Genomic DNA, 71600 nt, shown 5'->3' with positions numbered 1-71600 from the left:
TCTCCATGCAGGCAAATGAGAAATATTGCCGCTTGAAGCAGGAGACGGACGGACAGGAGGGTTTTCACTGTTTTCCCTCGCGTCAGAAGCTGTTGCTCCAAACGAGTGCTTGTGCAGAAAGCTGCTGGCTCGCTGCAGGAAAACTCAAAAGCTGGCAAACGAAAGCAGTTGCCCTTCAGCAGAGTGCCAGCGACGGATCCAGGAAATGTTCCGCAGGGTTGGAAGTTTGTTATCGACCTCGTGAACTGTTGCTTTAATAAAAAATCTGTTTTGATACGATAGCCACACGTTACTCACGCTGGTAAGAGCAACACCATCGTATCTTTAGTGAGGATTTTTCCTGACTTCACTTCATTTAGTGAAATGCTTAATACGCAGCTCATGTGTTCACATCTTGATGAATGAGTGTACTAAATACTGTCTTTAGGCTGTCACCTCTCATTGAGAACCACTAACCCGGCATCACTAAAGCGCCAATGTCCATCCAACACCAATCCGTTAATATGTATTGGATGGTATTTAGTAAACATGCATATGGTCATTTAACAGTTCTGATGGTTAGGAAACAGAAAAATGAGCAACCTGTTAATATAACCTTAACTAGAATGACTTACATTTTCAAGTAAAATCTCTTAAAATTGTCATTTTAATCTTCTGAAATAGAATGAATGCTGAGAAAAATGTATTATGTTATTAATACAAACTGGTGGCCATGAAGCATCGTTACAAACTATTTTCTGAGAGTTGGATATTTACACTTATTGATAGAAAAGTCAATAGATAGATAATAGAGTAGTGTGCCATCATCTTTTTTCATGAAGCATGATAACTGTTACTGGACATTAAACACCGGCTCCGGTCGAGGTTTTTAAAATAACTACGATTCTGCTCATGAGGACCATTTAAAAAAAAAAAAAGCCCGCACCTACTGTCCGCTGCGCTGCAGCCGCTCAGACTCTCCGCTCTCTGGGGATTAACGGCGACAGCTCGACGGGAAGTGGAGTAGATGAAAGCGCGTGCTCGGGCTGCAGCGACGCACGCGGTCTGAACGGGCCGCGTCCGTCCACTCGCCCTGCGGGTCCAGGCTGACGTCGTTACTTGTCACTGGCTTATTTAGCCCTGCACCTCAGAAGCCGTGTGTTCTCACTCACTAGCGGGTCAGGAGAGTCGTTTTATGCACAATCTGTAAAATCAGAATCAAACGACAGAAGCGGGTCGTGTCCCATAATCCATCACGCCATCGACGTTCCCCTCGGGAACAAGAACGACCGTGACCAGCCTGTCCTTGTGGTAACGCGGGTTAACTCGATTATCCGCGCGCTCACCGGTTCGTAACACACTTACTTTGGGCCGGGGAGTGAGCGCGGAGGCCGGATACGACCCACCTGGAATCACTTAACCTCGCGTATGCTAATGTGCCGGCGGGAGGCTGTGACACAAAGGACCAATTATACGGGAGATTCAAACCTCAGGTGCTTCAAGAGAAAATCGCTCAGCGCCATCGGCCCGTGAGCCAATTGGACGTATCACATTCTGGAAGCTAACATTTAACATGTTGTTATCTTCCTCCCTCGACATCAACTCGGCTCTTTTATCGGAAATCACATCTTTCATCTTCCGCCGAGCCGAAAATACCCCAAAAACTCATCTCTTTTTTTTCCCCCCCAGCTTTAGTTTTCTGTTTTTTTTTTTTTTTTTTGCTGATAAAAAACCGCTGTGCTCTTTTTTTTTTTTTTTTTTTTCTACCATGACTTGTGATTTTAATCGGAAGCACCTTCCAGCAGAATGCGGCTTCCTCATCAGCATTCAGCGCGTTCACCCCGGCGCCCTCCTTCCCACTTGTCTTCCTCACTGTAGGATATGATACATAATGCATGTACGCCAATGACTCCCCGCTGCTCCCTCCTCTTCCTCCTCCACCTCCCCGTCCCGTGGTCGAATACAAACAACGGGTTAAAGGCCGATTAAAGCCGGCTGAAATGAGCCAACAAACATATAGATTACCGTCACCTTTGGCAAATGTTTTATGTGTCAACAGACTCTGTGGACTGTTGGGGGGGGACGGAGTGATGAAACATAATAATGAGGAAACCCATGAGGTCAGTACAAGACCGACAGGATCATGTTTGTTACTGCAAATAAAACTAACAAACTTTATTCAGTTGTGCCAATCGGTCCAGAAGGCAATCTAGTCCCAAATCAGGGATTGTGCTTTTTTTGGTGTAATAGGTTTTGGTTTTGAGCCAAAGTGAAGTTATTTAATAAACCTGCCATGAGCTTTTTTGTTGGCCACCTTTGTATTTCTCTGTTTAATGTTTTGCTGCCCTGTAATTAGTAATTAAATTGGTCAGTACAATGTCAATGAACCAACAATCTAAATGGATATTAAAGAAAACACATAGAAAATGCCAATGGAGAAGAAGGTGTAGCTGAGTAGCATTATGACGTGTTTTTTAAACGTAATTAAAGGGTTATTTTGATGTCTTGCTGAGGAGTCCCTTATTCAAAGCCCTCAATAACTTCCCTAAATCCTTCCCCTCCCTTTTATTTGAATGAGCACTGAGGCGGAAACGTTATCAGCTTCATCCAAATGGGAGTCCGAGAGCTGACAGCCGCTTCGCTGCAGTTTTCCATTGAAACATCTCGGATCCAGATTGGGTCTGTTCTTCCACGACGAAGAGACGGCAACTGATGCGCACCGTCCGCATGTCCCCAATCATCTAACATGTCGTTTTTGTGCATAAGGACGAATGCAAACGCATGGACGAGAGCGTGCAGGCGCTATGACTGACGGCATGGGCCGGAGGACGAGGACGAGGGGGGACGTTCATCGTTAGATGGACGTTAGAGTTGTCTACATCTACAGATACCAAGTCAATGTGTGAAAAAACTAAATGCAGAGTACGTGACAAACAAAGCAGGAGAAGCCGAGATGCACAGATTGATCGTATTTGTCCGTCCTCCCCGTTTTTAGACAAACCCGGGCCGATGTGGACCAGCTTCTTTTGTCTCACGCTAGCAAACATTTACCCAGCTTGTTTGGGAGAAAAATAACAACGCCGATGTGGCTTTTGAGTGTTTGATCTGAAACAGTCGCCGACGGGTCGCTTTTAGCCAGGGACTGACGACAGCTTATGTCTTTATATTAGTTGCCTGGCAACCGTGGGAGAGACGCCGGCGGTGCCGGTGCAGACTCGTCAGAATAGAGGCAGGGATGAGGCGAGGTGATGCTCATCCGCCCGTCTGTTTGCTGTAGGTCCGATCACGACGTCTCGTAGGTAGCAGCTAATTCCCTTCAGATTAGAACATCCATTATCACCACTTCTACTTATCCACCCTCTTTCTCCGTCTCGGTGTGTGTGTGTGTGTGTGTGTGTGTCTCACCAGCCTTCTCTCTAAATAAACCTCATCAATCTACTGCAACAACAAAATTCTCCACAGTCCTGAGACTGAAATCACGCTCCGCTGCACCTCAGACACATTTTTCAGCGCCGGCAAAAACGTTTCTCTGGCAGATGACAGGGAGCCCGTTTCAGGCCAAGGACCCTCGATTCGGGGTCCTAACCCTGTGCTGAATAGGAGCTTATCTTGTGCCAGAAGATGCCTCTGAGGGCGCATCACAGGTCTCGCATTGGACGAGACCAGAACAGTGGTTCCTTTTAACAATGAATGCAATCACCCCCCCCGTTTCTACCAAGTGGTTTCAGTTGCATGATGTGGGTTCGGTTACATAAAAGAATGAGGATGACTCACACAGGGGCACAATTTAGTTATGACTTTTACCTCAAGAGACAACTAGTAATTCTATATCAATTCCACATCATGTCGAGGCAAACAGCAAAAGACCTCGCACTGCTTCGACAGTATGGACATTCTAAGACAGAAAGAAAAGAGAAACTGGAGGGGAAGTCTCAGCGTTTAGAAACAGCAGAACATATTCCTAGAATCTGAAGTAACACAATTAAATACATGTAGAGCATTAAAAAGTATTGAGTTTGGTCAGCGGTGACGGAACATCAAACAAACAGCTTAAAACGCGGTTGAGTCCTTTGAGCGAATGAATTCTCTAATGTTAAATTGCTTTTCTCTTCTCTATTGCGTTATTTCTACGGCAGATTCCCTGTTAATGCCACAGACACTGCACTTCCCACTCGTGCACCCGTACTATTTGAAAGTGGTTTCTGTTCTCATTGGCATGTATTTAATGCAGGAAGCAGAGAGGGAGAGAGAGAGAGAGAGGGGGAGAGAGAGGTGCATAAACAAAGACGGGCCGATTGGAGCCAGAATAGTTTAGCAAATGAGCTGACGACGAGAGTTTCGCCCGCCAACTGATCACGTGTGCCGCTGTGCAGCTGCTCACAAAACAATGCAAGCAATCGTGAGAAACGACGTGCAAGGGCACTAGAATGTCGTTTTTTCTTTACTTTCAGTTACCAAAACCGCGTATAATTCGAATACGGATGAGACAAGGTGTTCTGTGTCGTCGCGCATTCTGCACTGTTTTGAAATTGTCACCAAATGGAGTCTTTTGTGTGCTGAGCGATTTAAAGAGTAAAGCCAAATGGTGTGATCATTGATACGGGTCTGCCTTTTCTTTCGGGCTCATTAACAACGCACCGCCCCCACTGACTCGCACACAAAGTATTCCCAGTTACACAGCTTTGCACAACATTACTCTTTAAATACACACTTTTCTACTCAAAAACGTGTTTGTTTTGTTCATCATGCTATCGTGCACTGACGGAATACCGGCTTCTGTTGTGCTTCTTGGTTACTCCTCCATCCAACGTGTTGCTGACCTTCAGCTCAAAGAAATGGTTGGACGGTATTGCAGTGTTTGTATTTTTTTGCAGAATCATCTTTTAGGTAAGAAAGGGGAGTTAAGTGTCGTTCCGATGAATATCTTTTTGTGCAGAGAGCGCAGGGGCACACGCGAGCCGCCCGCCCAGTCACACCCGCGGTAGGCGACTTGAATCTGCCCCTCTGCCCGATCTCGTCTTCGCCGTAATCCGCTGCTTCCCCAGCGCCGCCTGCACCCAAAGCCGCGGACATTAATAAAAAACAGCACAGAGTTGATCAAAGAAGCTGAATTTGAGGGCAACTCAGGACTATTTTCCGGCGGTGGTGCTGTGTGTTTGTAGATAAACGCTGGTAGGTCGTCACCATCCGAGATTAAAACCCAACACTTTAAAGATAAAAAAAAAAGACCTGTTGGAGAAAAAAGATGAATCTCAGTCTGTTTCGGCCCAAAAATGCAAAATCCGTCTATAAATCCCGCTGGACCTGCAGGCGGCTCACTTCCTGTGGAGTCACCATCCGACACACAAAAACACGCTGTCCAACACTGTCCAACACTGTCTTACTCCCAACCCGTCAAATACCGCCGCTCGGCCCGTGAACCCAGAGCGCCAGACTATGGCAGCAAAAGTACCGCGTGTCACTTTAAATTTCCTACGCGCTTATCGTCTCTTCAAAATAAACTTCCACCTATAAGACGGAAACGAATTGTCGACGCTTATTTTTTTAGTTTTGCACGGAGGCAAAAGTCCCGTTTGTCACTTTTTTACAAACGCCACCGCCGCGCAGCTAACGAGGTGCGACTCGCACGTCTCTACTTCAGTTTTGTGTTTGTTTGACCTGACATTTTATTTACATCAGAGAGCTGCTGAAGTCACCTTAACGAGAGCAAATATTCCATATAGAAGAACAGCCGGAGCTTCATGGTGATATTCGAGGTGAAGGGGAAATCGAAATTTGAATGAATTAGTGCATCATGGCGGTTTATTCCAGACGATGGTGAACCAGGTGAAGACAGTGAACTTGTTGTTCTCCTGGAGCGCAAACTTTTGCTCTTAAAATCGTAAGTCATGGACGGGAAGCAAACGGCAACGCCGGCGTAGCTGTCAGCCACACCGAAGGTCAGCCGCACTTTGCTTTTCTGTGTCCATCACAATAAATGCACACTTTTACACAGTCGAGCAGCAGCGTGCTGTCCGTCCGCCGATCCGGTTCCATTACAGATTTTATAGGCTGGAATCTTTCAAAACGACGTCTTTGGAGCGTCGGGGAGACCCAACCTGCTGAAGCTGAGCTGAACCAAAGTGCAAAACAAACACAACGGAAGGAACGGCCCCCACATATGAAAGCGTGCGCTTGGCGACCGGGTCGGAATTGTTTGTTTTAATCGCATTAACATTCATTTGGCTTCGGCTCCGGGTTTTAATCAACAGCCGCTGCAGAAAAACAACAGGCATTTAGCACCTAGAGAAAGATTTCTGAATGAAGTTCTATGAAACAGTCAAATGTCTGACCTGTGATTATTCTCACCTGGATGCCAATAGACACAGAAACAATCACCCGGCTCTTCAATGGCTAAATATTCCTCTTTCCTCACTAGTGAGTTGCTTATGTTGTCTGTGTGAAACAACAAACCAACAGCGTTCTGTCAAACCACAGAACGAGGTGCGCGCACTCATGCATGTGTAACTATACGGTTTGAGTGTTTGTGAAAAGCGTCGGTGCCACAGACGGTGTTAAAAGGCAAGTATGACTGTGAGAACTCCATCATGTGACCGGACGCCAGCCGAGCGCCACTGCGTTGAGACGTCGTCGCATCGGAAACGTCCAAATAGTCCTGAATAATCAGGTTTTAGGTGAGAAAAACCACGACTTGATAGAAAAGGCAGCAGAGCAGAGAAGCCCAAGAATTCCACTTGCACGGTTTCACATCAGGGCCGGTCTGTTTCCTTTACCTCAACAACAACAACAACAACAACAACAACATGAAAAAGCAGATCCTCTGTGCTCTCAAACTGTTAATCCGTGGAGATCTGTGCTTCCTAACACCTTTCCTTCTCCTTCTTCCTTCTGTCTCTGCAGTTACAGTTGTGATGTGTGCGCGTGTGTGTGTGTGTGTGTGTGTGTGTGTGTGTGTGTGTCCCTCTGGCGCTCGGTTATCAGTCATTTATTCTCTAATCTCTCCATCCAGCAGCAGCAGCAGTCTTGGTCCGGCTCCATATGGCAGAGAGCGGAGGTGGCAGCTGGCTCTTTATCACAGCACAGAACCCGGCCAGGTTACACAGCAACACACACACACACACACACACACACACACACACACACACTGGTGCTGGAGGAACAACAAACACACACGTTAAAGTATGTAACACGTTCTGACAGTTCAAACTGCCCCCAAACAGAATGAGCACCAGTAAACGCGTCGGCAGGCACGTTGTGATGTACATCCGGCAGCAGGGGGGTTGAGTTTAGAGCGCGTGGGAGACGGCTGACGAAACGCACGAAATGTGCATCCTAAATTTTACTCAAATGCCAAATACTCCAAAAATAACAAGAATACTTCATCTGATTTCGGCGGCTTTCTCGGGTGCATTCTGGGGGATAACGTGTTTTTCAATGCAGTTCAGCAATCAGATCAAAACAGCAAGTAGCAACATGACCAAGTGAAATACGTCGCATGTTTCAGTAGGTTTTCATTGTGTGATTAAAATAAAGCCGGCAGTAATTACCCCGCTTTGTCTGATGGCTGAAAGCCGACTTTGATTTGACTCTTTTAAACCGGTAAATATGTCTGGAGTCTTTACAAAAGGCCTCCTGGTGAAACAAGCTTTCGGCTTAAACTCACCGCGTGCAAAAAATACGCACGTTTTCCCCCCCACATGAAATATAAAAACAACAATGTGAATCGACGTCGTAGGCAGCCAGACGCCCACACAACCGCACTAATTAGTTTCATCTCTGAAATAACTTACTTCTCTGAAGCTCACAGAGCGCATTAGTATTCTACCAGCGAGGATGAACGCGCGTTATGACCTAATTCCACGTTAGATGAAGACAACCCTCGCCCGCGTCGCTCCATTCGGTCCCTTTCACGCGCGGCCTTTCCCTCCCCGGACGGCCCACCGCGCTGCAATGTGCTCGCCTCCTGTTGTCTTGAGCGCGAGAGGCTTTAATGAGAATTACAGCGGCGAAAGGCAGAGGCCCGCGGGTGGCGATCCGCACTGTTTGCCGTGATGGTAATGAGGGATGAAGGGCAGCCTGTGAGAGACAAAGACACCGTGTCCATTCGAAGCTTGTCCCCCCCCCCCCCCCCCCCCCCCCGAGCTGCAGGCAGCCAAGTCCTCTCGCCAGGAGAAAACCAGGAAGCCGCTCGGCGTCGTCTTTGGGATCGAGTCGAGGGGGCGGAATGTTCTCCTCGACACGTTCCCGCTTATCTGGCCTTTTTCACGACCGCCCTCCGCCTTCGCCCGCTTTTTCTCGTGGCGTCGGGCCGTGATTAATCGCCCCCACAGACGGCTGTTTACTCAGTCTGACGGGTTTTTAACGGGAGGAAGTCGAACTCCCCGCCTCAGCAGAAACAGAAACGCCTGCGATAAGAGACGAGGGGGGGGGGGGGGGAGAGATTAAATGTCCCGCAGGGGGGCGAGTTTAGTTCCACATTTCGGAATTGTTCATTTACTTTAATTGACTTTAATTTCCTCACTTAGTTTCTTTTTCACTACTTGAGCCCAATAAACCTTTTGTGTTTATCATGTAGGTTTCTTGCTCTGCGTAGTTCGTCCCCTCGGGCCCCGACATCGACATCCACCCATTTAATAGATTTTATATATATATATATATAAAATATATAGTCTCATCAAATGAGACTATGGAATCAGAAGCAGACAATGTTCCATCTCTTTGCTACTTTAAATGTTTAAAACAACAATTCAAACCTTTTAATCACCTTTTTCTGTTTTCTCTCTGCAGCGCGGCGGATTATTAAAGCGGGATCTACTCCACGCCGGTCGCCTTTTACTCCACCCCAACCCCAAAGTGTTGATGTCTGTGCTCTCTCGCTGACTCGGGCTTGAAATCGGGAAGCATAAGAAAGAATTATTAATCAGACAGCCGTTTCTCTGGCTGTTTGGGACTTTTAAACATTGACTGTTGCATCACGAGCTGTTTGTTAATTTGAGGAGGGTGTCGTCTCCCACACAACATCCGCACGTCTCCACGACCTTTTAATCCGATTTTTAACGACCACCTGAACTACGCAGTGGTGGGATTGATTTTCTCCACCATTAAGAAGTGAAAATAACATCCGGTGTATTTCCATTTATTTAGGTGGGTGTTTATTTTTCATTCAAGGGAAATAAGTTGAGCTGCCAGGAAGTTTTAATCAAAGAGTGGCAGCTTATTTTCAGACGTGATTCTTCTTCTTTGAGGGTACTTTGTGCACTAAATCTTTTTGGTTCAAAGCAGAGCGGCGCCACTGCTGATCATGGGATCTGTATAAGACACTTATACCGGTTTTTTTAATCCCCAATAAAAAGCGGGTGTCTTTTCGTTCATTTCTCACGCATCTTCACTCCTCCCTCACTGTCATCCATCATTCCATTTACTTCAGTACGTCCACGTGGTGCACAGGCGCTCCTCCCCCTCTCCACCCAATCAGACTAATCAGCTTCTTCAACTCATCGATCACGCAGCCTCATCAGTCAACATCCGGTCCGGATTCCACTGGGCGGATATCTGTGTGTGTGTGTGTGTGTGTATTTTACAAAATACAATAGCTTTCATTCCAAAATAGTGAGACAAGTGAGACAAGAGGAAGCCGGCTGTTGACTCCGGATTACCGTCTTCTGAGGGTGATGAAGAAGACGATGAAGAAGGCTGAAGGGTTTCAAATGTTGATTATCGATTTCCAGTCAGCTGTCAGGTTTGTTTTAACTTCCTCAGCGGCTTTGTGGGGTCCGACAATTCTCGAGCGAAAGCCGTTGTCATAAAAGCAATCGATTCCACATCAGGCCCGCCTGGCCGGCGCTGATCCACTCGGCCGGCTCCCCCGGTGGGTTCCCGTCAGCCGAGTCACGGTGATGAGCCCGCGGAATCCGTCTGTCCTCTCGGAGCCGCGGGGAAACGATGAGGGGAATTATACACGTGGGTAGTTTGATTAATCGAGTCCAGACCAACAGAAGAAAGAACTCAATCAGCCTAAACGGACACAAACCAAACCCGCCTCGGTGCGTCTCTCCGGGATCTGTTTCCGTCGGAGCCCATAATCACACCGATGCTCCAAAACTAAAAGGTCAACAGGAGGTTCTTGCTGTATGATCCACTCTTCCATTTGTCCGGTCGGACGATACAGACATATCGGATATCTGACGGCGTATCGACGTGTCTGTATGTCCTCTACACTCGATGCACACACACACACACACACACACACACACACACCACTCTGTATTGTGGTCCTGCCCTGTCTGTACCACCAGTGAGATGATGAATGTTGTTGTCATTTCTCTACAGTGCTGCAGTTCTGGCAGGAGGGGAATCGATGTGAACCCTCCAGAGACCCGACTGCTCTTTACATGTCTGCACACACACACACACACACACGCACGCACACACACACACACACACACACACAATGACCACAACAACTCCTCATTCATCATTCATTCTTTCTGTGTAAAGACTTTAAATGTACTTTTTCACCTTGATTTACATGGAGGAGAGAGTCAGCGGCTTCCTGTGGGTTTGAAATGATGGAGCGCTCCGCTCCGCTCCGGATCCGTTCCGGGTTTTTCAGGACGATCGTTGCTGCCGACCAAACCAAACTCCCCTATGATGCCACGTGAAACAAAATCTGGATACTCATCACGTTATGTATCACCCGTGTAGCACTTCCCCAACTACTAGAACGGACATTAGATACACACATAGACCTTTCTATTATTTCTTTAACCAAATAAAAATCTCCTTTGTTTCTTCGTAAATAGCTCTCTGGCTCTGGCTGTCCTCAGCCACTGAGGTACCAACTAGCAAAAACTTTCACATCATTCCTTTTAAAGGCCCCTCACAGTGTGCCCACGCAGCCCTCAGCAGGGGCCGGCGGGGCGGCGTGCTGATCCTCTTGAGGTGACCCGTCGAGCTCGCTCCCCAGTGTGGCAGCGAACAATCTGGTCCCGCCCCAGATTCCCGCTCGGGCTGATGTGGACACGCGTCTGGCCTTCAGCTAAGCTCTGATGTGAACGCCACTCGCAACGTCAGCGGGGGGTTGTAAATATGTAAATGTCAATGTCAATATTGACAGTTTGTCATATCAGTCATCGTGTCAAGCCATCAAGATGAGTCACATGACACAGACAATCATGTGTCATGTGACTCAGTGGCCCTGAGACCTTTAAAGAGGTCCTTTAAAGGTCCTTAAACTATAATGTCTAGAAACCCATCAGTGTTTCATCGGTAAACTGCACACAGCGCGCTCAGGTCTACGAACCCGGGCGCTTTGCTTCACAGCAAAGAGATGAGGCAGGGGAATCTTCCTGCTGACTGGGAGGCCGTTTAGATTTAGAAGCTATTCCTGCTTCTAATGCAACGCCTTTGTCCTGGGAGGTCAACTCAATGAGGTTTCTTCTTCAGATACATACAGTATATCTCATAAGGACCAGAGCTTTGGATCGACGGAGCAACGTTACCATCATCAGCACATGTGTGTTCCTAGCAGGCTCACTAGACCCAATATTTCACTTGCAAATGAGAAACTCTACAGCGGAGGGGATGAATCGGTCTTTGGTTCTCTCTCTGCCGGGCTTAAGGCGTAAAATAAGATCTAAATCCCCTTTGCACTTGCGAGTTTGTCTCCTCGAGGACACGCGCAGGACCCCAAATCGTCTCGGATATGCCGCTGGGCCTTAATGTACCGGCGGTTCGCCCTCGTGCTCTCAGAGCCGCTGTGACAAGTTGAGCGTTATATGACGTCTCGCGGGACTCGGGGAAATGGGACGCGCCGCAAAAAGCAATATCGCCGCAGCTAAGAACACGGCGCTGATGTGCTGCGGACTATCAGAGCTCGCAGGATGCCTGGGGAAATGTTTATGGGATCAACACTTAGAGGAAGTGTGTTTTAGTGACATCAGTGAGGGAGACGATTAAAGCAATACAAAAAGCCGACAACCAGGGAGTGACAAGGGAGGGAAATTAGAACGCTGTGGGCAGCAAACACTCCCAGAGAGCTTCTGAGGACGGTCGTGTCTGGAATGATGGAAAGGAGCGGGCCGGTAACACAGACACAGCTACTTCAGTGTCAGAGGAACATAAGGTGTTAGCATTCAGCCATTCAGGGTCTTTGTGATATGTTGATCTACTTGTAGATGCGTTCATTTGGATTGAAAGATCTCTAATTCAATGACAATTTATCTAGCAATGTGCTTTTAAGAATTACTGAGCAAAGTCGATAATTCTTTCTCTGCCATTTCTTTTTTTACTGTAATTCAGTTATGGAGAAGCCAGGCGTTCACGCATAAGATATAGGGGCTGTTTCATTAAGTTAGCAACAATAAAGCTGCAATTTCAATTGAATAATTTCTTGCCACTTTGGTTTTAAATGTAATTTAAACAAATGGCACATCTACCGTCCAGCATTGTATAAATGGACTTCCAACATTTCTCTATCATCTGCAATCTACCTGGAGGGAGTAGCAGTAAATTGGTTTGGGTGAAATACATTTGGCCCCCAACTCGCTTCAAGCTGTGATGCTGTAGGAACCCCCTGTGGTGTCAGTTTGGACGCTTGAGGGTTGCCGTGTCAATTTATTCCCGTTAAGTGCAGATTGTTTTTCCCCCCAAAAAATATACCTCCAACCTCCTGGAAAAATATTCTGGTTTGGTGCTCAAGTGCATTTGCCCCCCATGGTAAGCATGCTGGGGTGACTTGGTCGCGGGTTATTTCAGTCAATATATATTTAAAGGTATCAAGTACAGAAACTAAACCACTAAAATTGTTCGGTTTCATTCAGCAAATGGAATTAATGAATATAAAAAATATGTTATTGCTTAGAGGAGAAACTACACGCAGTAAGCTTCTCTTAACAAATTAAAATATATTCCGTTTGCCATTGCTAAGAAAAAAACAAGAAGATTTTTCGATTAACGGATGCTAAGCCATTAATCTGAGCGGATTTCGGGGTTTAAATGGGATAAAGAAATAGTCCCACATCAAAACTTCGGTTAATGCGCAATCCGTGCAGCTCACAATAATGCAAATGAAATACGTATCTCCAACGCAAACTCGTGCACCGCTGTCCGATGACACGAGCATTTTACAAAAACTGTCGAAAGGGTTTGGTGAATCGGACTTGGGAAACTATGTGAAAGTGCGTCATGGATCTGGAGACAAAGCGCTTCGGCTTAGCATCCAAGCTTCAGCTTAGCATCCAAGCTAAACCAACGGCAGAAGCCTGACAGACCTGTCACTGCGCCCCATCCGACCGTGGTCAAACACACAGCTAAGCCTCTGCCAAGCTTCCTGTCAGGAACCACATTCAAATACATCACCTGTGAATCGTGCAGTTTGGTCTTCAGTGAAAGACTGAAGGGCCTGAAGGAAACGGAGGGAGAGCGGCGCTAATTGGCTCTCGGAGGTGGCGACCGCGGCGCGGGATTCCATCGATCAACATCACGACTTCACCGCAGAGAAGATAAGGACACGTCACTCTGGGCCCCGCTCGCCCCCCCCCCTCCCCTCCCCTCCGCCTCGAAGCTCGCGTCCTTGACCTGTTTGTTTGCGGCCGAGTCCTCGCGGGAAGCACAGATAGCTTGTTAACCCGCCCACAAACCGTCCACAGCGGCGGGAATAACCGGCCACGCTGCAATAAATCCCCTTCATTGCGTTCCTCGGAAAGGAACCAATCTGATAATACTTCCTGTTGATTTCCTTATGGGGGTGAGAAAAAGTCAGAATTGATCGTATTCTTGGCCTGAACGAGGGCGTTCCGTCCCGCCGCCGCCGCCGCTCAACGTCACCCGAGAGCCGACGGAAATCAAACTGCTCGGCCACTGACAGGAAACGGCTGCCGACCGTGTTTACATTTCATTGAAGATCAATTTGAATTCCAGTATTAGTTTAAGTGGCTGCTCGTCCTGTTTACATACGGCCGCTGATATAATATTTCTCTGTCTGACTCGAGGGCATTAATGTTTCTGTTTTGAAGTATTACGCTGCGGTTTCTCTTTGCATCGCGAGCACAGCTCAGGAGACTGAAAACCGATACTGTTGATGTGTGTTTATAATGATGCACACGGTGGTAAAAGCCCCCCGACACTTGAAACCCATTTAGATTCTAGTTTTTATTTTATTTTCTTTCACAGAAGCAGTTGGCTTGGAGTTCGCCAAATCGCCAGATTTTATGAAAAGGGAATCAAACAGCCGTGTAAAGTGTGAAAGGGGTCACGTGCTCGACGTGAAATACTAAGTACGGCTCATCTGTTTTTACTCCACAGGTCATTTACCCTCCGGTTCAATCCTTCGGGACAATTATCTTTTTAGGTATTTAAATGAGACGCGAAACATTCTCAAACGTATTAATGGCATAATAATATAATATAATAACAGATATTTGTATTTAATTTGTGAGACAAATAAATAATGAATTAAACAATTGCTTGAAATTGAGGTCGTCAGCTTTCTTTAGACCCTCACACTATAAGTGTGAGGGTAATAGCTGTTTTAACTGTTTTAACCAATATGTAACCGCTTGCTTGGTATCAATAGTTGTTTATTGCGTTTACAAATGGTCCAGACCTGCTGTTGAGTCGTGTGTAATTACTCTACTATGCAAATCAAGGTTGTTCACGAATGGATGTACATTTAATATTGAGTTTGAAAACCCAATGCAAATTATATTTCATAATGATGTTGACATCATCCTGTCGCACATTGCAATTTGAGTTGGGAGCTAATTTAATTCAAAATGTTCACTCGAGAAAATCCCCATTCATTTGCATTGGATATAGATGCTATTGTATGCTACCGATGTGAAGATCTCAAACTGCAAAAACACTTAAATGATTGGACTCCCTCCCGTTTCAGATCGATGGTCCGCCCTTCGAGGTGTCTCTTCTTGTGCGACCATTTCTTCTTAATTTCAGGATTAACAGGACTTGTTTTTTTTACCCAAATTCCCCTAAACTCCCTCAATTACGCTGCTGACTCTTTATGGACCTCTGAAGGCAGCACGTCCGTCTGGGACATAAGGGGTGGGACGTATGGCCCGAGGGGGGTTAATGTCGCTCATTTACAATCAGCAAAATGCATAATGAACAAGTGCTCGTTTGCCACATGTGTGACTCGCCCTGCTGAGGCTGATCCATTACTCCTTTACCTGAAGTAAGAGAAGGTAAAAATGCTCCACCCCCCCCCGCTCCTTGGAAACCAGTCCAGAAATCTTGAACAGTTTTTTCTGAATTTACGTTCAGCTGAATAATAAATCAACTGAACACAATATGATGAGGATTGGAACGATTCATTTCTGTTCCCGTGACGATAAATTCGACGTAATCGACCCAGAGTTCTCCAGCTCATAAACGTCCGACACAGATTAAACCAAATCAAGCCGGCCAATCGCAGGTAGTCCAGATGCCAGCGGCGAACCTGAACGGCCGCGGTTGCATTGCGAGCGTGGAGGCTCGGCAGCGTGCACGCGCTAAACCGGCCATACGGAGCAGATGTTCCGATCTCATCAGGCTCTTCTCCTGTGGCCTTTTTATTGCATCAATATCGAGCAGATTATATGGGCTTAATGGACAGGTGGCCACATGGCAAGAGTACGTGGGAGGTTTAAAATGCTCCACCGAAGGCCGCGGGGAAACAAAAGAACTGTCTTTGAACATCTAGTCGAGGTCTTCTACCAGAAAATGCATCAACTTGAAAAGCTCCTTCTTTTCTCTTTTTTGTATTCATGAACAGTTGATAAAGACTGGCGGTTTGGCATGATTAAACAGATCTACTGCGTTTTAATCTTACACGCGGCTGGGCCCTGGCATTCAGAGCCTTAGATATTCTGGAGGTTTTGTTTTGAATAAAATGGTCTTTCCGTAGGATTTAAATAACCCTGACCCCCCTGACTCCAATATTTCAGTGTTTTCTCTCTTTCTAAAGCTGAAGAATTCCTCGTCTCACTAACTCATAATGGACCCTCCCTCATCTTGGTGCGATAAATGAGCCAACTGTAGTTCTTGGCCGAGATTGATATTTGCTTTTGACTCACAGACCAGTAAAGGGTCTTAAAAGGGGCAAATAACAGCAACACCAGAGAGAAAGTCCACTCGGGTGTGTTGCATTTTCTCTCTTCTCCTTCTCAGAACTTCCAAGAACGAGAGAACAGCCCGAGTCGAGACACACTCAATCCGTTTCGACGTCTTCCCCCGTGAATTATGGAGGAACCCTGCAACCTCTGAAGGTGGTGGGGATTTACGTCGCCGCCCTTTAACTCCCGCTGATCGTGTCACCAGCTCAGTGCGGATTTTAACCAAATCAAGGCGATTAGCAAGAACATCCAGGAGAAGCATTCTGTCGGCATAACCTTTATTCGCCAAACTACCGGCCGGCTGTTGTGTGCCGAAACCCATTAGCGGGCCATCGAGTGCCTCGTGATGAGTCCACTTCAGCAGCCGGGGGCTCTGACGGCACCATGCGGGTCAGGTAGATAAAAGCCGTTGGTTTGGGAGAAGAGGTATTCATGTGAAATCTAGTCGAGTGCGTCAACAAACATTTCCAGAGGAGGGAAAACAGAATTATGATGACAAAGGAAACAAAGGAAACATCCAATGATGATGAGGATCACTGTATTCAGAACATCTCCATTGTTCTGTAGGATGGATTCACATTAAACTTCAGAGTGAGGTACCTTTTTCATCCGGCGGATCATCATCACCAAATAACAGCAGAGGACCAGCGGCTGTTTATCACAGCAGCGTACAGGTTGCTTTCCATCCTGAGTTTGAAGCTTCGCCGAGAGAAATTCATTTGACCACCGAGGACGCCTTGACGTAAACCAAAGCACTTTATTTTCCTAAACTGAAGACCCTTTGATGTGCAAGACGGACCTTTTCCAGGCCAACGAACAACACAAACAGAAAGGGAAAACCAGTTTATCGGACAATGGTAGCACACATCAGCATCATCTCCGAGCAAACGGCTGCTACGGAAGCCCTCCACCCTGCACCCTCCACCCTGCACCCGCCACCTTTCCACCCTCCACCCATCGCTGTTGTGTTCAAAGACTCAGTCGAGTCCGTTTCCAGGAAGTTCGGCGGCGTGTCACCGCTGACGATCGGATGATGGAGACGAGTGATTATCGCTGAGCGGTTTGTCATGAACGATGAGCCGGACCCGCAGGAAACCATCCATCACTCAGTGTGTCACTCTTTGCTCCTCAAGTGATGGGAACCGTCGGGGGGGGGGCGACAGGTAAAGGATAAGTTCCCATTCTTTCTCGTCTATCGTGGAACGAGGCTCTCGTGCCCACACAGTACGCATATTGCAGGAGGTTCTCTCTTTTTTTGTGCCACAGAATGATCCCCTTCAAATGCTCTTCCAGTGAATGAGATGGGAGCTAAAATATATAGTCCTTGATCTGTGCGAAACACAAAGTGTGTGTGTGTGTGTGTGTGTGTATACGGTGTATATGTGGCTTCAGCAGTATGACAAGTCGGGTGGAAACCTTCCAAAGTCAGAATCACTTTTCTCATAACGTTTCCTTGCTGATTCGCGTCGGAGGGGAGGAGGTATCTTCAGCTCTGATTAAAGTGCAGGCAAAATATCCTCTTCAATATCTTAATACACACAAAATAGACGCAACTCACAATCCGTGTCATTACACAAAGAAAAAGAAAAAGAGGATACACGTCAAGATGAAATAAGAAGCTGCCAGACGGCAGCAATAATGCACTTAAGGACACTTATCTTTCTGGGTAAAAGACGACAACAACGGCAACAAAACACATCTGAATATGGTTTTGGTGCAGAATCCATCTCGATTGGATCTGATTATGTACAAAGAAACAAACATTTGCCAAAGATCTGCCAAGTTCTTTTGTTCTTCACGATGTCTTTGCGTAGAAGTCAAGCAAAGGGCTTTGTTTAGCCGTTGAGCGAACTTGAAGCTCACTGAAACCAGCCGGGCTTTGATTCCTCGTCCAAACATCAATGTGTGTTTCAGGTTTCCCGCTCGGCGCCTCCGTGCGCGTGTGATCTAACAACAGGTCTTCACTCCTCCGTCGAGTCGCTTTGGTTTTCGCCGACCCCGCGGGTCGTCGGGCGGGCGCGTTCAAGCCGTGGTGCTACGGTGGCGTCAGGCAGCCGCTACAATACTGACGCAACAAACACTGAAGAAAGGAAAACTACCAAAGCCGGTTCAAACTTATGGAGATCGTTTGCATCCGTACAGCAAGTGGACATGCAGCTCCCCGGCCCTCGGCTTCAAGCTCGTTCACGTTGACGGGGGAAGGAAATAATTCTGGATTCATCTCTCGGTGTATTTTACAACTGGAAATGATCTAGATAAGTGCAGTAAATGTGTTTTTTTTTACTGGGATGTGTAATACTTAACTAATGGGCTGAAGTCAATGGAATGGCATCACACGACCGACCCGGAATTTGCATTTATAAGCACCATGTCAAATTCTCTTCACAGCCCAACACTCTTGCTGGCCGGCATGGACTTTGCTGCTTGTGGTGCTTATGTATGTTGAGCCATAACAGCAATAAACTAACTAGAAGTTGATGAATCACGTGTGTAATTGTGTAAATTATGACTGAAGCCACTGATTTGATTATTTTAATAGAAATGAATTAATTCAATTAATTAATAGAATTCAATACTGAAAATATCCTCGAGCTAACAAGAAACATTGCATGGAAATTCACTGCGGCATGCTTGCAGTTTTCTGTGTAAAAAATACATGTGCCGGCTTTGTTTTGGCTACATTTACTTTAATCACTGCCGTAGAATAGCTTTGTTTCGATTTCTAACACCTCAAGATTTTATTTCGGACTGAAAATTTGCTTTATCCAGTGAATATTGTGCAAAACACGGTTGGCATTTTAAGATTTTTCAGGTTGGGTGGCTTCTCAGAAGCATACTCAGCATTGTAAAAACCAAAAGCCCTGTGGACGCCACATATCCAGCAGGTGTTGTTACAGAAGCAAACATCCCTCTGCAATGTTTAACAGACATTGTACGGTTCAGAAACACAGCTTCCCTAAAGATGCAGGAGGTTATTCCCTGCAGAGGCAAACACAACCGTTAGCATCTGCCTTTCTGCATTCAAACGCTGCTAAAATGTGAAAGAGCGATCGACCGCACAAACAGATTCATAACGAATTCAGGCGGAAAATGTTAAAAGGCAGCAGGAGGTTAAAGAGAAGAACATGCAGGGAGACTTTTTCTCGTGTGCACTGAAACCGGTGCAAATCTGCTCACTGAGGGCGATAATATTTTCTCCCTAAATTGCACTTCCAACCCTGACGAGAGGCCGCCTGATTGTAAGCCATAATCAAGTAACATACGGGGGCATTATATGTTTGCCAAAAATTAGGCTGAGCTCAATTCAGGGTTGAGATTTTGTCATTGAAAGAAAGTGGTTTTAAAAAAAATGAATACGTGGAGCTTAAATACAGCGATTTGCCATTTTCCGGTCCGAAGTTACCGGGTATAGCCTACAGGTGGGTACGCCACTCTTGGACACTCTTATTTCCGAGGTGCATTTGAACGCAGCGGCTCGGTCCCTCTAGCGGAAGGGGCTCGCAGCCGCGAGAGGCGTCACAGCGCCGGTGTCCGCCCCCCTCCTCCCCTCCTCCCCTCCCCTCTCCCCCGCCACACTGAAAGTTGTCTCCGCTCGGGTGTAGGGGGGGCGAGAGAGAGACAAATAAAAAAGAAAACGCGGAGGCTTCTCGCCGCGACTCTTTCCAGTTTTCTTCCGGCCGCACAGAGGAGATGAGGCGGAAGGAGAAGCGGCTGCTGCAGGTCGCCGGGCTGCTCGTGGCGGCGCTCCTGTTCCTGCCCAACGTCGGGCTCTGGTCCCTCTACCGGGACCGGGTGTTCGAGAACTCGCCCGACGCGGCGGACGGCGTCCCCCCGGCACAGGTAGGGCAGCTCCGGGGGCCGCTGGAGGAGGAGGAGGAGGAACGCGGGGGGCCGGCGAGGTGCTAATGCGCGGCGGCCGTCGGTGGCGAACAACCCCGAAGAAAGATCGGTTGTTACGAGTTTGTCTGCTGCGGTTGTTCGCGCGCGCCCTCCCCCCCCCCCCTCATGAGTAGCACCGGGGTGGGGGGGGGGGGTAGGGGGGGGTGTCAGGGAGCCACGTCGCCGCAGGGCGTCTCGGTGTAGTTACGACACCACCGACTGCAGGAAGTGGCCGTGCTGCGTTCACAGGTCGACCGGCGTCAGGGTTAAAAGGTGCGCCGATCACGTGTCACGTGACACAGAGGTTCATATACACGCGCGCCAGAGGCCAAAGGTGGTGTCTTCAAATGGCTTGTTTTGAATTGCTCCAATGACAAGAACACAAAGGTCAAATGTGCACCATTATTCACAATAATTGTATAAACTGATTGATCCCTTTAACGTGTTTCGATGAAGTTATTGCAAAAGTCCTGGTGACCCTGGGGTAGAAAAGGTCTGTCGCACTGAGCCGCTACACTTTTTAAGCCGCACAAAAACCCTTTAAAGACCTCCAAACTGAACTTTAAATAAGATTTGTGTCACAAGTTGTGACGTTGTTCTCGAAGGACTTTTTGTTTCCGGTTCTTTCAGCTGTGTAGAACGTGTTTTACCATCTTGTCATATCTAATGATGGACTTCACTTTTTTCCTCTTCACATAAAAAGGGCAGAGAAGCAGATATTCTTTTAACTGTTGTCATGTTGCTTCAGTTGATGTGATTAAGTGACACTTTTTAAAAGGAAGTTAGAAATCAATTTGTGTGGAGAGACAGAAGATTTTGTGCTCCAGCAGGAAAGAGTTTAAAGGATTTTGGAATGACTGAAGTAATTCCAAAATCCTTCAAACTCCATTTTAGGGTTCAATTTTTCCCCATTTAAAAAACAAACAAACGCTGCTGCAACTCGAGATTGAATCATTAAATTCTTCAAAGATGAATTTGCGGAAGGCCCGAGTTGAGGCTTCGTGGGTCCCAAACCGGACCCTATTTGCAAGACAATAGTACCTCCTGCCATTCAAATGAGGCAAATCCTCTGAAAGGAGGTTTGCAGTGATGGCGTGCGCGTGTGCACACATACGTCCACTTGCTGGTTGCAGAAAAAAAAAATCAAGATTGCGAAATGCAGGACGGGCCCAGCGCCGCGGAGGTGGCTCGGCCTCCTCCCGTCTGCTCGGGCTAAGTGGAGGTTAGAGGAGACGAGACCGGCGGCGCGTGTCGTCTACACGAAAACATGGCAGAAAAAGAGGGCAGCTACGCCCACTTGCTGAAGCGCCGCAGTGTTGACACTCCGGGTTCAGCGGGCGTTGCAAACGCGATGGATAAGCTGTGATTATGAAGAAAAAAAGAATTCCAACCACGATTACTTTGGTCAATATTGACAGCGACATTATGTAATGTGTTTACTCATCGACTTCACCTCTCTGGGCTCGGAGGAAATGAGCGGCGTCGGTCAACACTCTGACGGTTTGACCGAGTCATTTGCCAGTTATTCTGAAGAATAATCATTTAAAGGTAACGGATAATATCATGTTTTGTAATCCCATCGAATGCTCCTCCTCTGCTGCTCCTCCACGTTGCCCTACAAGCTGACACGGGTCCCTTTTTGTTCATTGCTGGTAAACCAGGATTCTGACTTTTATCCCCACCGATTTCAAATATTACCCCGTTTATAGGTCACCTGCATAAAAATACGTAATTCATATGAATAGTACGTACAAATACAAGTACTCCTCTGCACCGAATGGAGCACAAACAGTGTAACGCAGTCAGTGTACCGGCGGCCATATTTATTTTTACACGCCATGGAGCAGCACTTGGCAATCGGAGCTACTTGTCTTGCGTGTGTTGAGATTGAGTCACGGTAACTTAATAAAAACAATGAATAACTCACGACAAACACTCTTTAACAGGGTAAAACACCACCACACCACCGTCACAGCTTGTGACACATACAACAATTTGTAACACTGATAATTGTACATTTCTAAGAATGACAAGCTAGCGCGCTAACGAGCTGACTCGCCGGCCGGCAGCGAGCGGTGAACAGCTGTTCGGTCGCCGGCGGTCCTTTGTTCGGGGTCAATGAAGTAACGTGTTGAAAAAGCAATACCGGCACATACCGGGATACCGTCAGGATCTTTCTGAATACCGTGATAGGGATTTCTGGCCGTACCGCCCAGCCCCAAGTCCGCTGTTAGCTCCGGCCCGCTAACGTCGCTAGCCCCCCCCTCCACCTGCCGATCCCCACACAGATTTGTTGATTTTATTAGCAAGGATGTTCGGCCGTGAAACCATATTACACACCATGACGGTTCAAATGCTGAAGGTCCGAAAACAGGAGATTGGACAACGTGTACTCATATTTCTGTGCGCATATGAGCGCGTCAGCCATTTTCATGGCTAACTGGGTGCAATCAGCTTGGATAAAAGTCCGGGAGATAAAGTGTGCTCCTGAAAGGAAAGTTGGCTGAGATTCACGGCCCCCCCCCCCCCCGTCACAGAGAAATGAAAATCATACCGGCTTCTCTACTCTGGAGGCGACACCCATGCGCCGCACACTGTAGGCAGGATTACTGTTCATTCATCACAGCGGGACCTTGTGATCTCACACACACACACACACACACACACACAGCCTATACTGCTCTTAGAGCCAGCGGAAGGTCGCTCAACAACAGTGTGGTTTTATAAATGAGAAGAGCTCAGTAAACAAGGACATCTGTGTGGCACAAGGTGAAATCCCTGCTGGAAAATACAACATCCTCTTAATTTTCTTATTTCTGACCCAGAAGTCAAACTGTGGAAACGCATTTTTCCGGGCGAATCGTAACTAGAGAATTTTTTTTATTTTTTATTTTACTTGGTAAACACCACCAGCGCTCCAGTCTGATTTTGAATTCCCAGGCTGTCTGCTTGTGATTCCTTCCCCGCAGTCGCTATGCAAATCCGATATTTGTTTGACCCCCTCTGTCCTCCGGGGGGGGGGGGGGCCCCGAAAAAACATTGAAAGTGTGACATTTGTCCTTTTTGGAGGAAAAACTAACAAAGCCTTGCTGCTTTATTCATTTACTTCTGATCTGCTACAGACACATGTTGGCTTTAATAGCGCTTACCCGGGATCGGACCCCGATGCGGTGGCCTCAACGAGAAATTAGCCTCCTCGGCGCCATTGAAACACTGAAAATAAGAGCATTATGTTAGCAGCATTTAAAAAAAGAAAGAAAGTAAAATCCCCATTGCTGTTATTGTGAGGAACGTTAAAGATGAATGACAGCTGATCAGGTGAGAGAGGGGGGGGGGGGGGGGTCCGGTGTTTTATTGTTGAATTCAGCCCCCGGTGGATTTGACAGAAGTGAGGAAACTCGGGGTTTGGGGCGGGTGAGTCTGAGTGCAATTAAGAGAATCGCATCAACTCCTTAAATCCTGCGAGGTCGAGAGCAATTAGAGGCTTTGCGAATGGGATTAAGATCATTTAACGTGGCTTTGGTCTGACTGTTTATTGTGTAAATGTGGTCTCAGTGGAAGGATCTTCTCCCTCTAAGAGGCCAGTCGGGACTTTGTGCCATATTATACATCAACTAATTAACCTTAATATTATAACTGGTTAGCGTATTTTCCCGGTTTTAAAGGCTTACTATGCTGGTCTTTAATTTTCCTTTACCCACATGGTCATTAAGGACATTTCATCACCATGAATCTATATGGTTTCAATATTGAGATATTGGGTAGAAAAATATAGAATTTTTCTCACTTTGGTATTTGACTTTCTCCACATCGCACAGACCTGACACAAAAATCTGTGGAGGTATTTGTTGGTAATCCAGAAGTCCAACTAATCCATTTCCATTCAGGGTAACTAGTTAATAATAACGGCTGACGTGTCGTCGTGTTTTGCTTGTTTCCCCCCGAAAACACCCCCCAGTAACAACGGGGGCTCTTCCTGCCTCGATCGGAGAGGGGAGACGCTGGGGTATACGTGAGGGGTCCGGCTGAGCGATGAGCCCTCGGCACCTGACTGACGGGGGAGAGGGGGGGCGGCTCGGCTGCGCTGTGAACCCTGGGAAGTGAGCTCTCGATCTCCAACGCGTTAAGCCTCTGGACACGGGGGGGACAATGAGGGATGAAAGTCATTTGCAAAGACAAGTGGAGTTACTCGCGGCAGTCTTAAGTCGTTGGTCTTTATCACTCAGCACTGATGGAGTGAGTGTGTGTGTGTGTGTGTGTGTGTGTGTGTGTGTGTGTGTGTGTGAGAAACACCTCGGGAGGAGGAGGCAGAGCGAGCGCGCGGCTTGAAAAGAGTCGTTTGTTCTCAGGCCGACTTTGTTGCAGAGCGTTTCCTCCCCGGGTTCCTCGCACAAGGCAGGCGTTGAGGGCGCCGCGCAGGACTGAGCGCGTGCAGGGAGCCGCTCTGTATTCCCGCCGGGGATCGGCTGCCCCAGATCAGCGGCGGGATGCCAGACAAGGGACAGGTGCAGCAGGCAGCCCGCGGACACGGAGCGAGGAGTCGGGCTTTTAATTACCGCCACGTGGGCCACGGAGGGGGGCTTTTTTTTTTTTCTTTTTTTGTGAACGCTCAGATGATTAAACTAATCCCAGGGTGCCAATTTTGAAAGGTCGGCGCCGTGCTTCACAGCGGATTAGATGCAAAAGATGCTTCACAGTCACGCTGACCTTGGGTCAGATTCCACCGGTTTCGGGGCTCCGGGTTAATACCCGCTGAGCACGCGTGGATGACGTCATCGCCCGCACTCGTGGGTCTGAAAGACGGCCCGGGTGGAATCGATGCACCTAGTTGGTTTTGGATCTCCGAGAAGGTCAACTATCTTTTTGGATGGTCCGAACAGACGGCCATCATTTTGGTAATGATCGTTTGATATTGCCATCCTTCGACGCCTTCGGGAACATCCTGTTTTTCGTAGCGTGCAGACGGAGTAAAAATAAATCCACCCGCGGCACGTTGAGTGCTAATCTAAGAGGCCGGATCTATGAAGAACGGCGTGCTCCTCTAAACAATGAAATCATAAACCCATTTGCTGGGTATATATTTAGAACTGGTTAGTGAGTGAGTGGCACAACCCGTGATCAATAAGCCGGCGTGCGTGTGTGAGATGGAACACCGGGCTCTCTGCAGGGAATCAGCAGGCCGTGGCTGAAATTGTTTCGTCCGGGTCGTCTCGCTCCTCGGGCTCTGTCCCGCGCTCACCGATAACTCCACGGCCGGCGGACACGAAGGTCACCTTCGGTCAGCCGCCGCCGTCATCCCCGTTAGTCGCCAGGTGGTCTCCTGATGAACGTGCCTGGGCCGTCTTCGCCCGCGGTCGTCGCGTTCAGGTGCTTTTCCTGCCGGCCGGGACAACGTCTCTGTTTCTGTTTCCTGGGGGACAAACTCGGGTTGCGCTTGACCGTCGTCCCTGATCTGCGAGGAGCCGAAGGGAGACGCGCCGTGTCATGTTGTGTTATCGTTTTGAGAGCGATGACTCTGTGTTTTTTCTTCTTCCAGCACTCGGCTTTGACGGACGAAGCGTGTGTGTCGTACTGTTGGAGTCCACTGCCTTTAAAGGCAGTCCGCTGTGAGCTTTGTGCATAGGAGATAAAAGCTGTGTGTGTGTGTGTGTGTGTGTGTGTGTGTCTGTCATAACAGTAAAATCGGCAAAGCTTCCTGGGAAAGAAGGAAGCTGTGTCTCCTCAGCGGCGTCTCCTATCAGCCTCTGACCGCCGTGGTGCGTTCACATGCTCTCCGGTAAAGTGATTTTTCTTCTCTGAGCGGTGACCTGAATCCAACTGAACCAGATATCTGGTTTCCTTCATCAGGCTCCAAGAATCACTCGCCCCGTTTCATCCTTTTCGTGCTTCATCAAAGCCTCGTCCCCTTTTCTTTTGTTCTCGACTCTCGCATTTTAAAGGTGCGTGACGACTCCTCCCGTCCTGACCACATGCTGTAAATGACGGTAACTAATACCGATCTTCAAAGTGCTGCTGCGTTCCGGATGGGATGACTACCATCTAATATAAATATTACGGTCATCTAAGGATGCGCCGGAGGTTTAACGGCGCTCAATTAGCGGCAGTGAAATGATTAATGAAGCCGCATCGCGGAGACGCAAACTCAAGGACTCGCCGCCGCCGCGCGGTTACCAAGAGCAACCGCTGGCTGTTCCTCCTGTGCAGGATTTGTGAGGCGAGGACTCGGGGGGGCCCTTTGCTCGACCAGTTTCCCGATTCCTCTTTAAAAGGAAGCGTTGGCTTCTCTCGTCACGTGTGAGTGCGACCGTGACGCGTGTTGGCGGGTGGCGTTCGCTGTTTCCCGTAGTTCAGAGAGCTTCGGAGGAGTCGGGTGTGAGCAATCGGTCTCGTCCGCCAGGTCTGTGGAACATCTGTTTTGGAGATTGACGTCTCTGGGTGAAATTGCGGCATTTTTTTTGCTCCGTTAGAGCGCGGCCCTCCTCGCCGCACAGCAGGTGATGTCACTGTCACCCGTTCCACGCACATCTAGGACGATATTCAGGGTCAATTTTCTCGAATGGAACCAGCTATGAATGCTGGGAAGCGGCAGCTGATGCAACGCGGCCGTCACCGCGCTGCTAGTTTGACGGACGGAGTCGGATGGATTTTCGTTCTTTTGTTGCCCCGGAAAACTTTTACAAATATTCCTCAAATGATTCAAAATCAATCCTCCCTCCTCGCCCCGCTGACCGCTCCGGACGTTCAATCCCAAGATGCCAGATCGATGCCGCTGGCATTTCAACATTTTACACATGAAATGTAATCCATTCTGGAGAAAGTGAAGCGCTTTCCCCGGGTGCACCGCGGCATCACCAAAACTTCTCCCTTTCCCACATTTCATCATTTGCTCCGCGCGCAGGCAGCAGCTCTTCCAGTGTCCCTTAATTGCCATTAAAGCTGTATTTAACCTTAAGAACAAATTTGCACAGAAGTGGTGGATGTCAGCCTTCAAGGAAATGTGACGCGCTCTCTTGCTAATTAGGTGACTCACTCGCATAGCGGCTCGGTGGAAAATGTGATTTGCGGTAGTTGCTTTCAACTCCCTGACTGACGCGTGCATTAAAGCCCACGGCGAGCGCGCCCGCCCGGGGCGGGCGGAATAACTGGCAGCCGCAGAGACCCGAGAAGTCACCAAAAGTCAACGTGGTATTTAAATGCAACCAGCAGCAGCCCAGAAAAAGAAAAAAAAAGAATCTAAAAGATTAGATTTCGATGGTGAAAGGAGCCCATTCATGTCGAGTCTTTTCCCTTCGGGCGGAGGGTCAAAGAGGGTCAGTGAGTGTTTTCGGACCTTTGCACCGCCCGAGGCCATTGGGGAATCTGTGAGGAGGCAAAGGAGAGCTCTAAATGTTTTTGCAGTTGATGAGGGGGGGGGGGAAGCATCCGCTGCAAAGTTGTATCTCGCTAACTGACGGCGGTTAATATCAGACCGTGTTTGTTCAAGCAGCAGCTCTTCAGGAAAAGCAAAACCGAAGACGGTTTTCGGGTTTATGTGCTCAAGCCCTGATGGGACGGCCTCGATCCGCGCCACCTCAATATAAAACATGTGACATCTCCCAATGGCCTGTTGAGTGTCCAGTTCCCATTTAAAACCTCCGCTTTATCTTTAATGACTTTAGACGATCCGGTGACTAAACATGACTCAGCACTTTTTTTGGGGGCCAAAAACAATCCAGCAGCAAAAACGTCTCATCCAGAAAGCAAAAGCCTGGACTCGTAAAATCCAGCCAGCATGATTGTCGATGCGCTTCTTTTTGTAAACTTTCATCTGGATCCGATGAGTCGTTTCTGCCTCCGTCGGCGCGCCCGTGAGCACTGCTCAGGTGAACCGCCGCTCGCCATCAATCCGCCGTACCCGGCAGCGCTGCCAGGCGCCCGGATGAAAACAAGTCGGTAGATTTACAGCATGTTATTTCATTAGGAAGGAGCCACGGTGTGGTGGTGTGGGGGGGGGGGGGGGGGGGGGGGGTCTTGTTCTTGCTGCCCACTTTGTTTCACGTAAGGCTCCTTATTGGACTGTTGTCCCGGAGCTGAATGCTATCGTCCTCGTGGCCGGATTGTCTCCTCGCTGACAAATGTTGATAATTGCCTTCCAGTAGAGCTGTAAAAGCTCTTCCTGCTGAGCTTATTGATTCACTCCTACCCCCCCCCCCACCCCCCCCACACCCAACCCGACAGCAGAGGTTCGGGCGGCCGTAGGGAGACGCATGGAGGGACGCTTGCAGGATTATGGAGGGGGGGCACTGAGCTAAATGGTTTTGCTGACGGTTACGTAAGCCACATCTGTCCTCCCCCCCCCACCCCCCCAGCCCCCCCCCCACCCCCACCCTGCAGCGAGGGGATGAGACCAGGCTCCCGGGTTCTGCGTCCAGAGAAGAAGAAGGAGTGGGTCTCAGGCGATGGTTCTCTGCGTTGATCGGAGATGCTCAGCTCGTCGCTTCTTTTTCGAAGGCAGTTTAAAAGTGTACCATTGGCCCCCATTCAGCCCCCCCCCCGCTTTACGTTGGCAAAACAAAAACACGCTTGAGGCGTTGTGATGGCGATCGTGCGCCGTAAACTAGAGCCGCCACACGGCAGCTCAAGGCAACATTTTGGGAATGATGCTGCGTAGCGTTTTTAAAAATACAGCAATATCTCCAAAAATGTCCATTTCACAGCAAGGCCCTTTGGATGCATCGCTATGATTCACGCTGGTTCTGTAGTTACTGCCGCGCAGGTGGAGGTGGAGGCTGGAGGTGGGGAACAGTGGCGTAGTCGCAGTACTATTTTTAGCAAGCGTGGATTGTTAGCTCCAGCTTATGTTTCTGTGTGATGAGCCGGGAGAAGGCCAGGGCAAGCTGACTCGTCTGCGAAGAGCTTGAGGAGACGAGGAGGAGGAGGAGGAGGGCGAGGAGCGGGAGGTGTGATAGAACAGGAAAGACAGGTAATTGTGCCTCGGGGAGGCTGGAAGCCACCTGTGATCTGTTACGGTCGGAGCAGAGCGAAGACCAGTAAAGGCATGCTGTTGTCACTCGGCGTCCTACTGTGGTCCGGCTGGTCCTCCTCGTGGAATGACCCACCTGCTCCGCTCGTAAAAACCGGCCCCTCCACTACGCCAAAGGCTCCCAGTGCATTGTGGGCTTCCTTTGTTTGCTTCAAAGTGCAGGGATGCATTAAATTCCTGCAGCTACTACTAAGCGTCCAATAATCTTTATCCCTCCTTCGGTGTTTACGGTCCCTCCTGCTCAAGGGGTCGCTGACATCACACCCCCCCCCCCCTGCGGTCTTTGGCCCAGAACTGGAATGAGGGCTAGAAACCGGCCTCCCTAATCCTGCAAGCGTCCCTCCATGCATCTGTCACTGGTCTCTAACTTTAGGAGACACAGAGTGGATGTGATCCATTAGAGGAACATCGGTCAGGGATCTTTCTCGCAATGCAGCTGCTTCTCCCCTTCCATGAACCGCGAGAATTATCTATTTAAAAAGCCTTACGAAAAACTGCGAGCTGCAGAAGTTCCAGGGTTGGTGCAACCAGCGGGCCTTGACATAAAACTGATGAGAAAAGCTGAAGAATGACATTTTTTTTGGGGGGGTTGGGCTGCAGAACAATTCTGTGACACAAACCAGGAGGAAAGCCCAGCCGCCACCCGGTGCAGGTGTCCACTGCAGAGCCTAAACGCTGCACGTGACGGGCAGCGGGCGAAGAAAAGGAAACAGTGAGCCGGCAAAGAGGAGGAGGAAGAATAAAGTATCGCGTGTGCTGCTCTTATTTTTCTCCTTTTCACCAAGGTGATCGTTCATGGGCGACAGCAACTTTACCTTTTTTGTTAACCAAACGAACAGAGACGGTTTTGCACGTGAGCTCGGCCCCCGAGGTGGCATCGTGCGTCAAAGCCGAGGACGGGGTTCTGTTGAATTTTCTGGCTGGAAAACCTCCATAGATAAAGATCACAGAAAACGCATTATGCCACTTTAATGGGCTTTTGTGAAGGAGACCTCAGTGGCTGATGGGAAGCGAAAGAACGGAGCGGGACGCCAAGTGGACGAGATGTTCTTTAGCTCCCGATCAAAGAAAGCAACCCCCCCCCCGTTGCCATGCCCCACAACAGCTGCTGCAGGCCCCCCCCCCCCCCCCCCCCTCCAGCGGCAGCAGCAATCCCAACCTATCTGACCGAACAGCCACGTAAGCTGCTGTGTGGGGCAGATTAACGGACCACAGCAGCATGGAAATGAGGTTTCAGAGAGGCTCTTCATAATCTGCAAAGCCCTCCATCGAGGTCACCCCCCCCCCCCTCCACAATGTCCTAATTCAGGTGTTGTCCACATTGACTCAGCAGTGCAAATGCTGTGTGGTTTACTACAAACTCAGACAATTGAATTGGCCGTGGCTACGCCTCACTGCTGATTACACACACACACACACACACACACGCACAATCCACCACACACTCGCCTGTAAGTTGCACAAGATGGAAACCAGTAGCTAGGGTTATCCGTTGGTCTGGGTCTTCACACGCCGTGTCCTCTGCTCCCGGACGTCTCTGCAGGTGGACCGGGCGGGTCTCCGCGTCTTACTCCCAAACCCAGACCGCCCCGGTCGGCCTTCGGTGACCCCGCGTGCGGAACGCCGAGTGACGTGTGGCCCCTCGTCACGCGTTAAACAGACCACTAAAAGCCTTCATTAAATTTAATGAGGCCGCCCGCTACAAGGCGACGGCGCTCCGCTCTGCCCCCGTCCTCGGGGCCGACGGTCTGTTATGCCGCCGTAACACTTGTGGGTTGTTTCTTTGGTCATTTCTAAGAGCCTTTCGGGGGGGGGGGCTGCCGGCTAATGAGAGCGCGTTGGACGGCGCAGGGCGGCGCCCGTGTGGTTCCGTGCCGTCGTTCCTCCGATATCAGTGCGTTTCTGTGTTGTGTCTCGAATATTAATAGAGCGGAAAAGTGCCTGGAGTGAAATGAGTTTGTGGCTCTGTGATGATGGTGATTAGCAGGGGGGGGGGGCAGCACTCTCTGCCTTACAGCCAGGAAACAGATGACTGCGTCGGCTTATTTCCCAGCTCCGTTTCAGTGGCTTTTCCTGGGCCGATGGGCTCCCAGTGGGCTCCCAGTGGGCTCCCAGTGGGCTCCCAGTGTGCATGCTTACGAGCTGCGGCCACTGGGTTCGTCTCATCCTTTTGCATTACTTTTACTACGTTGCACTCATTTAAAAAGTCTCCCCTTGGAGGGTTTTATAGTTCTTTTTAGGGATTTTGGACCAATAAAGGGGCCTATATTAAATATATTTTACCATACAAATGTTCTCTTTATTTTCTGCCCCTTCACAATCATTTTGTGGCTTGAAACACAACGCGTGCCTTCGGGGCTGCTTCATTTCAGGCCATCTGCTTATTGTTATCATCCAAGTCTCCTCTCTAGCCGAGGCGGGACTCGATGGAGGGCGATATCTGTCAGCCGGTCCGTCACCTTGGTCCCGACCTCCCTGCAGGGGGGGGGGGGATTTCTGCCTACCCAATCATGTCCTCGGGACGACTTCTCATCCTCTGATTGTCGAATCCTATGCAGCCGTGAGTCTTGAGAAGAGATGATGCCACGTGGTAAATGTGATACCTGCAGAACATGTTAGCGCCTAAATACGTCCTCAGCGTCTACAGGCACGTGCACAGTTTGTGTTTTAGTTCTCGTGTTCTCGTCTAGTGTCCAAATTCAAATTAGTCTAAATTCTTTGGGGGTTTTCAAATACTAATACCATTCCCACAAGGTTTGTTTAAGTCATGTATGTTCACTTTATTTTAAGTCTTTACACACGAGCGGAAAGCGCCCGCCATCAGTTCCTCAAGAGCTCTTCATATCTCTTTCCTCTGTGACCGTCAGGCTGAGTGACTCGCTCCAGGTTCCCGCCCCCCGCTCGCCTTCCACTAAACTAAACACGCGCGCACATTAGCTGCAAAGTTTCCTCCTCTCCTTGTCTCGTTCTTCAAGGTCTCGTCGAGCCGCAAGAAAGAAAAAAGCCTCCAGAGGAATACCGCGGCGACGTGCGGCGGAATTGTGATCGGGAGGAAATAGGGCGGCACAATCTCGCTTCTTTCTTTGCATAAATTGGCACAGATGGACTGTTGCTGCTTGTCAGGTCCTCGTATGACACACCGAGGGCATCTGCCTGTGACGGAAAGAGGAGACGGGGGGGGGGGCAGGTAGTGTGGACATTTTTCTACCTGGCTTCCATCGCCGTGGCTGATCAGAGGTCAGCCAGGAGAGGGAATAATAGCTCGATCCATTCCGCAGCGAGCGGCTGCACAAAGGAGCGCTCAAAGCTTTTATCGCCCAGTCGAGTCAGTTGGACGGTTTATATGTTCGAGCCGATGCAAATGAAATGTTACAAGAACTATAAGTGGCTAACTGGAATCCTACCAGGGTGAATCCTCCGTTCCGATTGGCTGCAGTGAAACACAGCGGCGCTGACTGGAAATGCCCCCCATCGCTGCACGTGAGGTCCGTCCTATTTACTGGGGATCGCTCATTGGTTGGGGGAGACTATGGGCTCCGCCCTCATATTTAGAACGCTGAACGCAGAGGTTGCCGCTTTATCGAAACACAATTTCCAGCGCATCCGCAAAGTATTCACAGCGCGCCACTTTTTCCCACATTTTGTTATGTTACGGCCTTATTCCAAAATGGATTAAATTCATTATTTCCCTCAACATTCTACACACAACAACCCATAATGACAAAGTGAAAGCTGTTTTTTGCAAATTTTTGCAAATCTGTTAAAAATAAAGAACGAAAACATGAATGAATTTAATCCATTTTGGAATAAAGCTGTAACGTAACAAAATGTGGAAAAAGTGAAGCGCTGTGACTACTTTCCGGATGCGCTGAACTTACTTACTTATTTGTTTCATAACTCCGAAAAGTGACACTGTGCGTGTTCCCCGATCAGGAATTAACAGCCCATTCGATCGTGATCGTGGATTCAACCAACCAAGCAAGAAGCACTCGTTCACCGAAGCCGAAAACCGGATCCCCAGAACGGATCCGAGTCCTGAGACAATCCCCCAATGTCTGTATGAATAGTTTGCTATTCAGCGTCACGTTCCCCTGAGCCAGCAGTCTGATTAATAATTCACAATATTTCACGCAGTCAGTGGTGCCAGTTGTGTTTAAGTGTTTCACTAATTGCCTCCTCCCATCAAGCTAATTATTTCTCCATTGTGCTGTGATCCTGTAATTCATGGCGCCGAGTCACTGGAAGTCACTCGGCGTGCGGAATGACTAAGCGGAGGAAGACGCAGCCTCGTCCTTCTGTCTGTCTGTGTGTGTGTGTGTGTGTGTGTGTGTGGGGGGGGGGGGCGCCTCCGTAGACGTGCGTCACGGCATTGATATTCCCCTCACAGCACCGCCGAGCGCGAAATAGAAAAGCACACTTCCTGTGGGTGATCTCTCGCCGCGACGGCGCGGTGGCGCGGGGGGGGGGTCGCTGGAAGGAGACTTTGTGTGGGTGTGTGTTTATCGCGTGCGTTTTACATCTCCGCTGGACGCATCTCAACCCCCCCACACACACCTCCCACACACACACACACACACACACACACACACATCTGGAATCCAGCTGCAAAACAGTCTCCCATTCAGCAGCTCATTGCTTGGGAACATCAACCACTCGATTCCCACACAGATTTCTTGAGGTTAATTCTAAAGTTTTATTTCTAGGAGAATCCAATAAAATATTGTGGGTATTTTATATTGTGTTACGAGCCTGTGTTGAAGCAATAGACGCATTTATTAACTCCATTTTGTGTTAGTGTATCCTTCAAAGTTGTGCGTTTATAGACACCAACATTTTGAGATGGGACGATATTAAGGTTTGACAAGTTTAAAGTAAGTTTACTTTCTCTGAAACGACCTCTGGTGTTTTTGCACAGAAATGCACACAGATGCACAGATGATGACTGTCCTTTTTTTTGTAAAACCGCCCAGCAGACGTCCCGGCCCTCTTAACGGTGTCTAACGTGCTCGCGTGTGTGTCCACAGGGGCTCAACCGGCTGGGCAAGGAGGACCAGGACGGCGCCCGGAGGAGGGACTGGCACGACTACGAAGCGATCAAGCGAGACGCCTCCCGCTCGGGTGGGTTTCCGAAACCTCCTCTGGAAGGTTCAGCCGCGTGTCGCTCCCTCTTCCTCCTCGGGGGTCTCGCTGCTTGTTGCTCCGTTCTGCCGCAATCATCACCTGCTCGGTGTGATTTCGCTGTTCGGGGGAAATCAGCCTCTACGCGAGCAGCAGGAAGGAGTTCTTTTCCCACAATTGTAGAAAGTGGCTCCTTAGACGCCCAATGAAACACGATGAATGATGGTTTGTGTTCGCAGCTCCTTCAGTACCGGGAAGAACCAGATCAGCTGAACAAATATCCAAAAGCTGTCGAGCAGTTCAGCCGTTTGAGCGGATTTTTATTCCATCTCGTTTCGTTGCGACGTCCGAGCTTCGAATGTTTCTACCTCCTGCAACAACAAGCACGGGGGAACCTGGCGGTCCGTTCGCTACGTGGTGACATTTTAATCGAGTGTTTGATCTGTGTTCACCCTCCAGCGCTCAAATCTCCTCCTCCTCCTCCTTCTTCTTCTCCTCTTCCATGTGAGAGTGGAAGTTAATGGATTTCTTTCGTTTCCTTTTTGTCTCCAAGCGACTAAAGTTGGATACAGTCCTGAGTGGTGTGTGGGGCAGAAGATAGCGATGCCCTTCTCTTCACACTGTGTGTGTGTGTGTTGGATTCAGGTAACGGCGAGCAGGGGAAGGCGTTCCCGCTCACGGAAGCCGACCGGGTGGACCAGGCCTACCGGGAGAACGGCTTCAACATCTACGTCAGCGACCGGATCTCCCTCAACCGCTCGGTGCCGGACATCCGCCACCCAAAGTGAGTCGTGATCCTGTGTGTGTGTGTGGGTGTGTGTGTGTGTGTGTTTAGGGAGGCAGACAAAGTGTCAATATGTGCTCTGTAGGTGTGGACACTTTACAGCTGTTACTCCACAGTTAACTATACAAGTGGAGAAAGTCACTTTATTAACGCTGCCGTTTTTTACGTTTTTAAACGTGACTTTGCGAACAAAGCTGACGAAAAAAAGACGCGTTGACTTTCCGAAGGACAAAAAGGCGGTCCGGAGGGACGTGGGTCTCCGGGTTGGTCCGTTTCACCTGGAGCCGCTGCGCTGCAAACGCTCCTCCGCCTGTAAACCGGCTCGACTTTGAAGCGAAAGCCTCCGTCTTCGCCCCGAGAGGATCCTTAATCGATATCCAAGTACTTCCTTGTGTTACAAATGAAGCGGAACAGGAGCCGGAGGGGTTCCAAGGAAACATGGACCCCCCCCCCTCCACGCCCCCCTGAATGTAGCTGTATTTTGAGAGTCTACTCCCTCCTCACTAGGGCCTTTTATTTTGACCCTGGTCCCCGAGGTGGAAACGCAATGAGCTCCTCAGAAGGTTCCAGGTCGTCTGCAGAGAAGCTTGAGATTTATCTCCCAGGTGCCTTTTCCAATTGAATCATGTTGGCGATTCTCGTCTCTTGTCAATCTGCCACATCGGTCATTTTTATGGACTGTGCAACGGTGACCAAAACAAAAAAAAAGCATCCTGTTTCCCCATTTCCAACACGGTGCCCAGACACCTCAGGCAAAAACTGCCGCTTTTTCTAGGAAGAAATAAATCTTGTGCGTTTGTATGAGCGGCCCCTCTCTGAATAGGGGGGGGGGGGCAGGGACGGGGGCCACGCGGGGGCCGCGCGTCGGCAGGTTTTCAATCCAGCCGAAGAAGCGCAGCGGGTTATTTCCCAGATTGGCTCTCCATCAACCCGAGAGGGGGAGAAATGAATCACCTGCCGCAGCCTCTGGTTGGATTGAAAAGCTGCAGACTCCCGGCACTTTGTGACGGATGGTTGTTGTTGCCCCAAAATAAGGTTGACTATTGGAGAGGAGGCCGGCCTGATTGCTGGACCGGCCGGGGAAATCAGAGACCGGGGGGGGGGTTCTAAAGGGAAGGAGACTGCGAGTCAAAGAGCGGATGTACAACATTATTTTCGGGTGGTTTTTAGAGCGGGAGAGAGAGAGAGAGAGAGAAATGATTTAGATTTTGCAACCATATTCAAGTATTTCAGTGCAAATTGCCGTGGACCTGAAATGGCGGGCGGCTGGATTGGAGCATTCAGATGCTGGCGGGCGGGTCGGCACGTGAATCGCATCAACGCTTGTGGGTGATTTGTTGACCTCCAGCTGGAAGGGCTCGTAGGGGTCAGAAGGTTAGGAAGACAATATAAATATATAAATATATACGCGAGTACGGCACTCGCGGCCTTTTCCTTTTTTAAAAGTAAAATGTTTTGAATATAAATAGCTTTGAAAACCAAATGTTCATTTTAATGGCCAGTGTTTTAATACGGTGGCCCTCCGGGCATTAAAAGCACCAAACGAGAGGCTAACATTGATCGGGCCTAAAAAAAAAACACACATTTCGTCACCAGCAGCGGCCATTCGCACAAATGCGCCCCGAACACGGCTCGTGGCATTGTTTACACCTTTAATTCTCCAACACTGGATCTGTCCCAACTCATTAGGACCTGCCCTGTTTGGTACAATGCTTCCAATTAGCAGGCTGCCCAGTCTATTCACAGGAGACGTGCAGCTCTCCACACCTATGTACCTTTTAAGCCGTGTTCTTGACAGCGATTATCAGCGTCATTGATGTCCCCCCCCCCCATATGTGCGCCGGGGTGTGAAGCCCTGATGGACAGGACGGCCGCCCAAACCGCAGATCCTACGTTGACGTCTCTGGTGGACAATTTTCCCCCGCAGAGCGCATCGTCCTCGACCCAGACCCGATCTACCCGGTCTCCGTCAATACTCTCATTGGTCCATAAGCTGTAACGCTTAGTTGACCTCTGTAAGCTGAGCCCCGCCCCCGCCCGCCCTCCGGCACGGGGGTTGGTTAGCTCCGCCCAGATTAGACCGGATGGATCCATATCGCCATGATCCCCGTCCACATAAAGCCCCATGTCATCACTTGGGTGTGATGGTGTGTTGAAGTACACACGCGTGTTGACTGACATGACTGCGGGGCTGCGGGAGACTCCTCTGACTCACACACCGGCTTTAAATATCGCCCGCGAAACAGATTCCAGCCCGCTGAACCCACTCGCCAGTGGTCCGCCTTCATGTGAGCCGGCCGCCACTTTCAGAAAGAAAGCCGCTTTTAATCGTTTTCCCTCCCGAGGTCTCGCGCTTCTTTTTTTTTTTTTCCCTTCATATTTTTTTTAATCGCTTTCCTTGCCGAGGTGTCAGCCATCAAACCCGTTTTCCTCCCTGCAGTCGTCCTCGTCTTAAAACGAACACGAGAGTAACGGACAAGTCGCACATTCTCATAACTGCGGCTGTCGAGCTGCGAGGGGCCGCGGCGATGCGGCTGAGGGGCCCAGAGTGCAATAACAGGAGATCCTGGTGTCTTGGTGCCTTCTGGACGTCAGCGTTTTCTCGTTATCTCTCGGAGATTCGGAGGCTGAATGAAAGTTATTGGTGCATTTATCGCCTCTTTCCTCCCGGCGCCGAGAGACGACCGGAGAAATATCCTCATAAAGCTTGAAATTAGGCCGGGCTGCTTTCGGCAGGGTCGTTTTCACAGAGCCACCGTGTGCAGAACTTTGCAAAAAAAATACGGATGTTTTGTGGAGCTGAGGGCTCAGTTTGTGGTCAAAACAACGATGCGGTATGAATATGCCTCTTTTGCATCTTTTATCAATGCTTAAACAAGAATATATATATGTACTATGATACATATGATATATGTACTATGATAATAATAGTCCTCTGAGTCAAAGTCTGACGTGACCGGACACGTCACATCACTGAGATCCTCTCTTCAAGGACCACTCACTTGTCCGAGGTCCTACCTCACCCGGGACAGACAGAGGCCCTGGAGGGGTGGGGTGGGGCAGGGCGGGGGGGGGCGGGGTCTGTTTGATCAGTCAAAGTGACAGCGGAGTGACGGGCGTCTAACAAGCGGGTGTCACATCAGACATCAGCAGGCTCAGACCTCCCAGCAGCATCCATTTATTTCACTCTCAATCAGTGACTTGAGTGACACGACGGGCAGAGGGGGGAGGACGGGGGAGGACGGGAGGGGGGCTGAGAGTCTTGGAGGTAATTAGTGTCTCCACAGATTCGTTTTCTCAGACACACAGAGAGAGAGAGAGAGAGAGAAAGGCGAAAGGGATGGAAGGGCAGGCCAGCAGGTGGTTTGCTTCATCTTATTAAAAGAGCGCCACTCTGTTCAGGTCCGGCTGGTCGAGACCACCGCCGTGCACCGAGGAAAAGGGGGCGGCGCCCCCCCCCCCCCCCCCGCCGGTTAGCACTCGGACATTTCAGTGGAACACACTGAAATCAGAACCCACAGAACGACAAAACAACGCATCAGAACAAATACAGTAGCTATCAAAAATGTGGCCGGGCCGCATGTCTGCATCTTACGGATGCGTCGTGAGAGACTGTACATCATAATATGGCTTCACCGTGGCCCGATATAAATATAACGTTGTCATGGCGACGCTCAGCATCTTCTGGCGGCTTCTTGTGTCTGTGCAGCTGCAAACGGAAGCTGTACGCGGAGAAGCTGCCCAACACCAGCATCATCATCCCGTTCCACAACGAGGGCTGGTCCTCGCTGCTGAGGACCGTCCACAGCGTGCTCAACCGCTCGCCGCCGCAGCTCCTCGCCGAGGTCATCCTGGTCGACGACTTCAGCGACAAAGGTACACGACGACGCAGCTGGCCTGCGCACACACACACACACACACACACCACTGAGTCATTTGTTTGAAAGGTAACTGTTCAAATAATGAGCTGTTCAGAGGGACACGCATCACATCAGCCTGCTTCTGCAGGAGCCCAGATGTGATCACAAGACGTGGCTGCTTTAGTACATCTTAAGTAGACAGAGAGAGGCACACACACGCGCGCACACACACACACACACACACACACACACACACACACACACACACAGCTGTGAGTCAGTGCTGCAGGAATGCACCTAATATGCCAGTCATTCATTTATTAAGAAGAAAAGAGAGCAGCTTGCATTGCTGAGCTCACCGCGGTACTCGTGTGCGTGCGTGTGCGTGCGTGCGTGCGTCAGGATAAATATTGCTGATGACTTGACATCTTCCTTCTATTTTAGTATTTAGCTGTATTTCTACCCATCTTCTTTTTAAAGAGAATTATAATGTCCTCTTCTTTTTGCTCGTCTGGGTCCGTAGATTAGTTTTCAATGCGACGCGGCTCAGAGGCCACGAGATGTTTGGAGCTAAAGACCGCGGCGACCTCTGAGCCCACGCCGTGGATGATGAGGGCTCGCCGCGACCGCGCCGGCGAGGTCGGCGCGAGAGAATCATCCGGCGCAGATTGCTGTTCTCACACGGACGGTTTAATCAGCTCCAACCTCCGAGTTAATGCACAGCTTTGAACCCCTGCATAATAAATCGGGGGGGGGGGGACGACAAGTGCAATATTATCGGCGGGGGAGGGAACGGGATATCCATCAGTGAGCCACTGTGTGACGCATAATATCCTGCTCACTTCCCCATTTCCATAGATATTAAATATTCCACCGAAGATATATGAAGAAATAATAAATAAAAAGGGGGCGCGGGGGAATGTTTGAGTGGGAAATTCTGCACTATATCATGTTCCAAAGAGTTTCATCACACCTTCAAATGTGACACATTAGCTTTTGAGAATAAAACATGACCTAAAGAATGAGCTTATTGTGAGTATCTATTAGTACATCCGTCCTGCTGCCTTCAGGGGCCCTTCAAGGGGCTAATGCAGCATAAAGGGATGGATTAACAACCCCGCCTTTGGTTGGACGGGGGCTAAATAAAATAGAATAAAAATCATTGTGGTTTTTTTCCCTCTTCATGACAAAGCCACCAAACCATGGAGACGCTTCACCAAATAAAAATACAGTGTTGTTCCAACAATTTGCACACACACACACACACACACACACACACACACACACACACACACACACACACACACACACACACACACACACACACACACACACACCCCAGGCCAGGCTGCAGCTGTGTTTCTGATGCCCTTTTGCATTAGATGATTTTTTGTTTTGGTACCTCACAGCCAACATGGAGCAAAAAGAGATAAACAATTGGTGCGATTTTTTTAAAAATTCATTTTTCTGAGTGCAGTTTTATTTTAACTAATAGCTATTTTAATAATTTTAACTAGCTGATCAGCGCAGGGTTCACACGTCGTGTAATTATATCCTCGTCATGCGGAGCGGCGTTTGCGGGAACAGCCTCTTCTCTCCTTTTTGGAAATTCTAATTAATAAAACGATTCCTTTTTGAATCATAAAGGAACCAAATGGTTTCTATTTCGTCTCCTCGAATGAAAAGCAAAGTGTCGCCGGGCGGCTGTGAACCGCCGGCGAGGCACAGCGTATGATGGTGGGACTCGAGGCGGGGGGGTCAGGTGGCTTTTCGTCGGCTTTGTTTACTCCTCACTGTGCCGCTCTCCCTGTAAATCCTCTTTACTGCGCAGACGGCGTTGTACAAAGCGACGGCTCGCTGCGGCCGCGAGCCGAAAAGGAAAGTTCTCTCCAGAAGCTCTGAAGAGTCGCCATAGAAAGTGACGACTGGGAGGAAGGAGTGACCTTCTGCTGAACACGTTGCAGTGGAGACGCTCCTTGATGAATATCTTCTGACATAAAGCGGATGAACAGTATTATTAGTGAATATGCAGTGATACTTTATTCTTTTTGAATACGATCAATGTCTACGCTAGTTAATAGAAATGCCTGTCGAAGCGTCTTCAGTGTTGATGCAGTAGGTAGAAAAATGTAAGAGTCTAGAAATCAGCATCTGTTTGATTCTAAAGGAGTGAGAATAAAACCTTGAGCTCCACTTTAATACAAAATGTTTCAAACAAAGACCAGAGTGAAGTGTAATGTTTAATCTCTATTTTTTAACCGTGTCCTTTTTCCAATAATCCTCTGACTCATTGGACGCTGCACACACGAAAGTTGTCTGGCAAAAAACAAACAAAAACTGGTCCTGCACTGTGGAACAGGAGAACCTCCCGCGTGAGTGATGGGTGGGTTTTGCGCGACAGCCTCTTGCAATATTTACATCCTCATTCACCTGTTTGTTTGTTTTTTTTTCCACCTTGTTGATGGGAAATGATCGGAATCCTTCCTCGCTCTCCTCCTGTGTCGTCGTGGCGTTTCATCCGGGCAGAAAACATGCAAACCTGCTGTTTAATCTCCTCGCTGCGTCTCCCTCGACGTCCCGGTTCTTTATTTTCCTTCATGTCTCTAATCTCTTCCGTTTCTTCTGGTGTCCCTTCTGCCTCCTCTCGATGTCGGCCCTTGACGTCTGCGTTGTTTCTCTTCTTCTTTTGTGCTTCTCTATAATTCTACCCAATCGAAGGATTCATTTATCTAATGTCCGTTATTGTTTTCTTCCCCATTTTCTGGAGGCCAGCTCTCAGATATCAGGACAAAATAATATAAAACATCGATCCTGAATGATGTTTTTAGAAGAATTAACTTTTGCTTTCTGTTGAGCAAATGTAAAATATGACCACAGGCACAGATCCATCTTTTTTTTTTTTTTTTTACCTCTCTAACCAAAACTAAACGGCCAGAAATAGGACGCAACATCAATTGGCAAAAGATGAGCTTAACACAATAATTGATGCCAATAGAAGATACGTGACCATATGAAGCTTTTTGATAATATATTCCGTGCTCATTAAAAGAATCCAACGTGCACTGGGGCTGATCTCTGCTGTCTGACCGTGGGTGTCGGTCCCTCCAATCAAAGAGCAACGGTTCTCTTCTTATTCTGTTCCCACTGACATAAAAAAACAGGACTCCATCATAGAAAAGGCAGGCGGGCCGATCTCTCCTCCCGCGGCGGCCTCGATGGGGAATAATAGCACGCAGCCACAGCACCTGCTGGGTGTTTTCGGAAGGGCTCGGACCGCAGGGGAGGAAAAACCCAATCCCCGCCGTCTCCACCTTTTTTCTGTTGCTCAGATCCGTTGCTTGTGGTCCAAAATGAACCTTTTCTTCTCCGGATGAAAGGGAAGCACCCTCAGCAGAGCCGCCGCGAGTGCCGACGGCTAAGTGGAGGAGCGCTCGCGCCGGCTGGACGACAAGGCGTGGAAACCACAAAGGAGCGAGGACAATATCGTAAGCCTTTTTTATCCCGACTTAAATCTGTGTCCTGCTCGGAGACGAGGACGCCGGGAGCTGAAGCCTTTTCGAACAAAGCACTTTGTTGCAGATTCAGAATAAACTGCCGTATTGTAGGTGTGCTAAATTACTAAATACACCATGAAATAGCTCCTTCTACTTCCCCAAAGCTGAAATTTCAATATTTATGTATCGACACGGGATGACGTGTAAAGTGCAACGAGACAGATGGTGCTCGGGACCCACGGAGAGGCGGGTCCGCTCCAAAGGACGGCGTAACTGGCTCCTTTCATATCTCCTCCCTGGCGTGTTGTCGGGCCTCGATGTCTCCCCAGCAGAGGCTCATTAAAGCGGGTGCAGTGGGCGCCCAGAAGCATCCATCACAGAGAGGACCCCCCCCCCTCAGCAGGAAGCTGCTCAGTGACGGTCCACAGCGTCCCATTGACAGCTGGAGACGGGCCGCGTGTGACCACGAGGGGAGCGTCCATATGGGAGGGGGGGGCAGAAGAGGTGGGCCGGATCCTTTTTTTAAGGGGAAATTCAGTGTGTGTCAGTAAATGAGATCCAAAGGTCATTTCACAGCGGAATGAATACGATAATTCAAAATGAGTCATGGGGTCACCTTCGCCACACGTCATATGTGGGTTGAAGTTCTCATCTCCCCGGAGAACCTCGGAGATGGACAAGTTGAAGAGGGAACAGCCGTGTCGGTTCTTGGCGAAGGGTTCACCCGGTGATCAGATTATCTCCGTCGCCCCATCGCCGTTCTCCCGGCCGCAGGGTGGGAGGGACGTGGAAATCTGGCCAAGTGGCTGTCAGCATGAAGAAAACGAACGCCCTCCTTTTTGAGTTTTCAGGCTCCTTTTATATTGTTACGCCCCCCCCCCCCCCCCCCCCCCCACAGCCTCCTTCATCATCAACGTCATCAGGCCATTCAAATGCTTAACTCGATCCACCGCTTTGGTAAATGCACTTAGAAGTCTTAATGTGCGCTGGGAGGGGGGGGGGGCAATGAAATACTCCCAAAGCAACCTACTGAATATCAGATGCTGACCAGCTCGCGGTTTGAGAGCCGTCGGGACTCGAGGTTTCGCAGGGAAAGGAGTCGGTGGATGGATTGGCTCGGGGGGGGGGGTCACGGAGAACACGCCTCCCGAACGCCCTCAACTTGTGTTCAATCCCAGACAACTTTTAAAAGCAGTAAAACTGTATTTTGTATTGCGGGTGGATTTGTTTGTTCCGTCACATTTCACTCTTTTGGGTCGTATACAAGTGTAGCTGTTAAAGTTAATTCACTGACTAATATTGCAATGTTGCATTTATTCTGGGGGAGTACGTGATGAATTTGAATTGAAACCCCCAAACGGTCTGTTCAGCCCTTTTTTTAAATCGTAACCTTCAGAATGTTTGTTCTTTCCACTCTTCTCAGTTTTTTCCGCGGCGTTGAGCTGGAAATGTTTGTTTGTGCCTCGCTGTATTTCCTCATGCACAAATTGAGTATTTACCGGCGTAAAGGCGTAAGTGGCGTCCCACTCGCTCCGAAAGGGTCGGCCATTCAACCAGGCGCTCTCTCTCTCTCTCTCTTCCTTCGGCTCCCTCGCTCCCCATCTGCATTCTGATAAGAGGTTGTTTCCTTGTGTGTTCCGGGGTCAAAAGGCGGCGCCAACCAGTGCAGCACGAGTGTGCGTGTGCCTCCCCCCCCCCTCCCTTCCCCTTTAATTGGAGTGTACTTTGAAGATGATCGCCCTTCTCCGGGGAGGCTGACTTCATTAGCACCTCCTAAGTGTCCAGGCACGTTAGCCAGAATTGGGGGAGAAGCGCACATCGGGGGGGGGGAGGGCGGGCACATCAAATACTGAGTGGGATGTTATTTGAGGCCCCCCCCTTCTCTTCCGAGGACACAACTCACGCCGAGCTCTAAAGTCATTTTGTCCCACTTGTTCCCATAAAGCGAGCGTTGTCATCACCCTTCCGTTTTTAGTTGAAGTTTAAAAGTGAGAATGGGAGTCGTCGGGGGGGAGAGAGAGGAGCGCCATCGGCAGACGTGGACGCCACTGGCGCCGTGCCGGCCTTAACGTAGTGCTGAAACACACAATCATGAACGCAAGCCGACCATCGGGCGCCGCGGCGATCTGAGCGCGTTTTTAATATTCTCCCCTGCAGGGCGGAGCGTCGGGAGCGCGGCTGTAGCGTTAGCGGAACGTACCGGTTTTAAGTAGAAGGAGGCCCATGTTTTATTAATCAGTATCACCATCAATGCCGGCCGTGGATTTGGGCTTTAATGCAAACACTCGTCTTCTCCCTCGGTGGCCCCGTTTTCCTTCATCTTCTGCTCCTCGCTTCTCGCTCTCGTCTCCATTTCTCATTCTCCTCACCCTCGTTCACCTTTTTGTGTTTGTTAATTTTTTCCTTATTTTGGTTTGGCTCATGCATCTTTTATTAAGAAAGAAATTTAAATAACAAAATGGATTGGGCATTGGAGTGATTCAGATTGCGGATGGTTTGCAAATCGCAAACACGTTTTTTTTTAACATCCATATGTGTTTTTTTTTTCCGGATGAATCAAATCTTTCTGCAGGAGTAAAGAAACCTTAAGGCGGCTAAAGTCCACCCGAAGAATTCCTCCAACGTGCCTGAGCACTGCGAGAAGAGTCCTGCTCATCCCAAAGCACATGTAGACGCCTAAATGAATGAAAACACCACAGAAAGAATGCCGTGGATATTCCTGCTGCTTTTTGGAATACGCAGAACACCAAGAAGTTTGAAGCCCGTTGGAGCCGAGCACCTCCTACAGAGACATTCAATCATTAAGAGCTTAGCATCAAAACTCCCACCTAAAATGTATGTATGTGCATGTATATTAAAAAACAAACAAGGATCTTTTTAAGTTCAGCGTGAGCTGGCCGGCCGCTCTGACTCTGACAATGACTCTCAAGTGCCAACAATCCCCTCGGGGGTATTTTTACAGCGGTGGGGAAGCAGCTCGACCGGGTTAACGGTGACTAACAGTGACTCTGTCACTCCTCCGACTTCGCTTGGCTTCATTTTCTCTTAACGCACGACAGCAGCAGTAAACTTCTTTCTTTAAAATCAGGGATCTGATTGCTGGTAAAACCTCGTGCCACCTTTTTTACAACCTAACATGAGCCTTTTTACAGCAAATCGGATCTGACGTCTCTCTAAAAAAAGACCCGGCATTCACGCGTAGAACGTGCGGTCAGCAGGACCAGATGTTTGCATCGCAAGCGGTGTCCCTAAACAAATGAACCAATCGGATTCGAGCGGCCGTGGCAGCGCGCAGGTCTCGCGGGCCGGAGGGCGATCCCAGAGCCAACCAATCACCTGACCATGATTGAGCTTTTCTTTATGGGTTTGACATTAGCTTGTGAGCTGCATGTCGCTCGTTGTGCACATCGCCCACCCGACTCGTGTTTTTTTTTTTTTTTTTATTCCCCCCCCTCCGGCAGGATAAATCGCTTCGACCTTAAATGTGTTTGGTACAAGACCTTTTGCCGTGAAAAATGGTCGAGCGTTTTCATACATCCTCGTTGCCTCGGCCGTGCGTGGGGGGGAAAAAAAAACCCTTTGGCAATAAAACGGGAAGTTGTACTTGAATATCTCAGGTAGGTTCAGGGTCAAGGGTCGAGGCCTGAGAACATTTTAAAGGCCATTAATCACTATAAACCCGCTCGCTTGCATAACCTTTGGGCCGTTTGTCTTAGACCCCCCCGAGGAGGGAGGGTTCTCGCCCACTGTCCTCCCACCTGTGCCCCCAACGCGCTGGAACCGGTCTGTTGGATTTGACTGGTTGCAAGCTGGCATGAGCCAAAACGCTGATGCATCATCCTTGTATGTCGCAAAGTCATCTGTTTATACGTCTCTCATCGTTGCCTCGTGGCTATTTACGGCTGAGAAGAGAGTGCTTCCAACCCCCCCCCCCCTCAGACTCCCCCTCAGCTTCCATTGCTTCGCTTTTTCTTTTTACCACGGTTGCAAACAAGCTGCTTCGAATACTCGGAGCCTGGCAGTCGGCAAAGAGGCCGGATGTTTGATGGAGTTCACAGGAGCAGCCGCATATTTTGGAGGAATAAATTAGCAGCTTGGCTCCTTGCTGTTGTGCCAAGACTTCTGGGAAGTAATCCAGCACCAGGGAAAGACAAGGTTTGGATGCCATATTGGATCCACCATAATGTGAGGTTAATTGAAATGGAAATCCTCGCTGCCTCACCCAAAAAATGAATACCGTTCTCCGGGCTGTGGGGGTGAAGAACTGTACGTATGACCGGAAATATTAAATTATCCACGCCCGGATAAATTATCATGAAAAACGCATTGACCTGGTTGAATCCTTTCGGTGGGCCACACTGTGACGCGTCCTCCTCGTCCTCGGAAGAGGACGCCGGGCGTTTCCTTCCCGCGGAAACGGATGGAGGGCAGCGGGCGGCGGTGACCCGGGCATCCACGTTGTCTGAGCCCTCGTTGTGTCCTGGACTTCACGTTCTAATAATGACTAATCTGTTTGCAGACACCAGCTCGCCCCCATTAGGGAGATTTATAGCCTCGCCAATTTTCCGTATTCCAATTTGCTCAGGTCAAAGTAACCGTTCACAATTAGACGCAGTAACCGTCGCCGCCCGCCTCTCTCTGGTCGGAGGTGCTGTACATACAATACAGACCACCTCTGGTTAAACTTTGCCAGGCATCCAAGTCGCTTAAAACTGCCTAATAATGTAAGATTTTTATGTAGTGCCTTTTAGTTCTAGCGCGATGATACAGATGTTAGCACCATCCAGTGGAAGCTGAAAGTCAACGATTAGCCCTCGTCTCGGTTTCCTTATTTCTAATGGGACACTTTGAATTTTCAAAGAAGAATTCATCTTCCCTTTCGTTAACAAGCCAGCATCCATCACACATGTTGGAACTGGTTCATGTACCAGACTGCATCCCCAAAAGGAGCCTTGAGGATTAACCAGCGGAGCCTTGTACGACAGTTTGATGGACAGCAATCCTCCATGTGCTCTGCTTCAATAATGTCTACTCAGTTCTTGTGTTGTGCGAACCCTCTGTTTGACTCGAGGCTGTTATCCACTCCGGCTAATCGCAAAACGCATCCGAGCCGAGGGAAAGGAAAGGAAAGGACGAGGGGAGGAAATGGGAGAGAAGGATCTGAGGACCCGCTGGCTTCCTGTTTTGGTTGGTTTTGGCTGGTCCTGCGGTCTCCGGTGTCTCAGCTGTCCGTCGGAATCAGGGGTGTCATGCAGAGCGGCGGCCGCTGCCGGACGGCGTCAGGACAGGCCGGAGACGAGGTGGGTGACGGAGGAACGAGCGAGCAACCAACAGGTTTTCTACAAGTAATGCTGCTTTTTTTTCTTGAGGCAATTTTAAAAGCAGATGCAGGAATCAGAAAATATTAATTTTTTCATTTTTGACGTGCGTGTGTGTGTGTGTGGGCACAATCTGGTATTTTGAAGTAAAATGTACCTGCACCAGGTGGTAGGAAGAAGATAAATGCATGAAGCGATTGCAAAATGCAACAACTTCTACACTGTCTGACATGATGCTCATTTACTAGTACTAGTAGCAGTAGTACTAGTAACCCCATTTATTTGAAGAATTAAGATGGTGTTATTTTCATCGATATAAGAGTCAAACCAACGCTGCCTGTATTGTGTCGGTTCTCACTGACTCTGTCCACAAATGTTTGCTTCTGACCAACGCTTTTGTGCAGGCGTTTTCAAAGGGTTCTTTGTTGGGCTAATGGTTCTATTTCAGAAGCCCGTTCGATCAAAAGAGTCTTTTTTTTTTTGGGAGGACCTACTTCTCCGGCGATTGAGTGAATGTTAAAAGCCGCTGGCCCACAAAACCTGTGACCGAACCGGCATTTTTGTCACAACCCGGCGACACTGTGAAGCCACGAGCACCCGTAGAACCCGCTGGGTAGCTCCCTGGTTAGCGCTCCTAGAAGGCACGTCGGGGGGGGGGATCTGGGTTGAAACGTTCACAAGAGCTTCTCCGTACAACCTTCTATGTTGGAGTGGACAATGGAATCACCGTCGATCAGGAATTAGCGTTGCTGACCATTTTCCGTTTACTTACGTTCTCTCCCCAAATAAATAACCAATGCATGTTAAACACAAAGGCTTCAGGCGGGTCGACGATGTTCGCGCTGTCTCTGCTGCAGCAGGCGGACAGCGAGTGAAACGTGGCCCGGAGTCCGGCTACCAGTAGTTTCTTTTTATTGACCTGTCAGAAGTGAGCTGACGCTTTGAGCAGAAAGATTTACAGGCTCCATTTAGGGGCGGGATTGATTTCTCTCAAAGGCAGCTGTGGAGAGCTCGGAGAATGTAGAACTGTCTCTTTGATTGATTGCTGCTTTCTTTCAGTTTTTGGTTTGACTTTTCTCCCTGTGTGTTGCTATATTTTGTCACCTTCCAGGATATTTGCTGTGTATGTGTATTAGAAGAGGTTTTATTTTAAGAGTGAGCAGGTCCTAAAATCTCTCTTTATGTGTTGAACCAATAACTGGGCGACAGTTTCCAAGTACAACTTTTTTTTTTTCTCACTGATAACAAACCGAAGTGATGATTTGGCGGCGCAGTATCGCCGATACCCTCCCAGGGCATTATGAGCTCTGGTGAAACGATCGAGAGCGTCAGTGCAAACCAAAAGGCTTCCTGAAGGGCCCATTTAATGGCTGGATTCTTTCTCTGTCTAAATGTCCACAGTAAAGATGTAAAAACCCAAAACCCGAGCGCCATTTGTGGGCCTTCGGGGAAGCGTTCCAGTCGGCGCAGGCAGATTAGTTTGTTCCCCTCTCACGACCCCGCGGGAGCCGATTCTCGCCATCTTTTGACGCCGCCTCCGTCTCTCTCTCCCTCCGCAGAGCACCTGAAGGTGGCCCTGGAGGAGTACATGGTGAGGTTGCCCAAAGTGCGCATCCTGAGGACCAAGAAGAGGGAGGGGCTTATCAGGACCCGGCTGCTGGGGGCCGCCGCCGCCAAAGGGGAAGTCATCACCTTCCTGGACTCCCACTGTGAGGCCAACGTCAACTGGCTGCCTCCGCTGATGGGTGAGCGGCGCCAAAGCGCGCAACTGGTGTCCGATGTTGAAAAGAGGCCTTAAAGCCGCACAGATCCAGGAAAGCGATCTTTGGGGGACGCGACGTCTATAGCGATTAACCGCCCACCGACCCGTCTCTCAGACCGCATCGCCCAGAACAGGAAGACCATCGTGTGTCCGATGATCGACGTGATCGACCACGACAACTTCGGCTACGAGACGCAGGCGGGGGACGCCATGCGGGGGGCGTTCGACTGGGAGATGTACTACAAGCGGATACCCATCCCCGCGCGGCTGCAGAACGGCGACCCCAGCGAGCCTTTCGAGTGAGTACAATTAAAAAGTGACCTTCGGTAACGTCGGTGCGGACCAGACGCCGTCGGATCGATCCGGCTTGGTGCGGATGTGATCCATAGGAAGTGACCCTCTCTCGGACACCCGGTTAAATGCGAATACAACCGAGCCGCTGTAATATTGGTTTGTCATTCTTGACCTGGAAAGTTTGATTTAAGCAAGATAGATGAGACGCAGTCGAAGGCTTGAGGGAAACAGGTGCTCAGCTGGCTTCATCTTTTTTCAATTTGCAGATTTACATTTATTAAATAGTCATTAACTGAGGAAAATGCCAAGTTTCTCTTTCCAGCCTCTTGAAATATGAGAAATTTCTCTTTTTCTCTATTTAATATCATTGTTAGATGAATATCCGGCGCTTGGGTCCTTTTTTTTTTTTTTGCCACCTTTTGTCATTAGAGTTTCTCACAATTTGTGACCTTTTATTCTTCACGTAATAGAGACACGAGTGGTAAAAAAGAAGTTGAGATTAACTGGAAACAAACACAGTCACTTACTCCACGTCACCCCTTTGCCAACGGGACCAATAACCCCCCTGACAAGCGGCGCTGTCGTGGCAGGTAACCTTTAAGCAATGGAAGCCAGAATAAATAAACTATAGCCAGAGACACATTTTGCCATTTGTGGGCCTGTAAAAGTGCCTTTAATGCCAGATACTCCATGCGTAAGGCCCGGGGGATTACTTGGACAACGTCTCTCTATGTCTGGATGCCAAAGACTATTTGTGTGTCCTGGGAAATAGGTATCGTCAGGGTGGGGGGGGGGGGCTGTGGTGCAGCGAGATAAGAGACTAAGGAAGAAGAAATGAGCTGCAGAACAATCAGAATCAATCCTCATTTGGTGAATTAGTCTGCTCTTCTTGCCCAATGAAATGACCTTCATCCGTGCAAATCCAATTTGAGTCGCACAGATTTTCATTTTCATTCTGATGGACATTGACGCAGCGGAGAATGAGGCACGGTGGGACGGCAAAATCCATCTCGGAGGTGTGTGTGTGTGTGTGTGTGTGTGTGGGGGATTTTACCCCCGTTCTCATGCCTCTGTCACTGTCTCTTTTGTCAATGCCATCACCTCGCTCCCTGTCTCTTCTTTTCCTTTGACATGTCCCTCTCCCCCTCTCTCTCTCTCTCTCTCCCCCTCATCCCTCCTCCGGGCTTCAATCTTTCATTTAGCAATAAGCTGCAAGGTCAAGAGACCGAAATAGAGAACATCAACCGGAGCATTTCTAATTAGCTGAAATAGTCCGTTGGAATGTTCTCGGTGCATCGGGTTGGGTCTCGTCATCCTTCAGTCGACGAACACTTGCCAAAGAGCAGTGACCAGCAGGGAGGCCGTCTAGCTGAGGAAAACAAATGCCTGCTCCCGGCCAAAATAAACACCTTTTTGGCAAAGCAACACTAAGGGAAAAGGAGATCGGAGGCAAGTACGTGGAAATGTTCACCAGCTGAAAGTTCACAGTTGCCCAGTGAAGTCGCTCTACTGTACAACCATTAGCTCCTCACAGACTTTGCTGCACAGGTTTGTTCCACCATCACTCGGGTTCATATTGAGCTTTTACCCCAGCGTGTGGGGGTACTTACGTACGTGTTCTAACATGCTTGTGTGCAGCGGGTTCCCACGGCAACCACGTTAAAGTGGATAGAGATACAGACGGATGTCACGGCGTAAATAGAGATAGATTTACTGACAGAAGTATCAGTTCCATAAAATTCCACAGCAGTTCCTGAGCATCTGCTAAACAAAGCAGTTGCCAAGCAACGGACTCTGGGGTCAGTGCCCAGTCGTTTAAATAAAGTGTTGTGCAGCTGGAGAGGTGAGTCCACGTGGCTCCGAACGGCGGCTCCGTGTGTCACAAACTCCTCTATTTCTGTTGTGAGCATTTTGTGGGAAAACTGCCAAAAAAGTACCGCTCGCCTCCGTTTGCGGCTATTTGGGCGTTGAGAGCCGCAGTCAGACCCGCTCGACAGCTCGTGCACTTTTACCAGCGCCGCACTACGGTTGTGTTGCTGAAATCACCATTTAAATTTGCCGATCGTCATTACACATTGCGTAAAATGAGAATTAATTAAGTTAATTAATCCAAAGTCGACAATGCATTCCTCCAGCACCAGAGTGGTCCCTGCAGAATGACTCTATTCAGTCATTATGTGAACTCTTTTCAGATGTTCTGGTGCATTTCCAATGAATCACTACTTGTAAAATGTCCCAAACGGCACATGGGCCAACATCTGTCGCCTCTGGCCGCCGTCCTGGTGACTCAAACAGGAAGTGGTCGAGTTCAAACGATCCCCGGCTGCATGGGAGTTCTGTGATATCAGTGTTGTGCGTCGGTGAGGCAGCGCAGGTGAAGTGTGTTTGTGTGTTCACACTCGAGTGGACGCACAAGAGCTCGTAATCTCTGCAGCGTGTTCAACACAAACACACACAACTCGCAATGCAACGCACAACTCACGCCGTCTACTCTGAAGTTGATTCCGCGCCACTCCAGGAAGTGTGTGTTTGTGTGTGTGTGTGTGTGTGTGTGTGTGTGTGTGTCTTCATCCTCACCAGGCAATAACCTGCTAAGCCCAGATCACACTTTTCTCGTGATTTTAAAATAAACCGTTTGTTCAAAAGAGCAACAGAACGCAGTCGCTTTACTTCGCAAAGGGAGAAGCGAAGGGAGGTCGATAATCTCGCCTTTGATTCGGGGGGGGGCTTTATGTGCGACTATTGTTTGCTCACTCCTTGACTTAATGAAGCGGTTACGATTGAATGTCAAAATCTTTCATTTTATTTACCTATTTCTGGACGTCTTTGACCCATAAATCCAGGCTAAGCTTCTGACTCCTCTCAGAATGTACCAGAAACTCCTGTTCTTGGAGTCATGAAGAAAGACCAGAGCGTAAAGACTTGAACCCGTAACCCTTTGACAGACGTCCTTCAACTACCTCTTTAAAATCCCTTCCCCTATAATTCTCTTTGCCTTCAGTATGAAGACACACGCCCTCAACAATGGATTTGGAATAAAACCGTAATTTATTCATTTATTCTTTGAGGTCTTAAATGACCTCAGACTCGGGGCATGAAAGCCTTCAGTGCAAGACGTGTCTCTACAGGACGACGCACGCCGCTCCTCTGTGGTCAGAAACAGGTCTGTTGATTTTATGAAACCAAGACAAAATGCAGAAGTGTCCCTGGGATGTCCTCATCTTGTCCAGACTGCATTACCGCACTGTGTCTGTTCTGCAGAGACGGCCTGTCTCTGCCGCTATATTTACTCAGGCAGAAAAACCCACAATGGAACAAAAAAGTATTGCGAACAGGATGCCTGTAGAAAACCCCCACAATGCAATATGTCTCGTACCTGCCGGTGACTGAGCCCGTGTGTGAAATCCTGATTTCCCGCTCGCTTTAAAGTAAGCTGCTGAGTGTGAGACGGCCGTCTCTTCTGTGCGTGATCCATCCATCCACCCACCCACCCCGGCAACCACGCCTGCTCCACGGCAACGACCAATAATCAACCAACGCTTTGCCTGCAGGTCGCCGGTGATGGCGGGCGGACTCTTTGCTGTGGACAGGAAGTGGTTCTGGGAGCTGGGAGGATACGACACGGGGCTGGAGATCTGGGGAGGAGAGCAGTACGAGATCTCCTTCAAGGTAAACCTTCAACACAAACTTTCCAAGTCCTTAAAGTGTCCTTCGAAGTTTGTATTCAGTCTGTGTACATAGAAGCAGTATTTAAATTGGCTTTATGTAAAAAAAACAACAACACAGAGCCGTTTTGACTTGATTTGCATCACCATCTGCTGTGTGTTCAATATTTTGTTCACATTAATTACACACTGACACATTCTGCACGCGGCACGTTTATCTCATTAAGAAGAATACATAGAGATATGATACGTTTGTACTGTAAGCGTAATGCCCTGCCCTACTTGAAAGGTTCTGATGTTGTTACTCGAGCGGTTTTATTCCCAGTGCATCGCCCAGCGGGACCGACAGGCTTGTTGGATCTTGTGCACATGACGTACGTCTCTGGTTCTTCCAGAGCTCCTTCTAGTTAACCAGCAATTACTCACTTAGAGCCCGAGATGCATTTGAACGCGTCTTTATTGTGACATTGAATTGCTTTTTAAGGAGCAAACGGTTTGTTCCACATCTTTCTCCTAATGATTTATCTGTTTATCCGCAGCTCCTCAACTAAATAGCTGAAGGGAGAAAAAAAAAAAAGAAAACGTTGAATCTATTCCTCATTATGGTTTCCGCTCCTGTTTCAGTCAGTTGAGCTGAACCTACTCTGCGGCTTGGAGGACTCCACATTAATCACACTCAGCACGCCGCATTAGATCATCCTTTTGTCTGGTGCTTCGCCATGAATTATTCCAGCGCGAAGCCCGTAGCTGCTCGCGACTCGTCCGGCATGTTAAGGACGAGCCTCCCCTCCGTCGGACAAAGCGGCCCCGTCACAACCGTTTCATTCCGGTTTTGGACGTCTCGGGTCTTTGGTCGTCTCACTCAATTAAGCACAAAGGCGACCGCCGGGGTTAATGTGGTTTGATCGCACCTTTCTGTTACGTCCCACCGTCCGCTGCTTCGCCGTATTTAATGTGTTCACGGCGTCACTCTGCTGCTCTCGTTACCTCTTGTGCGGGATTCTGTCAAACAGCTGGATTTTCATAAAACTAGAAGGAAAAAAAAAAGCCCCATAGGACGAGGAAGAACCTTGTAAGTTGCAAAATGGTGAGTGGGCTCGCCACGCTCGGGCTCGCTGTGATCGACGGGTCCCTTCCACGACCGCGGCCGTACAACGGCGTCCCTACGCCCCTCCTCCGCACTCCAGATGTCGCAACATCCGAGCGCAGCCCGGGCGCGGTGAGGCTCCGGCGGCTGTCCACCGGCCATCGGGTGACGTCGCCATGACTACGTCTACTCCTTCTGTGCAGCCAGAAGCCGTCCGATCGATCCCGCTGAAGTGAACGCATTCACCGGCGACTGAACGTCGCCTTCAGTAGCTTGTCTTTTGAAAAAGGTCAGTATGGATTGATTTGAATATGGCGCGTCGTACGCTGCGATGGCGTGGCTTCACGCTGCGTGACCGGAAGGCAGCAGAGGAGCCTCTGCTGTTGAGCTCGAGCGCTTCAGTGTGGGATGAAGACGGAGGGAGGGATTCGGCACAGCAGGTCAGACAGCGAGATGTGGAGAGGGTGGATTCAATCTGTTACCTCCCCCGCAAACCCCCCCCCCACACCCCCCGGTGCTGTTTGTCCAAGCTGGACTGGTGCAGCAAACTTGACAGGGAGTAATTGAATTGAAATGGAAGCCAGCTGATGTCCACTTTAGAGGATCAGGAAGGGGACGGATGCAGAATAACAACAGACTGCCTGGAAATAATCAAGCCCAAAAGGAAAGTCCATCTGGGAACCACCACCACCACCAACAACAACAACAACAACAACAAACAATGATCCTCACGTCATCGACCCGCTGAGCTTCTGGAGACCTGTTTACACCTCCACGTAGATCATATCCAAAGTCCCAGTAGGAGTGGGTGGAGGACGGCGTGCTGCAGGGTGGAGAAGAAAAGAACAACACACAGTTGTTGTGAGAGTCACAAGAAGCCTCCTGCAGAACGGTTAAACTACGTGCACGTTGGGCATGTTTCCCTTGAATAATAGAGAAAACACACACTGATTTTAAGTTTTTGATTTACATTCGTCTCTTTAAGAGAAACCACCTCAGACTCGCCAACAAACATTTTGATAATCGATCATTTAAGGTTGTTTATCAAGTCAAAGGGCCAAACGTACACTGAAATGCATCACGTCTTCCCCAGAAGACGTAAGCGCAACAAATCCAATTTGAGTCATTCAGCTGAGCGTGATTGACTGGTCCGTTGGTCTCTACGAACACGTCGACGTTCCCTCACGTCACATACGATGGATCCTGGTCCTCAACACGAGTCCGACTGCACGTCCCCTTCTGTCCACCATATGTCCCACTCCTTCAGTCTTCCCCTGTCTTCACCTCCTGACCTTGCTGTTCCCTCATCACGTCTTTTCTCTCAGTTTGTTTTCATCTCTGTGATTGTTTTAACCTCCTTATATTCTATCGCCGCTGAATGTCTCTCTCTCTCTCTCTCTGCGTCTCTGTAGGTGTGGATGTGTGGCGGCCGCATGGAGGACACCCCCTGCTCCCGGGTAGGACACATCTACAGGAAGTACGTCCCCTACAAAGTCCCCGGTGGGGTGAGCCTGGCCAGGGTGAGTCTCCGATCGCTTCCATAGACCTTTTGTTACCGTGTCTATTCGCGCGACATCTTTACAATGAATGAGTCCTTTAAATTTTAGGGGCATTCTGGTAAAAACCTTTTTCATCAGTTGATCCAAACGGTCAGATACAACTGTGTTTTTAACTCTCTGTAATATCAACGCCAGTGTTGGTATCATTTATTCAACGCGAGGTGCGACGCCTCGTGAGGAATTCTCAAAAAGCGTTTCCTCTGGCCGGGAACATCCGTCGTTCTGCACGACTCGGCCTCACACCTGGCTCCGTTCGGCTCGGCTGAATGCGTAAATCGAACCTCTTGGTCTGTGTTTTCGCCCCGTTGGACTGACCATTAGCCCCCTTCGCTGAGGCCGCACTGAATGCTGATGCAATAAGCCTTCCTCAGGCTGTGAGGATGATGAGATGTCCCCCGTGTGCTTCATAGCGGAGCTCTTTCCCTTGAACTGATTGGATGAGACCGATGGTCACTGCTGATGAACACAGAGGAGGATTTAGCAGCTGGAGGGTCTGAGGGCACATTTGGCGCCGACAAGGAAATTAAGTTGCTCCATCTGAACCACTTGATGCAAGTTTAATATCATTTAGCTGATCACACAATTCTATTTGCATAATCTTTGCCGTAGAGCGCAGATTTTGAACAGAGGGTTCAAAAGACAGTTGACCTTTACCAGGAAGTCAATGTCTCACAAAAACAAAGCAGGACCAGACAAGAAGTCATTGAATGCTGCATTAAAAGGTTCCTTCAGCCCATTGTTGTCGGTTTAATATCATAAGAGGATAAAAGCAGTAATGAGACCCATAATGTTCCACTACGCTGCTTCAGTACCAGAACACATCTGTGAGTAGAGGCACGTCCGGTCGCCGTGGAGGGGGAAGGAACCGGTGAACTCCACTTCACCTGGAGAGCCCGTTCCCCCTGCAGGCAGGCAGCTACTCATCTGTGTGTTTGTGGCTGCCGGGATTCTTTAGTGTTTTTTTTTTTTTTCCTGGACCTTTTGTATTTCTACTTCCCTGGAAGCCGTATCGTCTCCACTTTACCTCCACGGCCGCGACCGTCCGTGTCCTCGGGGCGCGCGTTCGCACCTCACAGGACGAGCGGCCGCGTGTTTTTTTTATACCGCTGAGATCCGCTGAGGCTTCTGACGGGTGGATTTCCCATTACTCGAGTTTTAAATCTTCCATGTTTGCAATTGTCTGAGCCCGGGGAGCCTGTTGGGGATCTGTCTGCCCTGCAGCCATCACTGCTTACAGCTTCCGCCACCTGCTCATCTTTCCCTGCTGCTGCATTCGTTGCCGTCAGCACGCGTTTTGTGTTGAGTTTTCTGCAGGTAATTCCACGTTGCATTCTACGCGGCCTCGTGCAGAAGACGCTCATGACACAATGAAAAGGAAGTTAAGAGGTGAAAGTAGAGCCCAAGATGTGCAGGTTAGATACAAAACCTGAAGGAGCCTCTCACACAAAATGCAAACAAAGAAATGTGCTCACATGCCTGCAAATGCTTTGGGTGACGTGAGCTCTCAGAGCGGCGCTCTGCATCTCCCTGCTATTGTCGTATGCAGCAAGAAGACCGCTTAGTAGATCTTTCTGTCTTGACACTTTCCTTTTTCTTTTTACTTGTTTGGTACAGTTAACGTGGTTTGTCTCTTTCACTCTCATGCTTTGCGGGGATTTGCACTCTGTCTTCCCCAGAAAGCTGCTTTAAATCCTCCTGCAGGCTTTTATCATCAATATCGGCAAAAGAAAAACTACTCCTGTGTTGTTACTAACAAATATATATTCTGTATCTGCCTCCTCCAACACTTTTATTGGGTTACACAGAGCCAAACATCAAACACACAGGATGTTTTACACATTTCCCACTGGTGCAGTCCGACTTGTGTGATGTTTGGGGAGCTACTGGAATTTAAAATCACGTCCTGGGTTTGAACAACTAGTCTCTATTTGGTTCTCTGGTCCGACCGACCAGCCGCCAGGTCAACGTGGAGCTTCTGAGCAGCCTTTTGCAGAGAAAACAGAGAAGCCGGGAGGCTTTGCCTCATAGGAAGCTGAGACTGCTTTCGTTTGATTGGTTGTTTTCATCCATCTCCGGCCTCCTGGGACGGGACGGAGGGTCCTGTGTGGCGGCGGGACGCCTTCCTACCTGCCGCCTTTGACTGTTATGTTCTGTCAGATGAGCTAGAGCCTGGAGGGCGACGTGACGTCCAGAAGCTGAGGGACATTTTACGCGACGGTCGAGTTTAGCGTCCACAATGATTGGCACGACACATTATTAGAAAGCATTGAACTGCTGCTTTAAACGAAGCGGGTTCCTCTCCCGACTGCAGAACCTGAAGCGCGTGGCGGAGGTGTGGATGGACGAGTACGCCGAGTACATCTACCAGCGCCGGCCCGAGTACCGCCACCTCTCCGCCGGAGACATGACGGCCCAGAAGGAGCTGAGGAGCCGCCTCAACTGCCGGAACTTCAAGTGGTTCATGAGCGAGGTGGCCTGGGATTTACCCAAACACTACCCGCCGGTGGAGCCCCCTGCTGGCGCCTGGGGAGAGGTACACGCACAATGGGAGACGTAGGATGAAGATATTTGTTACGTCGCATAAAACCAAAGACAGCCGCTTGGACAGGATGACAAAGTCGTGAAACCAGAGATTTGATTTATTAGTTTTTGTTTCAGCTGACATTTAAAAAAAACCCAAAACAAGCTGTTATTGGATCTTGAAGACCAAGTGGAAGCTGATTGGCCGTCCTTTGCGTCACAGATTCGCAACGCGGGCAGCGGCAACATGTGCATGGAGAGTAAACACTTCACGTCGGGGAGTCCCGTCCGCCTGGAGAGCTGTGCCAAGGGCCGGGCCGAGGTGAGCTGGGGCCACGGACAGGTGAGCTGCCGCTTCACACACATCGGGAGTGTCTCAATGAGGCAAAACATCAACCGCAACGCTTTGCACCTGAAAGATGAATTTGTATTATTTGCTAACACAGGCAATAGGAGGAAAAAGTCCGATGGAAACTCTCATTGTCCCATTTTTCATCTCTTGAGATCAAACTTTTGTTAATAGACCTGCTGAGTCTCTTTAGTAAATCTATTTCTTCTACTAAATAAGCATCCGTGTCAAATGAACGGCAGGCGCGCTGCTTCATCATCACCGCATTGTTCTCAAGGACTTGTTCCCACTGAAGACCTTTAAGCCGAGCTCGTAATACGACCTCAATGTCTCCTCTTGTCTCTGCAGCTCTGACATTTTAAGTTCCCTAATCTGAAGATGCACTGTTTAATCTGTGTTGCAGTTGCAATCTGTATTCATCTCCAGTGAGGAATTGATTCGCTGTGTGTGGGGGGGGAGCAACGCATTTAGGAAGTCTAGAAAACGTGTTGACGTTGATTAATAAGCGACGACAAGATTTCCAGGTCTTTGGCCAAAATAATAAAGAGACTATTCACGCATCACCAGCAGACTTTCAGCAAAGGAAAGGTGAGACGGTGGGGACGGGACGCCCCGGAGGACGAAGCCTTTTGTCTGTTTTGAAAGTGTCGTCTGCCTCCCGCAGGTGTTCACGTTCGGGTGGAGGGAGGACATCCGGGTGGGCGACCCCATGCACACCAAGAAGGTCTGCTTCGACGCCGTGTCCCACAACAGCCCCGTCACCCTGTACGACTGCCACGGCATGAGGGGCAACCAGCTGTGGCGCTACAGAGAGGTGCGGCCCGACCCCCCCCCGTCCCCCGCTCCCTTCTTTCAATGCTCGAAAACAACAAAGCAACTGCTTCAAAATAAATGACTTCCAGGCTGCTTAATCATTCTATAACGTTGTGCATATTTAGACAGTCGCAGGCCTCGAGCTGCTGGATATTCAAAGGACCTCATTATGCTGCAGCATTTAAGCTCAGTTAATAACAAAAACATGCCATCAGGAGGCCGCGTTTTATTTCTGTAACACTGGAAGGGTCGCGACACAAATACCAGCTTATTTGCTACAATAAACCAGTAGAAGAATTACATTTTATGACAAATACATTGAGAAACATTTGTGTCAATGCCGTTTTCGGTGTGTTTTAAACCTTTAAAATGTTAAAGGTAAGAATAAAATGTCGTCATCATGCTGTGAGGGATTCAAAAGGTGTAAATGTAAGTTTAAAGCTATTTCATGTGCTCATTTCTAAAAGCTTAATTAACGGACCAACAAAGGTTGTTCTATAGTTTCCTGTGAAGTAATGATTGTGCGACCTTATGTCTGAACCCCCTGCGTCCGTGGTACCAGAGGAGGGCCGGAACAGTCAAACTCACATATTTATTTGGAGTTTTTTTCCTGAGATTTGTTTACTTTTCTAACACATTGTGATAACAAAAAAGCTGCAAAGAAAACACAAAATCATTTCGAAAATGTTCTTTTACTTTTCTCGCGATAACAAAGCGAACAACGTCCCTACAGAATGATGAAGTCCACAAAAGGTGACTCGGGCCTCGGGCTCCGTGGGTGCGTCTCATAACGCGGCGTCCTGTTCCTCCGTCCTCCAGGATAAGAGCCTCTATCACGCCGTGAGCAACAGCTGCATCGACTGCAGCCCCAGCGAGCGCCGCGTCTTCATGAACACCTGCGACCCGTCCTCCCCCAGCCAGCGGTGGCTGTTCGAGAGGACCAACGCCACCGTGCTGGAGCACTTCAACCGGGGCGCCGCCTGAGGCGCCGGCCGAGGAGCTGCTGCTGCTGCGAACGCTGGTTCCACTTTGACCCTTGGGAGGGGGGAGGGGGGGCACGGGGAGTAACTCTTGATGGATGTGGGGAGGGGTTTGAAGGTGGTTGCGTGTGTCCGTTTTCTCCCCCCCTGCACAGCATTATGACTTGTCCCTCTCGGTCTGTCCTCCGTCTCTCTCCCCCTTTCCTGTCTCTCCTGGTCCGGCGGCCTCTGCACGTCCGTCTCTATCTGCCTGCATGACTGCACTTTTGCCCACCTTCTCTATTCTCCCTCTCAAACCCCCTCATGTCTCTCCAGCTCTGACAACCTCCCCTGGGGAGGGTGTAATGTGGGGGAGGGAGGGGGGGGGGGGGGGGGGGGGGACCGTAGTGCTCCTGCTGAGCCAAAGTCATCCTGACACCTGGGTGAAGCCAGGCAGAACCACTCTGAAAATCACCTGTTGAATTAATTCTCTTCTTCAACCCTCAACCATCCGCCCTCCGTCCCCCACTAATGCCCCCCCCCCCCCCACACACACCCTGGTTTCTAGTTGTCTGGTCTCTCTGTGGGCCGAGCTGCTTTGAATGTGGCAGGTGGAAGGTGACAAGCCCCGCCCCTCCGTGTTTATCGATGAGTCATCACTGTGCCACTCGCTGCTGTCGCTCCCCCAGCGAGGGCGAGTGCCTCCTCGCCCTCGCTGCCTCGGGGCTTGTTTGTTGTCACGGTGGGAGGGTGCTGTCACACCTCTTAAGAGTGCCCCCCCCCCCCCCTATCCCGCTGTCTGTTTCCCCACAAGACCCCCCCGCAACACACACACACACCGCTTCAGAGTACAGTGCGAGCGGGGCGAGGCGGACGGGGGAGTTACTCTGGATATCTGTGAAGCACTTGTGTAACGATAAACTTGAATGAAATTATTTGTGCCTTGTTGGAAATGGATTAGATGCAAATGTGTGTATTTTTAGAAAGTGTGTGTGTGTGTGTAACTGTGTGTGTTCCCAACGGGGCCAATTCACTGGATTCAGCTGGAGAACTTTTGACAGCGAGAGTTCTGCAGAATCACGTGACTCGTACCAGCGAACACACGCACGGAATGGAGCTCGAGATGGTTTCTATTCCCCACGATCTTTTCCTCCTGCCTTGAAAGGTTCACTAAAGCCCTGAGAAAACCTCTGTCCTCTTTTAATCACGATAAGATGCTGTTGTTACTTTTCCCCCCTCGTTCAATCCAAAGTACTTTCATGGGGAAGGGAATTGCTGTTGTTGTTGTTTACCACCTTTTTTAAAATCTTTATTCATGTTCTCTTGTCGTTTGTTTCGGTCCGGTGGTCCGGCTGATGAGGATTCAGTGTCCTGCTCAGCGGGATGTTCTGGTCCGTCCTCTCATCCCGTCATGTGAAACAGACTGACGCACAGCGTGCGTGACATGTTTGTCGTCCCTTCCGGGTTTTAACAATCAGTTGTAGACCAAAACATAATGTCGTACCCTCGACGCGCTTCAGTCGTTTTCATTTTTACAGTCATTTCAATTGAGCCCAGTAATGAAAGCGTAGCTTTGCTGATGATTATTTAAACTTTAAAATCTCCAGAAGATACGTGAGTTGTAAAAATAACTAAGTGAAATTAGCTCAGCTAGTGCTAGTTAGCCAGCTAGTGCTAGCAATCTTGTGTTGGTTAACTAGCTAGCTAGAAGCTAGAACAATTGCACATTGTTCCGATAAAGCTCTGCTGAACTGCTACGTGGTTTGGAGCATTTTATCCTCTTTTTGCCCCCTTTTAGTTTTGTTGATAATCGGTCTCGTTACCTCCTTGAAGCCGGAAGCTTTTTCCCACCAAATATCTGATTAAACTCCCTGTATGTCACCGGCCCCGGTCCAGAGCGCGGACGGGTAAAAGCACCGACTATCTGGGGCACGTTTGGCAGTGAGAGAGGCCTTCAAGCAGCAGCTCAAGCAGGTGCTGTTCGCTGTAAGCGGCTTCTCGGCGAGTTTCAGTTCACAGCCAACAGACGGCTGGTTTACAGAGCGCAGCCTCCTCGGTAATTACTCACAGAAACGCACAGCTCAGTTCCTCCGGCTGGCGTTCAGTCGGCGCGACTCTTTAATAGAGTCTCTTCGTGAAACACCCGCAGACAGAGCGGTTCTGTTCGGTGGGGGGGGGAGGAACGTCTGTGCCATCGGCGCGCTTCACAACAACGGCTCTGTGGGGAAAGTGGATGACATATTGGCCGGGATGTTGCTAAACGTGACCCTTGAAGTAAAGTTTTCTAATTGGGACGTGCTTAGAGATTTAAAGTGTGTTTATATTTCATCAAACTGGATCTTGGCTTAAGTCTAAATGGTGTCTGCTTACATTTGCTTTATTCCAGCTGTGTTTTAAGTATCAGCACAATACTTTCCCACAGTTTTCGGAGTAGAGACATTGTAACTGTGCAGTCATTTGTATTGTTTGCTGTGATGTAAAACTACTTTTTATCAAGGTGGACTATAATTGGGTGACCAGTGTAGAGAAATTGTATTTTATTAGCGCAAAGGTTTTTTAATGTCTGCAGCCAGCGTCGGTCTCTCCATGTTGTGTACGTGAGTGTGAGGTGGAAGTGTGCGTTTTGTATCTCATACAAAAAAAAAAAATCTCCCAATATTTTTTTCTACTCACCTTGCAACTGTAAAAGTGTATTTAGATATTTAACAATCTGGAATTGTATGATATTTTTGCTGAGACTGTAAAATAAAAAGTTTTCTATATTTGGATGAAAACGTGTCTTTATGAACATAAATAAATAATATAAACTTGATGAATACAGTGATGAGAACATTCCACCATGTTGGAAGAGCCTTTATTTTTGCCGTTGCTGTGATAAGTAATACCAGTCGTTATTTAAAGCATGCCGACTAAATGCCAAGAAATCAAATCAAATGTAGTTTCGCATTTTAATGCGCAAAATGTCGGATGAGTGGAACTTGTCCTCCAGGCTTTCACCTTACTCCCACAGCTGGAGGACGACCGGAGTCCATCGCGGAGCAAACGAACCCGCTTCCTTCTTCTGATTCCACCGGTTTTCTCATCTGAACTTCACCAGCAGAGCTCTTTTGGGGTTTTTGGGGCGACTGCAGAGCACCAGGTGGCCTGAGAGGCTCCTCATTCAGGCCCCAATCATCCTGCATAGATGGACCCCCTCCTCCCAACCCTCCCCCCTCCTCCCCCGCCTTGTCACTTCTCGTTGAAGGTTTTGTATCACTTAAATCGCTTCTGGGACTGATGCTGCAAAAACACACTTTTTCCCCCCAAACGTTAATCCCATAATCGTTTCCCCCGGCAACCCGCTGGCTCCTGACAGCTTTCAGGTTTCAGTGATTAATTTGGGGCTGAAGCAGTGCTGCTCGTGCTGGTTGGCCCGTTTCTCCCGAGTCTCCTGGGACGTCACACGATGCTCAACTTGTCTCAGCGGCTCTGGAGGAGGGAGACTATTTACAACCATCGTAGCTCCATGTTGTTAGTTACGCAACCACTGTGAACGGAGTGAACAGTATAGCAGTAAAATGCTAATTCAAATTGAATTTTTCCTTTTATTGTATTGTTATTGAAGCGGCATTTTTAAACATCTCTGGATGTGCAAAGCGACGTTCTGCTTTCAGCAGGTTCTTTTTCTGCCTGATGGTTTTAGCATCCATATTTATTTTCAGTTAATTAGTAAATAATCAGCATTCCTTCAGCCTCATGAGCTGCAACTGAGACGGATGTCGGGCCATTACATTAGCACAGTGTTTCACTGAAGGTTTCCATTAAGGTTCTTTATTGGCCTCAGCACTATTATAAAAGGAAAAAGGCAATCCAATTGTCTCTCATAATTCACTAATGCCCCTGAGAGAATGCAGTAAAATGGAAAGGTGTTTGAATGAGTGTCACATTTCCACGCGGCTGTGTGGATGAACGTGATTTTCTTTTTTTTCTCTTGTCATTGTGGAAGAGTTAAAATTTGGAACATGAGGTGCGTGAAATTTGATTTTTCTTCCCACGATTTAGCTCACAGATGCTAACAGACGTACCCAATCAAACAATGCTTTACTCACCTCCACTTGTACGTTCATTCACTCATTACTAGCTAACCAAAATATGAAAAACAATCCACCGCGCGTCTGAATTCAACACTGATTTATGTGCCAATCAATCGGCTCGTGTTGCCATGACGCTTTCGACCCCTGCAGACAAAAGTGCGTCAGTGAGCTAACGGCTAAGCAGCTGCAGCGGTTTCCTCCTTAATAAAGCGTCTGCATATGAACATACTGGTTCATTAATGGTGGATTTAGTCTAATCAAAGTGAGCAAACAATAACGTTATCATTGAAACTGCGCTCAGCAGACGTCTGGTTAAAGATGAACAAAACTATCAGCGTCTAAAGTGACTTTATCTTCAGTTTATTGTTTTGGCTTTTCGACTCTTCTTCCTTTCATCGACCCTGTTGCCAAGGTAGCGTGCTGATGTTTTCATCAAAAAAGGCTCAGACAAATCCAGACGGCCGGCGCTCTGCAATAGCAGGTGAACGTCGGAGAGCATTTAGCAGACAGATCGGCAGATATTTCCCCGGGGGGGGTCGGAGGAGAGCGGCACCGAGCTGGGAGAGTTCATATTGGACCCGCGTCTGCAAGTAAGCATGAAACACGAGTCCCACGAGAAAGCCGCCGCTCTACAGGCCTCAGGGATAAACGAATCAATGCATGCATGTTCGCCCAGTGCTTCACACGCCTGTAATAATGAACCACGGGTTCACATGGGAGGACGGATCCAACAGACCCCGGGACGGAAAAATCACAAACCCCAATGTTGTTCCCGGCCGACAAGCCCTTCGCCTGCAAGGAGCTCTGACGTGAGGACGGCATTGATCAGATTAAAGGTCTGAACATTTGTTTTTTTTAGGATCATCACGCATGCCGATAATCGCGGGGCGTTATCTTTCTTTTTCTTCCGCGTCTCTCTGGGCCGCTCGCCGTTGATGAATGGGGCCCATTGTGATTCTCTGGCGGTCGCTGTGGCCGCGGCGTGCAAAGAGCGGCGCGAGTCTCCATCGATTCCTGTCGAAGTGCAGCTGTGGAGAGAAATGACATCCATCATTGTCCCGGGCCGGCTGCAAAACATCAGAGTCGATAAAGCTTCAGGTCGACGTGTACGCCGAGCGCAGTTTGGAGAAACGTTGTGAAAGGGCGTGACGTGGACATATGCTAACGATGGAGAAGTGAGTAATCCTTTTTTCTCTGCATGAAAGGATTACCAGGAGCCCGCCTGGCATTTAAATATTGCCTGGGAAGTGAGAGGATGCAGATTTGCGCTCGGAGCGCGCGGCTTCACTTCCGACCACACGGGTTAAGTCTTCTAATCGCTGAGCTTCGATCCGGGGACTTGAACTAAATCCTCGACAACTCCAAGTTAAAACACATTATCCATCTCAACTCGTCGACTACGGGGAGCCTTCTGCAGCCGTATCTGATGCCCGGGGAGTGTCACCTTCGCTTGGACTTTCTGAACCTCTCTCTGGCCCACTAATTCACCCCCAGGCCTGAGTTTCATTTTTTTCGGCAAAACTCTTGTTGGCATCATCTCTAATTTCTGAGATCTGGATGGTGTGAAGAGGCCTCCAAAGGTCGTATTTGAGTCGATGATGTGTGGCTCTCTGTGGTTGGTCAAAGAACGGCCGTGTTCTAAATGACGTACCTGTGATATTGTTCATAGATATCATCTCTCAGATAATGTCACCCATGTGGAACATCGAGGAAAAGAAAATGTACAAATGTTTTGTAACATTTCATATTTTAGTTCGAAGGCACCGCCTGAGTGATCCAGGGATATTATCATTTCGATGAAGTTTCCCTTCTCGCGTCACCCGAGTGATAATAATCTCACAGATTTATGAGAGGACGTCTCAGGAAGCCATTAAAGCGAGTATTATTTGGACAATGGATATCAGATGGAAGTGACAAAAATAAACACCTGAGTGAGGGATGAGCCCATCGCTGAGCAGAGGAGATGAGAAGAGAGATATTAATGGACAGCGAAGAAAATGAGATGTGGGCCGAGGGAGACCGGGGGGGGCGCAGAGGTCCAGGGACGGCAATCCTCATAATCCGTCCGCAGTGCTGCCCAGGCTTTAGCCAGACCCGGCCTGGATTTATGTTTGTAAAGCTTTGCACAGATAAATAATGATGCAATCAGAAAACAGACACAAAAGGAGAAAGAGGGCCTCTAAAAAAAAAAAAATACAAAGAAACTCATTTTCTCCCTTATTTTCTTCTCGGAAGGAAGGACGAGATATCAAGGCTGATCTTATCAGCGCACAACTCTCATTACTTCTGAAAATCCATTATTCGTGACTGGACGTTCACAGTTTATTTAATTAATGCAGCTGTTATTTAGACAGGCTTCCATATTGATGAATCCCAAAGCAAGCGCTGACACACCCGGAATCCAACGTACACCGAGGTGAGACGACGACTAGTTCAACGGGACAACAGTTAGACCAAAAGACCTGAAAAAAAAACGCACGAGAAATGACAATCACAGGAAAAGATGGCGGCCACAGGTGGCGATGAGAGCGAGACATCGCGGCACATCTCGGGTGGATGGAGATAAAGCACAGGGAACAGGTAAAGCTGTTCCAGGAATAAAAGAGACGTGCAGCTTTATTCCCTCGGCGGGCTCGAGCTCATTTCTGCGGATGACTCCTCACATCTGCATCAGGACGCGGCCGCTTTGCAGCGGCGATGTGAACTGACAGCGACACGTGTGGGCGGAGCGACGGTAACGCGAGATGTCACATTCGCTTCTCGTAGCTTTGCGTCGCCTGACTCGTGTTCAAATGCATTTCACCGCTGGTGTCTCCCTGCAGTTTTGGGGGGACGGGGGGGACGGGGTCTCCTCCAATACCAACCAGCTGGGCTCCCCTGCTTCCTCCCAGCGCCGTGGCGTTTACGCCGACTCAGCTGAGCAGTGAATGATGGGAGCTTTAGTCGCGCCGCATGAGCAGTGGGATAAAAGTTCAGCGCAGGCCGCGTGCCTTTGAATACATTTCCGGGCCGTAAATCAATGTTACTTAACATCGGACCTGTCAAGGAAGGGACGTGAAGGACAGATTCAAATTCCCGAGATCAATGGCAATTTACTGAAAACGAATAGCTTCAGGAAATGCTAAAATCATCACCTTCATTCTGAAGGCCTCCGAAGCTAACGACATCCCGATAGGCCACGGCTGTGAGAATGTTAGCATGCTAACACTAGCATTTAGCTCAACGTTGTCTCTTAGTCTCGTTATGAAACCACCTTCGTTGGCTTGTTTGGAGCCATGATTGGAGCCACGGCGAGGGGGGCACAGCGCTCTCTGATGGTCCTTTTGGACTGTCGGGCTGAAAGCGGCGCTGAAAGTACACGCGTCTCATCTGCTTCGATCGCCAGCCGGCGTGGCGGTGGAGAGCTTCTTCCCATCACCTCTAATCGGGGCAGGAAATAGTCATCGAAATGCTGGCGTTGGATGGACGCTGACGGGACAGTTATGAAAATAAAGATCCTAATAACACTATAACAGTCTATTAAAGGTCAACAAACATTATCAAACCATCCCACAGCCTGAGCCGACACTAATCGGGTTGTTCAGGCCCAAAGCTTTGTTGTACCTATTGTTGCCATGGCTACAGAGCAAATCTCTCATCTGGAGCCTGATGATTTCACAAAGTAAAGTGGAAAAGACTTAAATCCCCCACGGAGACTTTTTTTTTTCCTGCCGCGGTAAGCGAACGCTGCCGTTGCCATGGTGACATAGCGGCCACGGAATCGGCTCGATGGCAGTCATCCCTCCTCAAATATCCGTGTCACGTCTTTTCGAATCCTAGAGATGTAACGAGAATGCCAAAACTTTCCAAACTGCTAACTTATACAAACCCGTAGTTGGAACAGCCGTTGACATTCTTCTACACCCTGATGAACCTGAGGCGAGATCAGTTACTCTCCCAGTCGTCCGCGGGCTTTCTGTCCGGGCGAAGACGATGTTTGTGATGCCACATGTAACTTGATTATCCGAGCGAGGGAATGAGGGTAGCAAGAAGAAGACGCCCCTGGTTCGGAGATGTTCCCAATGAAGACCTTTTATCCTCTATTTGCAGCAAATTCAATTCGTCGCGTCCTCTCTGAGCGTCGTTTGCTTCAAACCGAGCGGATCGCATGCCGGGCCTTCCTCCCGTTTATTCACTCGTTTCCTCCCCGCTGCGGACCGAACATCCTCGTCAGCCTCTAAGCAAACAACGGCATTAATGGCTTTGGCTGCGGCTGGCGTCTGTGAGGACGTGCGGCTCAATGTCAAGTGAATTTCGGAGACGGGAAGGTTGACCCGTCGTTTCCCCGAGCCCGAGCAAAGCCGACAGCAGCTTCCATGCGGATCATATAATGTAAGTAGTAAGAAATAAGACATTTTCTACTAAAACACAAGAGAACAGAATCATAAGAGGGATGAGTTTGATTAATGCAAATAGCAGCTCTATCATAAAGTATCAGCTCTCAAAGACGAGCAGCACTAAGTGCTTTGCAATCATGGCAAGTGCATTAATAACACAGATGGATTAAATTTAGTGTCCGCTTTGGATTTCAGTCTGGGACTTTGGGAGGTTTTTCTATCCAAGCGTGCAGAATAATGCAGATTTTGTGCTTTAAAGAAATCAGTGGACGCAGGGTGGAACTTCTGTAGCGTTTGATCACTAAGTGGGCTGCACTGACACGGCGGCTAAATGATCCTGCAGGACGTTGTCACGCCAACTAAAAGACAAACCCCGCCTCGGCGTGCGAATATTAATGTTAGCTTTTCGCTTCCGGCGGTTACATTCAAGCTCAAAGAATGCAGAACGTTTTGTTCTTATTTGGCAGATATTCACTCTGCCGAACAAAATGCATGAAACGATAAACTCGCCGGGTTTGTTTTCTGCAGCAATCAAAAATGGAATCGGCTTTTTGCGAAGGGAACCAGCGCGATAACTTAAAATGTTTGAATGTCATCCCTTCAGCGATCTATATTGACAATTTTAGATTTAGATTGAATGCTCAGGACTCCTGAACTTCTCTGTGGCTGGTCCGCTCGTGTCTACGCGCTCGGGATTCAATCCACGCGAATACGTAAACATGTTGGGAGTCTGAATACTTTATGAGTCATGGAGGGAGGGGGGGGAGACAAAGGACTGTGGATGCGGTGGGAGAGAAGTAAAAAGGGGATGTGAGGACAGGGGGAGGCGTCGAGGACGAGGCGAGCGATGAGGGAAAAAAAAAGGCATCGCCCGAAGTCATATCGATTGATTTGAATCTTTTTTTTTTTGTTTTTTTTGTCTTCCAAACAAAGGCGGCGTGTGCCGTGGGAGGACAGGAGCGACGTGGTGCCAAAGTGCCAACTGAAGGGGCTTTAAATCGAGCCGCTGTCTATTGTTCATGGAGGTCGAGTGATGCAGGCCCACACGTGACGCCCCCGCGCTGCCGCGCGTGACCTTGTGAGTCATGTGATAGAGTTTGGTTGTTCTGTGCAAACAGTTCAAAGTCGTATCTTTGTCTCTCGCCGACCAAACCAGCCTGACAGCTTCACCGCGAAACAGCGTTAAGCTGCAATATGAACTATCACACAGAGGGAAATGTGAATAAAATGAACTCATGAATAGAAAATATCTTATGAGTTTCTTCTCCCCCGCTCCCGTTTTCCCTGGAGTTTTCTGCATGAAAGCTGAGGAAAGCGAGCGGCGCTCCAGCCGGGGAGAAGAAGTATGAGGGTGATAATCAAATAGCTGCCGACTGTCTGATTGGTTTGATATTCAGCTTTAATCACGGAGAAGGCCAAATTCATTATTTATACATTTCATTCTTTCCTTTGTAGTCACGGCCTAAGAAATATTGAACTTTGGGAGCTGCGTAATTAACGGATTGCACTGCCGGGTCCCGGAGTGAGTGGGAGAGAAAAATCAAACGCGGATAACCAGCCGATCTCTCAAAGCGATATCACGATGGGTTTTGCCTCGAAATATCACCTTCTCATGAGAAGAAAATCATTGTGTACATAAAAAAAAACCATATTAGGTTTTTTGGCACCTTTTTAATAAAAGGTCATCTTCAGGTCTGTGGTAGGATGTGACCTCTTTGTTAAGTTATACCCATTGTTGTTAAGCCCATAAACCAGGTCAGTAGTCCATTAACATGGTAGAATGATGTAATTGACGCCTCACAATCGACCGAGTACAGAACACAGCAACGACGTTGCCGATGATCCGCAGAGACTCAACGGCCGAAGACAGAAAAACCCCGTGACCTGGTTACGGATTCCTCCAAAAGGTGACCGCTGTGAATCCACCGAAGAACATTGGTTGAACCGGCTCGGCCCCCGGAGGGCGACGGGGGAGCGAATCCTTGCAGCCGTGATGTCCCCACCTTCTGAGCCTCACAGTCGGAGCTGTTTGTGTGGCTCCGGTCGCTCTGCCAGCTGCTTCCTAAATGGATGCACGAAGCTTCTCTCCAGAACGTAGACCGTCTACACGGATATTAACGACTCCGCGTTTTTCCACCGTGTCTGCTTTTTGTTCCGCGTCCCTCACAGCTGCCGGGTTGGATGAACCAGACCGTCCGTTATCCTCCAATCAACTCTCCTTGTTGCATTACATTACATTACAGGTCATTTAGCTGACGCTTTTATCCAAAGCGAATTACATTACATTTTTAACCCATGGCTTTTTTTTACATTTTGCCCGGGGAGCAAGTAGGGGTCAGGTGTCTTGCTCAGGGACACTTTCGACATGGAACATGGGGCAGTCAGGACTCGAACCACCAGAGAGGGTGTGCTGCTTCCCAGCACACCCTCTCTACCCCCTGCTGTTAACTATCCCGTCGACGCGTTGAGAGGTCATGAAAATGCTCCCGGTCTCAAATCGTGCAGATTTACAGACGATCCAAGAATTTATTCATTGATGCAAAACATTCTGACACTTAAAAAAAAAAAAAAAAAATTGAT

At 49.0% G+C, this 71600-nt stretch overlaps 1 protein-coding gene across 2 annotated transcripts; it reads left to right on the top strand.

Moving 5' to 3' along the window:
• Window positions 1–18700: 18700 nt before the first annotated feature.
• On the top strand, window positions 18701–63333 carry LOC120822158 (polypeptide N-acetylgalactosaminyltransferase 10). Of its 2 annotated transcripts, none has more exons than XM_078106901.1 (12): window positions 18701–19928; window positions 34014–34107; window positions 34753–34891; window positions 38601–38767; window positions 49123–49308; window positions 49441–49624; window positions 53171–53288; window positions 55784–55891; window positions 58242–58463; window positions 58674–58793; window positions 59464–59613; window positions 60432–63333. In XM_078106901.1, the coding sequence occupies exons 1-12, from the start codon at window positions 19779–19781 to the stop codon at window positions 60594–60596; spliced, it is 1803 nt and encodes a 600-aa protein (XP_077963027.1). In that variant the 5' UTR covers window positions 18701–19778; the 3' UTR covers window positions 60597–63333. The 2 variants fall into 2 exon arrangements, with proteins under 2 accessions (XP_077963027.1, XP_077963028.1); XM_078106902.1 differs by having other exon boundaries at window positions 58674–58772; window positions 60432–61492.
• Window positions 63334–71600: the final 8267 nt, after the last annotated feature.

This window comes from Gasterosteus aculeatus, chromosome 7, assembly GCF_964276395.1.
Source record: "Gasterosteus aculeatus chromosome 7, fGasAcu3.hap1.1, whole genome shotgun sequence".
NCBI classification, from domain to species: domain Eukaryota; kingdom Metazoa; phylum Chordata; class Actinopteri; order Perciformes; family Gasterosteidae; genus Gasterosteus; species Gasterosteus aculeatus.
The sequence above is the reverse complement of the archived record's forward strand: the minus strand, read 5'-3'. Positions and strand labels throughout refer to the sequence as shown.

Excerpts from the sequence above, each read along its gene's own strand:
- LOC120822158 (XM_078106901.1), top strand. The coding sequence starts at position 19,779 with ATGAGGCGGAAGGAGAAGCGGCTGCTGCAGGTCGCCGGGCTGCTCGTG. Across the intron at positions 34,108-34,752 it reads GCGAGACGCCTCCCGCTCGG|GTAACGGCGAGCAGGGGAAG; the intron begins GTGGGTTTCCGA and ends TGTTGGATTCAG. Across the intron at positions 49,309-49,440 it reads CTGGCTGCCTCCGCTGATGG|ACCGCATCGCCCAGAACAGG; the intron begins GTGAGCGGCGCC and ends CCCGTCTCTCAG.